Source organism: Pleurodeles waltl, chromosome 6 (genome assembly GCF_031143425.1).
Source record: "Pleurodeles waltl isolate 20211129_DDA chromosome 6, aPleWal1.hap1.20221129, whole genome shotgun sequence".
NCBI classification, from domain to species: Eukaryota; Metazoa; Chordata; class Amphibia; order Caudata; family Salamandridae; genus Pleurodeles; species Pleurodeles waltl.
In genome coordinates this window covers 971,826,404-971,898,492 of record NC_090445.1, presented here as the reverse complement: position 1 = coordinate 971,898,492, position 72,089 = coordinate 971,826,404, and positions in this window count along the sequence as shown.

Below are 72,089 nucleotides of genomic sequence, written 5' to 3'. Positions count from 1 at the left end.
TTACCTGGCAGGAAAAAAGACTTCAGGTATTTTGAGCATCAAACACACCCATATTTTAATAAACCTAGAAATACTCAGCACCTTCCCTATACTCTGTAGATCCCATGGAAACCGTGTCAAAAGAAAAGAGGGTAATGTGTTGATGTAATGAGCAGTGTGTATACTGCAGGATGAAAAGTTAATTCCTGATACTAGGTAGTTCAAGTCAAGCAGGGGTTTGGCAGTGCATTTCAGGACCTCCCTTCTCACAAAGTGTAATGCAGTGAGTGGTGCCATACTTTATCCTTAACATGTTCTTCACTGTTACAGGACAGACAGAGATTACTTTTCTCATCATAATAGACTCTGGAGCCACTGATGTCATACACACCCATTCTTTATCCACATCCGTTGTTGGCAACACACTATCTATGATGTACATAATACTCCTTTTAGTTCAGATCCAGCAAATTCCTTGAAAACACACTTCTACTGACATGGATATTAACACAATTACCATCACAAGTCCATTAATTTTTACATCGTTAACTCTTCTCAGCTCTATGGCATAGTGAACCTTGGTTGGCAATTCACAATCCAGTTTTAGAATGGGGACAACACACAATTCACTTTGCTTCTAGTCATTGCCAGTGCACTCGCTTAGAAAAAAACCAATTACCTTACATTAATGTTACAACAGGTGTAAAAGACATGGCCCTGCGTTCAAAATGCATGTGCTTCCAAGTCATATTTTATTGTAAAAGCTCCAAATTCCTCTGCGTCATCATTCATTTGACAGTACAGTTGTAGTTCCTTGCAGCAGAATGCATGCACCTGCCGTCACAGAGAGACAAACTCTTTTGCACCTCTCTCAACAAATATCTTGACAACGTACTTGTCTGTTCATCATTGAGAGGAATGCCTTCAAAACCGCGAGGGGAGCTGTATATCATCAGTGAGACCAATAACTGGGCGACTACACTCAACAGACTTTCTGTCTAGCAGACTTAATAAGGCTGAACAAAACTACGCAACTACAGACTGAGAAATACCGATAATCTGCGTAGCCTTCAAAGAATGGTTACACCACCTACTGGATGCAAAACACATAGGGGCTCATTACGACTTCGGCGGGGGCCGCCCGCCGGTCGGACACCGCCGAAAGACCGCACCGCGGTCAATAGACCGCGGGGGTCAATTTGACTTTCCCGCTGGGCAGGTGGGCGATCGCCAGAAGATCGCCCGCCGGCCCAGCGGGAAAGCCCCTGCAACGAGGAAGCCGGCTCCGAATGGAGCCGGCGGAGTTGCATGGGTGCAACGGGTGCAGTGGCACCCGTCGCGATTTTCACTGTCTGCAAAGCAGACAGTGAAAATCTGTATGGGGCCATGTTAGGGGGCCCCTGCACTGCCCATGCCAGTGGCATGGGCACTGCAGGGGCCCCCGGGGGCCCCACGACACCCGTTCCCGCCATCCTGGTTCTGGCGGTGAAAACCGCCAGAAACAGGCTGGCGGGAAGGGGGTCGGAATCCCCATGGCGGCGCTGCAAGCAGCGCCGCAATGGAGGATTCCCTGGGCCAGGGGAAACCGTCGGGAAACCGCCGGTTCCCCTTTTCTGACCGCGGCTTTACTGCTGCGGTCAGAATAGCCCAGGAAGCACCGCCAGCCTGTTGGCGGTGCTTCCGCTGCCGTCCGCCCTGGCGGTCAGAGACCGCCAGGGTTGGAATGAGGGCCATAATCACTGTAACCTCCGGTTTTTGGGTCTAGCCTAGACATCGCATGCACTGCCTCGAAGAGACATGTATTCAATATATGGGCTTCAGTTGGTGTACCATTTTTTTTTCAATACAAACTTTATTGAGTATTGTCTTACAGAGAAAAGGTATGCAGCGCATATTGAGGTATTCACATTAGCAAACATTCTATCAGCAAGATATATATGTGTTAGCAACATTATATCAGGCTTTGTAAGTGACACATCTCAAAGTAGCTAATTACATCTTCGCAGGAGGTAGTCATAGGTTGTGAAGCATGCTATCGCCAGAATTTTACAACACAGAATAAACCGATAATACTTTACCCCCTGCCTAACCCCAACTAGTTGTCTGTCATATGTAACTTGAGAAATATTTACCATAGGAGAAAAAGTTCTGGAGTGGGGTTGGGGGATACAGAAGTCAAGGGAGGGGTCGGCACAGGGGGGAGCACCATCACATTGGTGCTAGGCAATCTCCACGAAAGGGCAACAGTCACGGGAATGCCAGGGTGGTGCCCAGGAGGACAATAAAGTGGATTTCTCTCCCTGCCTTGAGCTTGTGCCTTAAATACTTCTAAAAGAGCATCCCACGTTAAGGCAATTGGGTGCTTCCGAAGTCCACGGTACTCTTCTCTAAGCAATGCTTGCCCCTCAGCAGTAGCCCAGTATATTACCTCTTCCCACCACCTAGTCTCAAGGGGGACACCAGTGGACTTCCAACATCTGGTGATCTGTCACTTGGCTAGTAGGAGGGCCAGGTGAACAAAATGTGTCAAGCTTTTAGTATGTTTAAGTCGTGGATACAAACCTAGGAAACAGTGCTCCACTGTGTTCAACTGGGGTACCCCACTAATTCTGCCAATGAGGAGTGGACCTCATTCCAGTAGGCCTTAAGGAAGGGGCATGCACAAAGCATATGTAGTATATCCACCTGGTCAGGATGACATCCAGGGCAGCTGGGGGGCACTGTGGGGAATATTGTATGCCGTTTTCGAAGTGTGAATTAGGCCCTGTGTAGTAGGGAACATTAGATGAATCTGAACTGGAAATTTCAAGGGCTCATGGTGGGATATGCAATAAAGAAGCACCATTCTTTGTCATGGAGGGCTTGGCTGAGGACCTCTCCCAGCCAGTTAGGAGAGGTGTTAGGGAGATGACCAGGGCTGTACACAGCCCTTTACAAACCATTTGACCAAGTGCCTGCCAGTACCCATTTCCTATACTGCCTAGATGAAGAAATGTGTTTCAGGTTCTGTTCCTGTGGGAGCTATTTGTTCCCGGACTTATCAGGAAATGGTAGCATGTGTCAAAAAAAGGAAATGGACAAATAATGGGTTTGGGTAAAGTCCTGGTGGGACATGAGTTCTCCATTTGCGAACAATTATCCCAGTGTGTGCATGCCCACAGACTCCCAGGATTCCAATCTAAGGGAGGAAGTAGGCCCAACGGTGTTGGTAAACCTCACAGTGATATGTTTGGAGCATAATGTGGTGCCCTCTTGTATATTTTAGGGCCGGCCTCTAAAATGTGAGAGCATAACTTAGGAGCAGTGGTAGGTGGATGCAGGGCATAATTGGTAATAATAACGTGTGGCTAACCCTGTTGCAACATTGGAGGGGTATAGTCTATATCAGTTAGGTGAAAGCCTGCCAACCAGTATGATAACCATTGCAATTGGCCCGAATAACAATAAGCCCAAAAATACGGGGTGCCCATCCCACTCTTTCCCAGTAGTAGTGATAGTTTAGACATGTTCATTCTATGTCTCACAATACTCCATAGCAAAACAGTGAGCAGGGTATTAAGTTGTCTAAAATAAGTTGCAGGAACTACTCTTTGTAAATTTACAAAGAAAAACAATAGATAGGTGGGCATTACCATACTAGAGAGGGAAGTGTGACCCACAACCATACTTGTGCATGGAGGGAGGTAACGGCATGTGCTAAATTGCCATCCAGCAAATCTGCAGGGCTCCTATAGATCTATACACCAAGGAACAGAATGTGTGGGAAGCTATTGGACTATTTCAGACCTTCAGTGGTATAGTTTCCCCCAGTGCGCAATCCCAAAAGGAAAATGCATGATGTGTGATTAAATCAGAAGCCTGAGAGCTCTCTGAAAAGGCGGAGTAAGGTGGCAAGTGATGTAAGATCCATTGACAGATTGCATACATAGAGTATAGTATCATCCCCGTACATGGATACAGCATGGCATTGTAGCCCTTGTGATATACCCCATATGCCAGCCACCTGCCTGATGCTCCTTGCCCAGGGCTCCACTGCCAGCACAAATAAAAGTGGGGACAAGGGATAACCCTGTCTAGTGCCATGTTACATAGAATAAATGGATGAGATGTGGGGGCCGGTTTGTACTGTAGGGTCTGTGTATAGGACTTTGATCCATCTAATGTAGGTTGGGGGATACCGAATTTGGTCAAGGTTGCAAGCTTGTATTCCTAACTAAGGGCATCAAATGTCTGTTGGAGGTTGAGAGAAAGGCATCCCGCAGCTGGGCAGCTGTCTCTTGCTACTTCCATTACTTGCTTGAGACCGCTAATGCCAATGAGGGATAAAGCCATTCTGATCAGCATGGATTAGATCTAGTAATATGGAAATCAGTCTTTTTGCCAACACTTTGCTCAGTATTTTATTTTCAGCTGACATTAGAGATAGTGGTCTATTAGAGGACATGTCATTTGGACAATGTCCGTTTTTAAGCAAGGATGTTACCAGAGCTTGATGAGTAGTGGGTGGAAGGGTGCCAGTCGCTAGTGAGGTTTTATACAGTTTGTCCAAGTGTGGCAGCAAACAGGCAATGAATGCGGCATAGAATTCGACGGGCAGTCCATCCAGTCTGGAAGTCATTTTTCAAGTGAATTCTGATATTACACTCTGGATTTCATCCTGTGTTATAGGGGCAGCAAGTTCCACTCGACAGGAACCTGGCACTGGTAGGTGTAGGACATCCATGAAAGCAGCAGGAGTAGCAGGGGACAGAGGGGTGCGAGGTCCTTAAAGGTGGGCGTGGTAATCCCTAAAGGCTGTATTAATGTCCATCTGTGTCATCTAGCGAGTGTCAGTGGGTGTGCATACTTATATGATGGGAGTGCACAGGACAATCGTTGAAACACCCATAAACAAACCCCAATACTAGGTCCAGCAAGGAACGTTTGTTCGACCAGAAAGACAACCATTTTTCATTTAAATGTAAACTGGAGCAAATACTCTTTGGGGTGGCCAGGCAAGCCAGGAGTGCTAAACAACTTACAGCAATCATGGGAGCAGAAAAAACATACCTATATTGGGGTGCTACAGGAAATAAGCAATAAGTGAGGATAACCACATAAAAGTACATCATAAATTTCAAATCCGATACATTAGTCCGGAGGACCAGAGATGACCATGGTCACCAGCTTGATGCGTTTCACAGTGTGTCGGGCATCCGGTTTGCAGTTAGTAATGAGCGGAGGGTCATATTACAGTGTATGATATTTGCAGCATCACTGTGGGGGGAAAAGGGCCATACTCATGTTGGAGTCAGAGTTTAAGGCTGGATGAGCTGGTTGGAGGCTGTTGAGGTCGGTTCTGCCTGGTCGAGGTTAAGGTCCCTATTCGGTTGCTCTTCCAGTGCCTTTTGAGGAGATGGGCAGCTTTGGATGAAGGCCGTTGCTGGTAGCGCTGCGAGGTGCCTTGCGATGTTTCCTGTTGTTGGGGATATCAGGCACTTGGGTACTGTGTCTCTAGCCAGTCCCAAACTGACTCTGGAGTGTCAAAGAACATAGTTTGCTGGTCCTGTACTACCATCAAGCGAGCTGGGAACGTGAGGGCATATGGTAGACCTTCCGCTCATAGTTGTTTCTTTGCAGGGAGAGTCAAAGAGGTGGCCGACCTGTGTGCCCTCCCTAAGGTGAATAGGTCCAAGAGCTCCCTGGGGCCTCCATGGTCCTCAGTCAGGTTTTGATGACCAATGTGGAACTGGACACTTCTGTGCCCTCGGGCAGTCCAAAAATGCTCACATTATTGAGTTGTGCTCTGCCCTCAGAATGGTCACGCAAAAGGCACAGTTGTGAGTGCAAGTCCTCCACTTCCTTTGTGTGCACCATCTGTTGGGGAGGCCAGAGTCACCAATTCCGTCTCTGCAACCTTGACTCATTCAGCCAATTTGTGATGGTCATCGCGGAGCAGACCCAAATCTGATGCCAATGCGGTGTTCTATGGCAGCCCTTGAATTTCGAATTTCAAATTATGCCCAGTCTATCTGGTGTCATGTTGGGTACCATAGGTGAGATATAGTCCACTCCTGTGCAGTCCAGCAGGTTGCCCCTTTGGACACTTCCAGATTGGGAACTATTGCAGCTTGGTTTTGGTGCCAGCTTCATTCCCTTTATGCAACCCAGAGTATCGTGGGCCTGCTCCTGAAGGTCCTGCAAAAGACACAGGTGAAGCACCTTGCTCTAGTTTTTGTACAATATGTCTGGGAGTATCCCACAAATATTAGCGAGCAATTGAATCCCGTGTAAGGGTGCAATCTAAGGTCCACAGAACCTCTCAGTTGTGCACTGTGTGGATTGTGCTGGCCCCAGTTATAAAAGTGAAGGAGATAGCAGATCCAGGGGCCCAGCATCTATGAATATGGATGATAGGGCGCTGGCCATACAAGGCTCGGAAGACCGGCAGGCCAGCAGGCCAGCAGGAGGGCGAAGCAGTCGGCCAGGGCCTTCATCAGGGCACGGAGTGTGACAGCGGCTCCCAGTTGGAGAAGAAATAGCAAACTGTCCACTTCTGGTGAGGTGAGCCCTTTCTGTACGCTCAGCCCAAGTGCACTAGCTCGGCTGATTATGTCCTCTTTGTCCTTTGAGAAACAGTCCTGTTAGAGGGGGAGCGGATCTGCTGAGACCATACAGCTGCTAGGGCCACAGGGCAGGTTTGCTGTGATTCCCATGAACTGTCAGCACAAAGTTGATTGTCAGGTGCATATCTGTTGGGAGTCAGGCACAGTAAGACCACCCCATCCACGCTGGGTCTCAACAGTGGATCTCTGTTGAGGGCCCGAAGGACTTCAGTAGTAACAGACCTTTATCATTTAAGGTGCTCCAAAGTAGTCGGTCCCAAATGGGTGTTAAGAGTTTTGGCAGGGCAGTTAATCAGTGATAGGCAGTACATGGCAAAAATGGCAGTCCCCCAGGGCTGGCCTGTAAAGTAGCTGGTCCTCTCCCTGTGACGTGGGGGGAGTTATTCAGCCATATTAGAGGGTGGGACTCTATGGAATCGCTGAGGCAGGAGATCTGCATCCACCCTGTGTGAGGCTGGAGGGCAGGCAAAGATGTGGGCTGTAACAAAGCGCCCGGGGTCTACCGCAGTCTCCCCGCTAGACCCCTCTCAGGGTGATGTGTCTCCGCTAGTAATGGCTCCCCCGCCTCCCAGGACCAGGCACTCTGTCCAGTGGGAGCCAGCGGCATTATTGAGGACCGTGAGATGTGCATTCAACCACGCATCAGGCCGAGGGGCTGGCAGAGATGCGAGCTGCAGTGGAGTACCTCGGGCCGTCCCACTCCCTTAGCGAGGCCAGTCTCGGACTGATATGCCGATGTCAGAGGCAGTCACCTCCCATCCCAGAACTAAGCGCTCCTGCTGGTACAAGAAGGCTCCACTGCCGCTGGTCCCGGGGCCAAAGAGTTCAAAGAAGGGGCTCCCCTCAGCCCACAGGGCCTGAACAAGCTTCCTGATACAGAGGTAGAGTGGGGCACTTGGCTCTATCAAACCCATGCCGATCCATTTAGCCAGTCACTTGGTCCTCACAACAGCGGTCTGCAGCCTCACTGCAGCCTCCTACAGTCAGTAACCCCTGTCCTGACTTAAGGCCAGGATTCACCCTACACACCGCGCAGCTCCTACTGTCTGCCTCCGTGCACCCGACCCCGCCCTCGCTGCTGCTGTGAGTTTGAGGCCCTCCACCACCCACATGCACTCGTCTGCGCCTCATCCCTGGTGTCTAGTGGTTGCCGTAAGTATTGTGTGTCTGTCCTGTACTCTGTAGTTTTGTAATTTGTGCCGTTTCTCCTCTTCGTTGTGCCTTTGTATTAGCTGTATTATCTATATCATCTGTACTGTTTTCCTGCTTGTTGTGCCTTTGTGCCGAGTGCCGTTTCTGTGCCTTGTGCCTTTTTGTGCCTTTGTGCCTGTCGCGCCTTTGTGCCTTTCCTGTGCTTTTCTCTGCTCTCTGCTGCCTGTTTTGTGCCTTTCTTCCTTATTCAGCCTTTCTCACCGAATTTCACAACCTTTTCACTCTCCCCGCTCCAGCCACTGCATCCCCTGCAGCCCTGCCCCCCTCACGCCCCATTTCCCCACCACTCCCCGTCTCCCAACTGCTCCTCCCTCTCACCTCCCCTTCTTAATGGTGGCCACTGCGTGGCCACGCCGGAGGCGCACCAGAGGCAAGCCCGTCTGCGCCCGTCCACGCCTGTACCGTGCCCAGCGCCAGTCCCCCTGGTCCTCATGCTCCCCACACCACCAGATGCCATTACACTGCCAAAGAACTGCTCGCTCTCAACCCTGGCCGTTCCACCGCCTGCATCCAGGCCTCCCCAACGCACACCCACGGACCCTTCTCCTGCCGGATGTGCACCTTCACCTGCACCCAAGCCAGCAAACACTTCAACAACTCCACCTATAACAACCACCTCAGCTGCATCCTCCTCAACACCCGCTCCGTCCACAAGCACGACATCAAACTCTGGGACCTGCTCACCTCAACCTCCCCAGACATCGCCTTCCTCACTGAAACCTGGATGAACCCATCCTCGGAACCCGACATCGCCATAGCCATCCCTGAAAGCTACAAAATCACCCGAAGAGACCGCACAAACAAACCTGGAGGAGGAATCGCCATAGTCCACAAGAGCATCATCAGGATCTCAACCAACACCCATGACACCCTCGATGCCGCTGAACACCTGCACTTTCCAGATCCACATCAACGCCAACACCACCCTGAAAGGAACCCTTATCTACAGCCCTGGCCCCCGTCCACATTTCTGCGACGTCATCACCGACACAATCAGCTCCCACGTCATCACCTCCATGGACTACTTGCTCCTCAGCGACCTGAACTTTCACCTGGAGAACACCGACGACAGCAACTCCTCAGCCCTGCTCGCCAACCTCGCCAACCTCGGTCTCAAGCAACTCATCACAACACCCACCCACTCAGCCGGCCACACACTCGACCCCATCTTCTCCACCAGCAGCCACATCACCTTCACCCATACCACCGAACTCCACTGGACTGACCACCGCTGTGTCCATTTCTCCTTTCAAAAATCCACTGCCCACCACCAGCAACAGACCCCTCACCGCAGATGAAACAAGATCTAAAGGACCAACTGATCTCCACCCTGGCCCATGCCATCATCAACAGCTCCTTTGAGACCGCCACCTTCCCGGAGAGCTGGAAACACACCGAAGTCAACACCCTGCTCAAAAAACCCAAGGCCGACCCCGAAGACCCCAAGAATTACCGACCCATCTCCCTACTCCCCTTCCCATCGAAGGTCATCGAGAAGATAGTCAACAGCCCACTATCTCGCTTTCTGGAGTACAACAGCCTACTCAACATCTCCCAATCTGGCTTCCACAAGAACCACAGCACCGAGACCGCTCTCATCACTGCTACCGATGACATCGGGATCATGCTCGACAAAGACAAAACCGTGCCCTCATCCTCCTTGACCTTTCAGCAGCATTCAACACCATCTGTCAACACACACTTCGCACACGCCTCCATGACGCTGGAATCCGCCACAAGGCCCTGGACTGGATCCTTCCTCTCCCACAGGACTCAGAGAGTCCACCTCCCTCCGTTCCTGTCAAAAGCCACCAAGACCATCTGCGGAGTACCCCCAGGATCTTCTCTCAACCCCACCCTTTTCAATGTCTACATGGCGCTGCTCGCCAACATCGTCCGTTCACATGGCCTTAACATCGTCTCCTACGCGGATGACACACAACTGATCCTCTCACTCACGAAGGACCCGCCACTGCCAAGACCAACCTCCACAACGGACTCCGCGCCATCGCCAAATGGAGGGAGGCAAGCCGCCTCAAACTGAACTCAGATAAGACCAAGATCATCGTCTTCAACCCCAAAAAATCAGCATGGGACAACTCCTGGTGGCCTGCCACTCTAGGAGCCGCTCCAACTCCCACCACCCACGGACGCAACCTCGGCTTCATACTGGACTCATAGCTCACCATGACCCAGCAAGTGAATGCCATCTCATCCTCATGTTTTAACACCTGCTACATGCTTTGCGAGACCTTCAGATGGATCCCCATTGAAACCAGAAGAACGGTCACCCACGCCCTTGTTAGCAGTAGACTGGACTACGACAATGCACTCTACGCGGGAACAACGGCCAAGCTCCAGAGAAAACTTCAGCGCATTCAGAACGCCTCAGCACAACTCATCCTCAACCTCCCTAGCCACGAACACATCTCAGCCCACCTCAGAGATCTCCACTGGCTCCCCGTCAACTAAAGGATCATCTTCAAACTCCTGATCCACGCTCACAAGGCTCTCCACGACACCGGCCCAGCCTACCTCAACGAGCGTCTCAACTTCCACGTCCCGACACGCCATCTCCACTCTGCCAACCTCACCCTCATCCACTGTACCACAGCCGGCGGTAGATCCTTCTCCCACCTTGCCACCAACACCTGGAACTCCCTCCCCGTCAACCTACGTCTGACCCAGGACCTCCTGACCTTCAGGAAGCATCTCAAGACTTGGCTTTTGGAGCAGTAGCACCCCCCTCAGCACATTGAGTCCCTACCTGGTGAGCAGCGTGCTTAACAAATGATTGATTGATTGATTGATTGAGTAAGGCCGTCATTTTGGGTATATGAAGCAGTCTTCCACTCTCTCCCAGCATTATGGTAAGGGTTGTTGCGAGGATGGTGGCAGATGTTTGTTAGTTCTTGGCCGCCCCTTGGAAGCTCTACAAGATTCCATACACCATCTTAGGTGGCTGGCCACGCCCAGTCTAACCTGTTTTTCACTCCTCCTTGCTAAAACCCACATTGCCATCCTAGCAGCCCGGCTCTCCACCTCTATTGGCTAATGATCAACCAGAATATGATATGGTCTATTGCTTGGACTCCCACTGTCAGGCCATATTTTGTCCTCACTTGGAAGCATTGAAGCCGTCAGAATGATCAATAGGAAGAGGAATCTGCTGTTCATGTTCTGCACTTGGTGAGTTCAATTCATAGTCATTTCCTGCTCAACGTATAGCCATATGCTGAGCATAGAAGGAGGAGAGGTATGAGGTGCCACCACCCAAAAGTAGCCCATTGTACCTCTTGTGTTCATAATGCAAGTGTTTGTGGCATGTACAACTGAAACAATGGGACTTGATGATGTTGATGCCCCCTAGTGATCATTGTCCTCACCCGTGAGCTCCACCACCCAGCAAATTCAACAAAACATTCATCTTAGAACTACTTGTACCAATATACCTTGCATGGGAGCAGTTTAGCTGCTCATGCAGAACAGGGAGCCATGTCCTGCCATCTGTGTCCTGTACCCAGTTTCCAAGCACTGTATTAGCAGTGGCAGAGTAGCCATCCCTCCACACACAGTGCATTTTGCAAATTTTGCTGCAGACTGGACCTAGCAGTTTTACTTAGGAAGAACCATGGGGCTGTGGGTCCTTCCAATGTTGTTGTGAAATTCTGGCTTACCACTTGTTACTTAAATAATTGTGTCACTTGGATCTGATGGACTGAAGCCTTTGACTAAGCTGAATAATTTAAAATAAAGGTGGAAAACTTGCATACACTGATTGTTATGTGTTGCATAATTTGTGGAAAGGGTAGTCCATGTCTCCTTCAGACTCTGTTCCACCTAATCATCCACAAACCCTTATTGCAGTGCAACATTGTGATCTATGTGGAAACCAAACTCCATCACTTCTGAACTCTAGATACTTGTTGGCTTGCAGAAATAAACAACTTGTATCCATACTTAAGGCTACCATGTTTTATTAAATTCTTGGTACTTGGAGGGTTGTGCAAAATACAACATGCATACCTACCTACGACTTCTGAGGTGCTGTCAGTAATTGAGCAGTGCTAAAGTTTTCGTCAGCAACAAAGATTATTTTAGTTCACACATAGGACTAGTGCTTAACTTATTTGTCTTCTTTGCACCTTGTAACTGTGTAACCGCAATTAGTAATATTCACTATGTACATGTACATGATTTGTACTCTCTATTATTACAACTCCTTCCCTGCAGCTCCCTTATACAAACAGCTTCCCTTCATTTGACCACGGTGAACTTCTGTGCTAATTCTCAAAACAGACTTTATGATCCTGACAGGTGGGATTCTGGAAAGCTGCTGCTTCCAAGGGATCCAGCTCAGATACGTCTTGTGTACTGATCTGAACTGCATCACTGATTGGTTGTGGTGGAATTTGCCTCAGCAGGTTGTTCTAGCGGTGGCCCAATGTCACTCAGAATTACCATCCACCCATGTGTTTGCATCTGCCTATGGGGTTAATCATGCAGGAGTATAGGTTCTATCATTTTCTTGTAGATATTTGGGGATATTTGGGGAGTTGGGGTATTTTGAATGTGATTCTGCACCTAATTTAGAGTTTGGAGACATCTGACAGCCAAAAGCACTGGACGTCTTGTTTGGTTCCCTATTTAAATCTCTTCATTTTCTTATCAATAATTTTATTGCAAATGTTGCAATGATATAATCAAAGATGCCATAATATATATATATATATATATATATATATATATATATATATATATATATATATATATATATATATATATATATATATATATATATATATATATATATTACCACTTCCCCCTTTCCTTTGCAAATGGATAAAACATTTTGTTTGAATAATGGAATGATAACATTGTGAAAATAAGTGCGAACATATATGACCTCTAACTGTGCTAAAGATATAGGCAAGTCAAAAACTCTTCTTCTATGGAAACATGGTCCTAACTATAACTATCTAGTCGCGACCACTACTAGGTTCTATATGTAGCGGCTGAATGGATATACTCCAAGTTTGGCTGAAAGCTAGATTTTGGTCCTAAAAGTGTGCTTTTCGTGATTTGCTGTGTATCCGTTCAGTAATTTTTGTGAAACAGAGGCTCACAATTTGTAGCTACTTCATGCCGTGGAGGATCACATGATAAGAATGACATGGCAGCAGCCATCTTAGGACTCAGGTCTCAAAGAAAAAAACATTAAAAAGAAAAGTATCTCTACCCTGCCCCCCCTCATGGTTGGTGGGAGGGTATCCCCAGTAGGGCCACAAACTATTTAAAAAATTTAATAGATTTAATGCAATATTGTGGCTGATCCAATAATCTGTGGTAAAATTGTTTAAAAAGTGTGGGCTCCCTTGCCTGAAATAAATAAACCCACCTAGGATGGGCCAGGACCAGGGGGTGGCACAAATACTCATTAGGGAAGGGGGGCACGTGGCCCCCTTTGCGAAGCCTCTGTGAGGCCCCCGGGATCCCATCTGAACTAAAGGGGATGGTGGCATGTGGCCCCCATTAATAAACCTACGTGAGGCCCTGGAGGACCTTTCCCCCAGTTCAATACAAATTGAAAGGGGAGGGAGAAGCACAACCCCCTTTCCCAAGCCCGGTTTTAAAATAAACCCCCCCAAGATGATGCAAGGCCCACAGTGGCAGCAGAAATAGTTTAGAAGGGAGGGGCACATGGCTTTTCTCTGACAGCCTTTCTGAGGCCCCAGGAATCCCATCCCTGTGGACCTATTGTGAAATGCAGGTGAGGGGGCATGTGCCCCCCCAACCCAGAGCCTCTCTGAGCCCCTGGGAACCCCATCACCAGGCCAATACAAAATTGAAGGCCCCAGGGCCTGAAATATATAAAAGGGCAGGGGGCACAATTCACCATGTGTATCATGGGACACTTTAGTTTGCTTGGATATACTGCTATTCAAGGCATCAGGGGCTGGGTCAAGTGTGAGAAGGAACTGTTTATCATAGGCTATTTGGTTCTGTTTCTCTTAAAAACTAGAAAATTGTGTGCTGAGTTGCTGACATTTTGTAAATGCATATAATCTACTACTAATTACAATATTCACCACATCGCTACATTGCTGTCTTTCAATTTGCATTGTAACCTCTACTCTAAGGTAACTATAACGTGCACCCTTGCCATGCACTGCCAATTACTACACATATTATATCAGTCATGACATCTTCTATGACATCACTGGTAATATCACAACAACATCTGAAATATTTTTACTGATGAGAAAATTGAGCATGGCCGAGGCACAAGTTGTAGGTAGCTTAGGTTACAAGTTATTGTTAGTTTCTTGAACCTAACTGATTATGTCCCTGTACGTACATATATATATATATATATATATATATATATATATATATATATATATATATACATCAAAGATGTCAGAGTGCTGTAATTTGTGGGGTAATTAGCAGTGCATGGCAAGACTGCGAGGGCATGAGTTATAGTTACTTGAGATAACTCTAACTATATATAACAGGTGAATTTCTATGGTTTTGTATGTTTAAAATGCGAGCCTAACTATACAGTCCCTGAAACCTTTGTTTTTTTAAGTGAATTTCTATGTTTTTTAAATTCGATTTCCTAACTATAACATCCCTGTAAAGTTTGTTATTTTTAATGTATTTCTATGTTTTTTTTAATGTAAAGTAAGTTTAATTACTATACGTTAATTCAACCACCGCCACGCATGGCCTTCAGCCGTGTACGGTGGGGGTTGGATGAAGGGCCGGCCTGTGGCCAGGCCCTGCCACCTTCCCCCTATAACCACCCAAACCTGCGCCCCACACTGAGAGGTTGGTTCTCAGCCACAGTTCAGAAGAAAGAACCAATTTGTCACTGTCACTACATGCGCTCAAGAAAGACAAGTATGCAAACAACTCAATCAAGGAGATCAGATAACTTTTCAAGGTGGAAATGCAAAGAAAAAACATTTGCTTTGCCTTGACTATGTGCAAGAAATTAGGTTGATTAGTACTTTACAGAAGTGGAGCTTCAACTGTAGCACCTGCTTTGTTTATATCTATAAGTGCTTCCTGTTGAGGCTTAATTACTGTGAAATGAGTATTGTGCCAGAATGAATCCTGCCCTGTGCATTTATCCAAGAAGAGCCCACCATTTTGTGCTAAATGTCTACCCAAATTGAGTACTTTCTGCTGGCTAATTAGTAAGTGTTACCTCTTTGGGTACATGTATAGTGCATCTTTTACACTACAGCTGCCTAAAGGACGCCGATGAAATGTCTTCATTGACCTTGTGTGTCTGTAACTTTGCCAATGTGATTTTTCCTCAGGCATAATCATCAGATAACTTTTCGTGGTGGAACTGCAAATCTGCAAATCTCAAGATCCCCACTGCCCTGGCCAGCTCTCACCTCCTGCGGGAGCCAGCACTGCTCAAACAAGCAGAGAGTTGCTCTAAATAGCAACTTCCTCGTTGCAGAAGCAATGTTTTCATCTCTTTCCCTGCACGCATGTTTGCGTACAGGAAAAGAGATTAAAGCTCCACTTGCAGCAAGCAGGAGCTGTTGGACAGCTCCTGCTTCCTGAAAGCGGACTTATGTTTGCATTGCTTGGTGAGAGGTGTCAGCTCTCACCTTGCAAAAGCAAACAACTACCTCCCAAAGATGGACAACTCGGGAAGTAGCAGAAGCAGACCCTGGGAGCTGGTGGTCCCCTGGGGCAGGGGACCGCAACAGACCCCTTCCTTATTTCATTCAGTGGGCCTAAGGAGGTGGCAGTCCCCAGGGCCGGGAGGGCCCGCAGGACCACCCATACCATTTTTATATTTTCTTGTTGCCCAGACCTCTGCGGTCCCCAGGGCGCAGGGGGGCTGAGCAGCCCTCCACATTATATTAAGAGATAGCCCCAGGGAGGTGGCAGAACAAGCATGCAGTTGTGCACTCTGAGCAATTTGGGATTCTAACCCTTTAGTGCCGTCAACCAGGTTAGGATTTTGTGTTCTCCCTGGGCCGCAAACTTTGTGCCAAACAAGAACTACGGGAACCTCCTTTGATCCTACCCTGTTGCAAAGCATTCTTTTTCAATGACAGCTGAGTTCTGCTCCCTAGGAAGCCGTCTGTTACTGATAAATGATACTGGAAGCTCTCTAGTCTTGACGTCAAGTTCAGCCAGCAGTACTCCAACTCCTTTATTTGAGGTGGCAGTCTATAATATAATTGAAGGGCTGATCATAGTTAAGTTCCTTTAACTCAGGAGCATTATGTGGTGACGCCTTCAGGTCCTCAAAGGTCTTCTGACATTCTGCAATCCAAATCACTTTCTTCGGCTGCGTCCTAGATGTGAGGGTTGACAAGGGCATAACTATAGTCCCATACTTACCCACAAATTTCCTGTAATATCCAGTGAGTTCTAAAGAGGCTCTAACTATTGTCTGGGTGGTAGAAACCTCCCATTCCAACACAGACTGGATCTTAGCATCCAAAAGGTGGTTCTTCCTCTTTCCCACCTGATGCCCAAGGTAGACTACAGAAAACCGCTCAATCTGATCCTCTGGGGCTCTGAATTTATCTGGTATGGCAAATAGCTGTATCACAAGTTTCATCAAAGATTTTGGAATAACTTGCTGATTTGGGGGTTTACTGAAACAAAATCCACATGGACGTCCCAGCAACCATTGGGAATTTTTTCCCTAAGTCTTGTTAAATTTTAATAGGGGAAGTGGGTGCAATCTTCATTGCATGCACACAATAATTACCGGTTGCAATAAAGCCTGCTCAACTCTTAATTCCAACCTTAGTACAAACAAGGGTTTGCACAGAGGTCGGGATGTATCTGGTCCACTTGCTACTAATCAGGGCCTAATATGTCACAATCTACACCACAAATCTGGGCTGTCAAATGGCAGAATTTAGCCTTTTTCTCCTCCAGCCTTCCTGAATAACATATTGTATAAAGAGAGACAACCGATAAAGACATTTCTCTGATATCATGCATGGCTAAAACCAGATTTAGTCTGAGATCATCTTTATCAGCATGTCATTTTTCAACACATTTTTCCTATTTTATTGTCCATTGGTTCATTGTCTTCATTGCATCAACAACACAAGTGTATGGACACAGCAGATGTTTGTTTTCATTCCTGCAAATGGGGGTATCAGCCTACGCTTATTTAACCTGGTCACGAGTCTGTATCAGAGGATGACATGTATTCTAACTTTAAACAAATACATGAAGGCATGACCCGTTTGTTTTGCTATTCTGTTCTATTCCAGACAGGAAGAAAAGCCCCATTGAGACCATAAGCCACACAAGACTTCACAATTTATTAAGGAGATTAGCTCGGTTTAGTTTGCGCACTAATGAACGGTCATTGAAAGTGCTTTGGTTGGAAAATCTAAACGGCAACAGGTTCCAAAATATTTCTCATTCATTTTTTTATAGGTTTAAAAATGTTATTACCGCTTTGCTGGGTTTTTTTTCGGGTGTTTTACCGACCCACTAGGAAGTTGATAGTTAATAAAAATAGATTTTTACTGGGGTTATATGTTTGTAAAATCGCCTGCTGTGAAATGACAAAATTCACGGTTCAGCTGAACTTTTGAACTCAAATGAGCGTTTGACACAGCAAAACAACCCGAGTGAACCTAACGCCGAGTTTTCATAGTTCAAACCTAGCTTTTGGGCTTTTGTCTGGGGCAATTGGGAAGGAAAGTTTTTATTGATGCTGTAAAAACTACCAGTTTAATAACACAGAGGGAGTGGAGGGCGGATCAGTGAAACGAACACCTTCGCATTTCTGAAATACTGCTGCTGGTGTGCTCGCGCGTTGAACTTTACCTGACCCCGGGACGCTGGCTTCCCCAGGACAAGTTGTAGCAGAATGTATTGTGACAAGGCAGAGGCATCCTCTCTTATTTCAACTCCTTCGGGGTTGGGAGTTCACAAATCACCTTTTTTCACGGCACATTTACGGATCTGGTACACGCATTGTAATACAACGACAGGTATTTCATGTCCTCTTAACTTTTTTCATTTTTGAAGTTTAAAGCCTTTTTTGGCACGCTTGTAGTTTGTGGATGTCCATCTTATGAAAACGCCCTCGTCTCTACAGATCTCTATGTTCATTGTTAATTCCCTCCTAAATACGGCTTCCCAGAACTCCAAATCCACCAGTTTACTATGAAGCTCTGCTTCCCTTTCACTATTGCAGCGTTTTGAATGACGCAGCTGCTTGGCATCTTTTCTTCACTTGCGCTCTAATTTCTGCCGTTCAAGTTCATTGGCCCTTAGGTGGTCACTGCTGTTGAAGTACAACTGCTTAGTGTGACACCAGTGTCGGATGCTGCCTGATTCGAGAAAGTGGACTGGACATACGAAATGCCACATCTTGGTCCTATTGCTTTTCAAATTAACATAGTATTAGATTATTTTTTCATCAAATGCATCCTTATACACTGAAACCTAAGTGTATGGATGAAACCGCCCCTAAGGTCCGAATTAGCCTCTGCACTATTTTACATCATCAGTATGGATGACTCGAACTTCCTATGCTACGCTCCTGCTCACAGCAAAGGCTTGTGCATCCTCCACAGAGACAAAAAGGCCAGTGTTCCAGCCCTTGTCCAGCCATGACTTTAAGTCCTTCTCTATCAAGAATCCCTGAATACCACCAGGCAGACATCAATCTATTCTACTACCCAGTTCTTACCCAAGAGAAACTTCAGTCTGAAAAATTCAGGACCACACTCAAAACATGTATAGCCTCTATCCCCTCCTGCGACCATGGTTACAACAACCTTAACTATTCCTCTCCAAAATGGCTGACCTATATACCCCTCAGTGACATATAGCGCTTGCCTCCAGAACTCGTTCTGATTCCACACAGACCTCCCATCCCACAAACAACAATGCAATCTCCTTGTTGTGGCTTGGCAGCAATTTAGCCCTGAACCTAAAAAAAGCCTGTTTAACACCGGATCAGGCAGAATATTGCACGGGCCTTGTTACATAAAAAAGAGTTCTTCCAACATGGACATCCTATAATGTTTCATCATAACTCATGAACTCTCAGAAACAAGTCAACCCTTCCTAAAACTCCCATGCATTGTCTCCCCACCCCAAAAACTTGATGATAAACCATTTTAGGGATGACAACATTTAAAATGTAATATCCAAGCCCCACACACCTTACAAATAATGGAACAAAAACAATCCAGCCTTAGTGGACTATCTTCATTCTGCAACAGATCTTCCTGCCCTGACTAGCCCTGTTTTTTTCACTGACAAAATATCCAGTCCCGCCAAGTGCCACGCATGTAGGGTGAAGCTAACACAAATGAGAATAATTTGCACATTTCCACAAGGTCCGAATTAAGTCATGCATATAATCCGTGGTCAACTGATACCCAGAAAGCCCCCATGCAAGGGCCTCTTCATTTGAGCACTGGACTGTGGATGCATGCTCTTTGGGCCAAATGCATGCTGTTGCTCATGCCAGGTTGGGTGTGGTGACTATTCGTGCCAGTAACTGCCAAAGAATAGGACCTTGCCTCAGAGCCCCGTAACAGGCCAAGTACTGCAGCAGCTGAAGTGAGCTCTGTCTGGTCCTCTCTGAGAGACATGAGGATGTTTAGGTTTATAGTCACAGAGTGGCCCCAACATATCTGCTCTTTCAGAATTTGGCGTTTCCCCTCCTGGCCCGATGCAGATACTCTCTGCAGGAGAGAACTGAGGAAAGTTTTTCCTGTTTCAGCATGCCACCCCACTAGAACTGCCCCTCTCCCTGCCAGCCAAGAGACAAAAGTGGTTGTTTCAAAATGGTAAGTGCATTAGCAGGTTGCACAGCTGGCAAACTCAGTTTATATGAGGAGGGGCGCAGGCCACAACTGGCTGTGCAGTGCAAAAATCACTTTGATACCAGTGCGTCTAAGGAACTCAGGCGATTTATCTAGACTCACTTCAGTTAAAATGGCTGCCAAGAGGCTGTGCTAGGTTTGACACCTTCATCCAGGCCTGTACAAAGGTGTTTAACGAGTGTCACTTGGCGTTTTAGCTATTTAAACTCACAAGATAGTTTGTAATTTATTCACAACATGAAATGAAGCACCAAGGAATTACTAAGCTAGTGTGAATGGTATGCATTTCAAACTGTCTTCCAATTTTCGAACTCAACAGTCAGTGATACCAAAGTAATGCAGGGTCTACAGGTCTTTTAAAGACATTGCACACATTTTCCCTAGGCAGGTGATGGTGCCAGGAGCCCTTCATGGAAATGATGTTACCAGTATAATTCTTGCTGCTGTTAAGGCAAGTCCTCAGCTAAAGGCAAGTGATTATGCCAGGAGGAAAAAAACTTGCTACCGGTGGATGACTTTTCACTGCTTGTAGCATTGGCTGCATTTGCAATATGCCATCACTCAGTGTCACACATGAAACTGGGAAACGCCAAACATAAGGATGTTAAACAGAGAAATGTCACACATAAGCAGACTGGAACCTTGGCAACCATGAGTATCCTTTTATATGCTGCAAATGTAATGTTAGACAGGTAACAAGCCTGACCCGGTTCATGGCTGACTCCTACGCCGTATATAAATTAATCAAAATAACCCTCTTTTTATTAATTGTGTCCTCATTGTTCTGTGTGAAGGAAAGGATTGTATATGTTTTTGAAGGCTGATTACTGTTTCAAAATTCTCCTAGGCTATATAACCTTTCGAGGACCACTGTATTTGATAAATAATGTCTATTTATCTGAGTTTCTAAAGTAGCTTAAAAGAATCAGTGAGCCACTGACTGATATTATTCTATAAGTTATAACCATGACATTTCTTCTTACAAATCTCTCTAATGTCACCATGCTTTCTATCCAATGTCTTCAAAGCATGTTTCAAGGACATGTACAGTGAACTCTTAAGGTGTAGGCGTATAGTCCAGGGTCGTCTTCCCCTGAGTACAGTTAGTGGTCGTAAAATGCAGTCTCCATTACTGATGGCAGGCCCTGTACCCACACATCTTTACTTACAGTTACAAACTACTGCAATGGGATCTAAAGGCTCATTGGCCAAAACAAGATCACGACTTAAGACCATTTAGAGTACCCAGTGACAAAATCACATGGCCAGATGCCATTTCTCTTGCCTATAAAGGCAGGGAGACCTGGCAAGCAGTGTGTTCAAAGGTCCACTGTTTATACAGGGCCAGCTGCACATATTCTTCTTGGAAAAGAGAGGCTAAGCACAGCATGTTTCCAATTTCCATTGTATAAGACTTCTGCCCATGTGCAGTGGATAGTAGTTCCTTGAGTCAAAGAACATTATAACTAAACCAAATATATTCATTCATTGGTAGAAAACATTGTTAAGGGGGGTTACTAATGCTTACTCATTTAACAAAATAATGTGTGTAATGAAAACACAGAAATTCATGCAGGAAAGCTTCAGTTGAAAGAACATTATAGTTATGATTGAAATTATAAGAAACAGAAATTTAGCAGTGACACTATTGATTTTTTTTTATTTTACGGTTTTACTAATTGGCGCCCTTTGCTTCACAGTTACTTCAGAACCACTAACCAATATTCTTCACTAACTACCTCTAAGTTTGTAGCCTAGAATCAATTACTTAATTGGATCAGAGACAGGTCTTTGGCTGACCTCTGTATTCATGAGTTGAACTATTCAAAGGTTTCCTGAAATGCAGTTAATTTGGCCCTGTAATCCATTTGGGATCCAGAGCTTTGCAGAGTTTGGAGTACTGGACTCACAATAATCGGCCTCCATATTTCTGTCATCTGAAGGTGCACTGTTAGATGCTCATTGGTACTCCAATAACAGAACATGGCTTCCCCCATGATACCAAATATGACATCATCACTGAGTTCATCAATATCATTACTGAAGTCACAGTGTGGACTGAGACACTCGGTTCAGGGCCCGACTGAAGTCCATGTTCAGCTGCCACTGCACAATGCAGATGACCAAAAGCTTTGACTAATGGGTTGAACCAAGAGCCCGCTGTACATTTCTGAGAGTGATGCACAGTGGACTCTGTGGGAATAGATTTTGGGAACCCACCCTGTGCTCGTAGCTTGGCTAAAGGCTAAGCTCTGTACTACTGTATACCGGTTAGAGACAAAGAATGAGCCCAGATGGCTGTGGAGAAATGAGTACTTAGTGCTGAGTCTGGCTGAGGCGAAGCCCTTCACAGAGGTCCTATGACAAGATCCAATGGTCATAGTTGAAAGTCATGCCCAGTAAATTCTGGGGTACAGCGGCTCACTGCTGGGTCTTCGCTTGGGTCTAAAAAACAGACTATGTACCTAAATCCCCACTGTGCACAACCACGACCATACCCAGTGGGCTGTGACAGTTGTGGCTTTTAACACAGGGCATCACCATAGGAAAACACTGTGCAACAAATCAGATGTACATGGTCAAAGCAGCTGTGGGCTTAGCACCCTTTCTCTGCAGGACAGAGTTTTGCTGTAGAAGAGACCATGCGCAGAGGGCCTGCAGATTATAGCCACATTTTGGTCCAGTGGACCCTTGAATGCAGTGTCCATAAGTGTCCCATTTGAGGTAATTGATAGTGTCAGTGGTGATGTCATCTGTGATATTATAGGTGAGGCCTTGAGAGCTGCTAAAAGATGTATTATGATTGGATAGTTGTGAGTCGAGGATGAGTGTTTCGTTCTCTGGATTTTGGCATGGATGAGGATCTGGCTTTGGAACAGTGTGGTTGCACACTGTCACGGGAATTTTGCTGTCCAGCCATTGGGCTAGGCTGGGCAGGTATGAAGAGGTTTGTGGAGGGGCTTTGGCACACAAGGGATTCTGCTCCCATCATTTGTGAAAGGCTCGAAGCATCATCATCAGCATTCAGGATAGACCAGATGGTGGTGTGATATAGCCTTTCATTAAATTGGAGTCCTCCAACAGTCATCATTTTGTAACCTTAAATGGTGTAGAGAAAGGGGAGTCAAGCCACAGGAGATTGTGGTTCGGTGGCCCTTGGTCCTTTCATTTAAAACTTCCCATGATGTTGGTTCACTAGCAAGTAGGCACATTTGACTCATGAGTGACTTCAATCTTCCCTCACCATATGTTCAAATGGTAAGAGAAAATTATTTTTTGGTTTGTTTTACATGATTCATGAGTTGGCAGCGTGTTGATTTTTTAACTAAAACTGACACAGCCGATTTGTTCACTAAAACTGACATTCTCTACCGTTCTGTGATGTTCTATAGTCCCCCTCGATTTGCACAAAGAGTAGAGTGTGTTATCGTGAGTCCCATATCGCTGACACCAGATTTTATTTTTTTCAGCACAAGTTAACAGGTAGGCAGCTTATCAAACACTTTTTCAAACCTAGCACGGCTCAATTAGATTTATTGACTGTTATCTACTCAGATGTAACTTTTCATACAAATGCTGGCTCTCAGATTGATTTGAGAACCAAACTGTCAGGTAAAAACTATTTCTTTTTCTTTTACTGTATTAAAAATGACTGTACAGCTTTACTACAAACTAAAAAAAACGATTTTAAGTTGACACAAATTTTAACTTCCCACGACTTTCGATGTGAATGTTGCAAATGTTTTTTGGTATGCACTTGAACAAAAATACCTACAGAATATTGAATCGAACCAAAACATTTTGACTGACGTCCTTTTAGTCACCGTGAGGACCCTGGATGTAATTTCATCTTAGAGTTTCATCATTTTTTTAGATCTAAAAACTGCATTTGAAAAGAAGTGTAATGCAACCATAATGCTCTCATTTTACATAGGTAGGTTGCCACCTATTATGTTCAGACACTTGCTATTATGCGATGTGTGTGGAAGAAGCACAAAACAGAGATACTTGTGGGGAAGTTTTTTTTTTATATTAAACGTTTTGCATTAACAAAACATTAAAGCATAGACAGGCAAATGCAATCTGTACAGAGACATTACATTATTTCACATTTAGATTGGTCTTAGCTAATGTAGGCCTGCATTTTAAAATTACTAATGTTGAAGGTCATCTTGTTTTGTGACATGTGAACATTTTGGGCCATATGTACGAACACTTTTTCCCATAGACACAGAATGGGTAAAAACCTTTGCTACATCTGGCCCTTTATTTTTAGGGGAGCTGGAGTTGTAATTGCTAAATGCAATGTTCTTTTTTCTATGTGAAAGAAGCTTGTATTTTGAGAAACCTTGAGAACCCAACAAGCAAATCATTTTATCTTCTCACTTTTAACCTGACTGGACAGATTTTTGAGAACTGAGTGTAGGTGTGTAAAATAGTAGAGCTTGTGTCTTTTTAGTTTTGAAGACTCTGATGATGAGTATAGAGCAGCCCAGAATAGTAGAACTTAGAGTACTCGCTCAGAGAGAGAACTGACTTTCATTTGTCCTTCTCATTGAGGGAACAGTAGATAGGTTCGTCCTCTGATTTATAAGATTTTTATTTAATTTGAATTGCACATGATTTGAAGCATATGCATTTTGATTATCATTGATGCTAACCTGATTTTGATTCTGTAAACCACTAACTTTTAATAAACGTTTGTGGTTTGAAAATAAATTATTCTCTGTCTTTTTTGTCTAACCTAATGAGCTTCACATATTATTGAATGTACTGATTTGTTGACCAGGCTGAGGAGCAAGAGAACTAAAATCCTTAGGGGCCTAACTCCACTCTTCGTCCAGTTAAAGAAGTTCTTACTGGTCCTTTAACTTATTACTCAGAAAAGAGCTAAAAGATCTGGTAGCAGAATGTGGTCGGCCTGGATGATTTAGAATTTCATTTCAAGACTGGAGTCTACCATTATGCATTACTCCTTTAATGCCACTCCACGCAGCACTTGAAAGGAGTTAACATCATTAACGAAACATTACAGAACAGAACATTGAAAACATATAATAAGTCCATGCAGCCAACACTCTGCCTCTTTTAAATGCTGCTCCTCGCAGATAAGTATCCTATTATGCTATGTCGTTTTTACACTGTTACATCTGTTATAGTTGATGTTTTGACTAGAGTAGCTCCTGCAGCTTCCATTTTATGTTAACCAGCGTTAAAATAGTTGTCTTTGTTTTCTTTGACTTTAACCTTAGTTTTGACTAAAAAAGTATTTCCTTATTTGCCACAAGTTTGTTGAGGCTTACATTATGCTGCCATTATTGCTCTCTTGCAAGCGACACTGTTCGGGCTGCCTGCGACCCAAGCGAGGCCCTTGTTACCCGCTGATCTGACCTGCAGGCCTTCGCTGGTGCCATCTGTGCCTGCAGGGTCTGGATCAACAAGATGGCTTTAGTGCGACTGTGGCAGCTGTGACGGCCATGCCTCCCGCAGCTTAACTCCAGCGGGGCCCATGTCAATCTGCCAAGTCTTCCTGCAGGGCTTCCGTTATATTTCTAGGCTGCATCCGACCAACACATCCTGTCACGTTGTGATGCGTCAGTCTGATTTAAAGAAATTATCTGGGCAGCGGCACAGAATATAACGTGCCACCACATTTATTTGGGCCTTTGTCTATAACATTTCCAAGACTGCTGGGTGGACGACGGGGACACTGTGACGCATCATGTTGATACTTGACAGTTACAGTGTCTCCACAACGGTTGACAGTTTCAGTGCTCACTCACCACATGCGAGCTCCTATAAGCTCCAACTAAAAGATTTAAGGTCCTATTAGAAAAAGCTCCTATTACAAAAATTATGTTTGCTTTTTGTCACCTTATACTTTCTGTCCCTCATCATAAACTAAAATGTCTGAACAGGAAGGAGAAAACCCTGAGATCTCACACAAACAAATCAATGATGAGCTGATCAAAAAAAATAATTCAGCATGAAATGCACAGTTGTGTTCAGGAAACCCTTGATCAAGTGATGGCTAGGAGAGAATCTGAGAATGAAAGGGATCATGGGTCCATCTCACGAGTAAACCCTGTTCAAGGCGACAAAGCGTTTAAAAGAAAGAGAAAATTGAAGCACATTGAAAAGGGAACTATACCTTTAAAAAAGATTGAAGGTCTAAGCACCTCAAAAAAGGCGTGAAATCTCAGCACCTCAAAGAGAATAGAAGGTTTAGGAACCTTGCACAATATGGGAGTCCCAAGCAGCACAAAAATGAAAGGTGTCCAATTCAACACAACAGATTCAGATGTCCTAAGTGACATCCAAGTTGTCATTAGGAGTAAGGAAGAGCCGCATGATAAATCCCCCTTAGACAAATAGGTTTTGGACCTAGATCAAGAGGAACTTGATGGGGATGAACTTTTTATGGAGAATGATGCCCCTTCTACATCCAAATATATAATAAGAGATCCCTTCCCATTAAGCACCCTAGGAGTGCAGAGTGGTGGCCCCTTGACCACGTAACCAACTTCATAAAGGGGGTGGATTCAGAATCCACTTGAAAAGGAGCAAGGAACATTTTAAGGGCCGAATGTTCGAGGCCAGTTATACAGGATAAGGTGTGCCTTACCCAGAATTTAGACCCAGAACTCATCACCTTTCTTTCTAAACTAGGTAGATATCCTAGGAAGGGACTTGAGAGGTCCCTTAAATCATGTCAAAATCACCTCCTTGGCATGGTGGGACCCCTGGTAAGAATTATTGACAAGATGGAGGAGGCACACGCAAATGATCTCCTGATGGACATAGACCTACTCATGGGATAGATCCAAAGATCTGTGGTTCTCCTCGGGAATGTGAACTGCCGGCCTTATTGCAGGGAGACATAAGCTTGTGTTAATGAAGATAAATCAGAAGCTTGAAGACCTTGTGGAAAGTGAGCCTTCCGAGAATCCCAAGGGATTTCTTTTTGTCAAAGATATGATTGAAACTTTGAGCAAATATGCTGCAACATTTACTGCCCTTGACAAGGCGCTTTCTTATATGCGCAGGTGTTTTTGGACGGGAATGCAAATGTGGACCTTTTGCCGGGCATAGCTCCAAGTGGTCCCATTTCACAATTTACAGACACCCAGAGGCTACCAGGCCGGAATAACTAGATCCTTTTATCCCCAAAGAGGATGTGTTGATCATGGAAGAGGCTATAGGTCACGTGGACAAGGCTCGGCAGGATATAGGTGAGTACTAGGATTTTACCTTTTCCTTCTTCCCTGGGAAGAATGGGAGGACGCCTCAGACTTTATTCCCAAGTCTGGGAAACAATTACGCAAGATCCTTGGGTCTTAGAAACCATCTGAGGGTTTAAAATAGATTTTTGGAAAGAACCCCTTCAGACAGATCCCCCAAGAGAGGTGAGTTAACCCACTGTTTAACAGCAGATAGTAGAAGAAGAGGTAAAAACCTTGTTACAAAAGGGAGCCTTTCTGCAGGTTTCTTTAGAACACAGGGTTTTTGTAAGTACGCTGTTCCTTGTAGAAAAAACGGACAAGGAGTAGAGACCCGTGATAAACCAAAGAGATCTGAACAAGTTCTTAGTCTACAGGCACTTCAACATGGATGGAATACGTCTCTGAAGGGATATGTTACTAAAAAGGGATTGGCTAGTGAAGTTAGACGTGAAACATACCTACTTTGCCATTCCTGTGGCCAGGGAATATCAACTTTACCTTCAATTCACCTGGCAGGGTTGACTTGATCAATTCCGAGCACTTCCCTTTGGCCTGTCATCAGCACCATCGTGTTTTACCAACATAATGAGAGCAGTAGCTTCCTATCTCAGGGAGAGAGGTATTCAGATGATCATTTATTTAGACGACATCCCTATCATGTCCCAAAGCAGATTGCAGATTTTGAGAGATAGGGACATAGTCATGTCCCTCTTGGTGAGTTTGGGCTTCCTCGTAAACAAGGAGAAATCTGTTCTGCTCCTGATCTCTAGAATTCTTGGAGTTCACAATAGCTACTGTGACTGTGGTTCTATTATTACCCTTAAAGAAGATTGCAGAAATTTGGAAAGGGATAAGATATGTTCTCAAACGAGAGTCTTTAACTCTGAGAGAATCGGTCAGGCTGTTAGGTGTTATGTCGTCTTCTATCAAAGTGATTTTTCCAGGCCCTTTACATTATTGGGCCTTGCAGCGGATAACTGTAAAGGCCTTTCGGGGAGGATTGTGGTATGAAGACAAGGTGATTCTAGATGGAGAAGCAAGGCCAGAGTTATCTTGATGGTTAGAGAACTTAGATGCCTGGAATGACAGTGATCTTCAGATTCTCTCCAGAATTCGGCCCTGAGTCAGATGCAAGCTTAGCCATTTGGGGTGCACGCTGGGTTCTCAGTATGCTGATGGCTTGTGGTCTCAAGCTGAGAGGCTGCATCATATAAACTATTTAAAATTGACGGCAGGACTTTATGCCCTTATGAGTTTTAAATAGTGTTTACAAGTCAGAGTGGTTTTATAAAAAATGACAATGCTTCCGCAGTGGCATAGATAAATCGTTTAGGTGGAACAAGACCCTTAGACCTGTCAGAATTAGCAAAGAAACTCGGGGTTTCTGCTTGGAACACAAGATCAGCCTAAAGTCAGAATATTTGTCTGGGAAGGCAAATGTTACTGCAGACTGGAATTCAAGGTTTTTTAGGAGATTTCAGCAGCTGGAATTTGAACTAATATTGTTTCAAGAAATTGTCTCAGATTTGGGGCCCTTTGGAGTTAGATCTCTTTACAAGTAGGCTGACATTTCAACTGAAGAGATTTTACAGTTGGATGCTAGACACAGGTTCTCTAGCAATATATGCATTTCTTCAGTCTTGGAAAGAAGCCAACGCAAATGCATTTCCTCCTTTCGCTATGATTCAAAGACGTCTTCAGCTGGTCTGACAGGAGAGGTGCTCACCTGTTCTAGTAACTCCGTTTTGGGTCTCACAGGCATGGTTCCCAATGACTTTGGAGCTAGCTTGTGACATTCCTTTTTTATTTCCTGCCATGCAAGGCCTATTGCAAGATGTAAATGGAGAGGAACTTCCTATGTTTCTGACTGGTACTTTGAACCTTCTTGCCTGGAGAGTATCAGGAGATCTAGAGATATGTCAGGCTTTTCAGGAATAGCTGAGGAACTCCTGGAGAAGTCCTGGGCTCCAGGCACCCCTGAAGATATAGGGGGAATCTGGAAGGCAGGGGTACGTTGGTGCTTGCTTGGAAAGGGATTTGGATCCCGTGGAGGCACCTATAGTGGATGTATTTAATTTTCTCATAGTGCAGTGTAGTAGGGGCGTTAGCTATAAACAATAAACTGCTATAGGTCTGCGACTTCTGCATGGCATAGTCTGTTCAATGGCAGGACTGTAGGAAATAATGTTTTGGCTTATAGAGCACTTAAAATCATCAAGTTGAGGAGATCTCCTAGACCTAGGTATGAATCTCTATGCAACGTTAATTTACACCTCTCTATGTTTTCCTATTGGCCTGGTAATAGGTACTTGGGCCTGAAAAGACTTTCTATGAAGTTGACCTCTTCACTTTGCTTTATATCTTGTCGACGAGTGTTGGCTGTTAAGGCTTTGGAGGTAAATTACAAAGTTTACAATGCCTTTGGGGTTACCTTTGAGGTTACTAGAAGAATAAAAACTGTGTCCGACACCATATTTTATCCAAACTTTGATTCTTGCAGAAAGCTTTTTTTGTGATTTGAATGAAAGATTACGACTTCAGAATGAGTGAATTACACCCTGACAGTACTGACCAACTTTTGATTTCCTTTGTTAAACCCCTCAAAGCGGTTACCGTGGCTACGATTGCTAGATGGGTGAAACAGACTATGCAATTAGCTGGCGTTGATTTACAGAAATATAAAGCTCATTCTATGAAGGGTGGAATGGCTAGATAGCCCTCTTTTAAAACCTGCTGACTGGAGGATATTTTGAGAGCAGCTGATTTGTCTAATTCCTCTACCTTTGCGAAGCATTATTGTAAACCAATTGAGCACATGTCTGATGTGGTGCTGAGGGGCTACCAACAATCATAACGGTAGCCTCCGGTTTTGTAATGAAATAGCGATTTCTAAATTAAGTGCCAAGAGCATCTGAATTTCATTAAAGGCACAAAGGCTAACATTATTGCACCCTCCCAGCCCTGTATTTTGGGATATATGTTAAAACCAAAACTTAAAGAAGAGAAGGAGAGAAACTGTAGAATAATATTTTTGCTATAGATGCAATTTCTCCATTATAATTACAATTGTTTGGTTAATTTATTAGCTTTCTAATTTCTTGTTATTTAACATTGCACTATCTGGAGTTTTAATGCTTCTCCTTTTTTTAATACCCAGTAATTGGCCAACTATAAGAAGATCCACCTCTTTGACGTTTGTGAGTGGCTTCTTTGATGGAAACAACAAGCCTGACATTTAAAAGAGGCAGATTGTTGTCTGCATGGACTTATCATATGTATTGAATGTTATTTTCTGGAATGTTTCTTTTATGATATTAACTCCTTTCAAGTGCTGCGTGGAGTGGCCTTAATGGAATAATGCATAATGTTAGCCTCTGTTTCTTTAATGACATTCAGATTCTCTTGGCACTTAGTGTGGAGAATCGCTATTCACTTCTAAAATCAAAATGTGCCCTGATTCAATCTGCGTTCCCAATCTTCCATTGTCCTATTTGGATTATTGATGGTGTTCCAGAGTACCTGAAAGTGGGTGCGGTATCCTAGCATTGTGAGTGTAAGTAGGGAGATACATTCTTTGGTTATGTAATTTTGATTGTGAGTTGTTGGGAGTCAGAGTTTTTGTGATTTTGATGATTTTCTTTGAGTTGCGCTGTCCATCTGTATCCATGAGAACTTTAAGCTGAATTGAAGATTTGAGTGTCCGTTCATGTTTATCGCTTGCACTTATTGTGATTAATGTTCTTATTGATCAGAGTTGTATTTTAGGTCATCCCGGTAGTTGAAATCCATTTGACCTCTCTGTTCAAGTTGAGGTGTTCGACTGTGATGTGCCACAGCCACTCCAAAGATAGGGACTTAATAAACTCCTATTTTGATATTGTACTAAAATAGATTGGTGCTCGGTTGATCCTGTGCACGCAACAGTAACCTGCCCTAGTCCTGGTGAGTTCCAAGTGGTCGAGAACTTGCTTTTGTGTGTTTGTTAGAACCATGAGTGTACTATTCCATGTTTTAATTAGAGGTATTGCAGATTCTATTTTCCTTTAGGGAAAGCAGACATGATTAGTGTTCTTTTTGCTATTTTGTTTCTGCAAAGTAGATTGGAGTAAAATGAGGATCTGTGTGTTGTTTGTTATTAGGTCATTAGGTGTTATGCTAAGACTGACTCTTAAACTTCGTGTGCCACGCTGGTATTGGTCATTATGCTATTTGCTGTTGCACTGCAAACGGTTGGTTTTGTGGAGTCACTCTAGGTTTGGGTGTTTGTGTTGCTTAGTATTGTATTGTAATTTGCTTGAAATTGAAAGTCATTTCAGTTGGGCTTGAGAAATTCTTTTGACTTTGCATGAGTACCAAAGATGACATCCTTGATGCACCTGTTCATCAGGTTAAGGAAGCTCCTCCACAGGACAAGTCTGAATATTATATGAGACTAATGTCGGACTTCACACATGTTTGGGTCAAACGCTGAAATAGGGTCACAGTGAAAGATGGGTGTTAGCAATGTCTCCTGTAAGGCATGTTCAATGTGAGAAAAAATGAAAAATTAAGAATGGGGATGCATGAGATGAACTCTCTAGCAAGACATGTACAGTTTGAAGGCATAAAATGTGGCAACATGTTGCACACAAAAAGGATAAGAAGAAATATAAAACACAAATTAGATTTTTTTTTGTAGTTGGATGGAATCAAAATATAATGTGAGACAATAGGGGTGGCAGGAGAGTGTGCTTGAGGGTGTGAGTGTTTATCCTGCAATTGAAACGTAAGAGACAGAGGCAAAAGGATCATGAGAGGGAGGTGGGGTTGGTAACAGAGAGCCTGAGAGTGACAGTGATATAAACAATGAGTTCTTGGATGATTTGCTGAATTCTCAACCACTTCCATTCAGCCTGTAGTGTGAGCTTCACCACAGTTGGGGGCATCAGGAGGAAGGTCTACATACTTTTAGAGTCCATTGTGAACCCCCTTAAGTGCCTGTTGTCACTTTAGCTTCAGAATTCCAATCAGCGGAGGCTTCCTCCAAAGCGATTAATGTTGTAAAATCAGTAGTAGAATTTGAGGAGGTTTTAAAGGAAACTCTTGAACTAGACTTCATAAACACATACAATGAGGCTGAACTCTTGTTTTGAGTAGAGAGGCTGCAAGATACGCCTGTGAGACACATGCTAGATTGGAAGAATTGGCTGATAAATATGGGATTAATTTGACTGAAAATAAGAACTTGTGGAAACTTGTGATGAAGGATGATCAATTAAAGAAAATCGTATTGGCGAGTTTTAACATGCATGTTGAGGAGTTAGTGGAATCCATGAGAGCAGGAGAAAGCACAAACATTTAAGAACTGATGGTCAAAGCAACAAAACGAATAATGAGAAAAAGAAAATGGCAGGAAAAGAAGGAGGGCTAATGAGAGTGACACGGAGGCTGGAGAGTTCCTATTGGGAGAAGAGCGTGGAGGTGCTTACGTTCACTTGCCCAGGAGACACTCTGATCTTTTTCATTCACAAATCAGATTCCAAGGTTGAGAGAAAATCCTCTCACTGAGATGAAAGAACTGTGAAAATCTCCAAAGTGCTTTTAGTAGACTTGAATTTGCTTTTTGAAATTGTGACCCCCAATGAAGGATGCTGGCTCTGTATACACTATCTCAAAGTGAGAGACAGTGTGCACAGAGTCCAAGGTTTCCCCTTAGAGGTTGATAGTGGCAATACTAGATAATACTAATGCTCTATTTGTGGTAGTGTGGTCGAGCAGTAGACTTATCAGAGGGTAGTGTTAAGCATTTGTTGTACACACACAGGCAATAAATGAGAACACACACTCAAAGATTTAACTCCAGCCCAATAGGTTTTTTATATAGAAAAATATTATTTTCTTAATTTATTTTAGAACCACAAGATTCAGATTTCAAGTAAATACATAACTTGTAAGGTACTTGGCATAGGTAAATATAGAATGTTGAATCAAAACAGTACTGTACACAGTTTAGCAGAAAATGGCAATAAGCTATTTTAAAAGTGGACACAGTACAAAATTCAACAGTTCCGGGGGGGGGGTAAGTACAAGCTAGTTTAGTACGTAAGTAAAGCACTTACAAGCTCAGTCTCCAGGGCATAGGCAGCCAAGCATTGGGGGTTCAAGTCAACCACAAACACCCAGCACCAGCAACACAGGGCCGGTCAGGTGCAGAGATCAAAGAGGGGCCCAAATAACATAGGCGCCTATCGAGACTAGGGGTGCTCTGGTTTCAGTCTGCTAGCAGGTTAGTATCTGCGTTCTCGGGGAGCAGACCACGGGGATTTTGTAGAGCACTGGAGGGGGTCCCAAACAGGCACACAAAATACACCTTCAGAGGCACAGGGGCGGCTGGGTGCAGTGTGAAAACAATGCAGCAGGTTTTGTATTGGTTTCAATGGAGGAACCCGGGGCCACTCTGGTGATGCAGGTAGGGCACAGGGAGGGCTTCTTGGGCCAGCCGCCGACTGGGCAAAGATGAGGGCCAGCTGCTGGTCACTCCTGCACCAGTAGTTGGTGCCTCTCGGGCCTGGGGGCTGCGGGTGCAGTGCTTCTTCCAGGCGTCGTTCTTTGTTACCAGGCCGTCGTGTTCAGGGGGATCCTCTGGATTCTCTCTGCAGGCGTCGCCGTGGGGGTGCAGGGAGGTTGTCTCAGGGTGGGCGTGTCATGGGAGCCGTCTGGGGGTCTTCGCTGCAGTGTTGGTTTCTCTGGACACGGGCCGGGGGCGTCGGGTGCAGAGTGGTTTGGACTTACGCTTCTGGAGTGATGTGAGAGTCCCTTTAAAGATGGTTTCTTATTGTTGCTTTGTACAGGGCACCTGTCCACTGGAGTTTCTTGGTCCTTTGGCATTGCAGGGCAGTCCTCTGAGTTGGCAGAGGTCACTGGGCCTGCAGAATGCGTTACTGTTACAGGTTCTTTGAATCAGGAGACAGGCCGGTAGGGCTGGGGCCAAAGCAGTTGTCGTCATCCTTCTTGTCTACAGGGTTTTCAGGTCAGCAGTCCTTCTTATTGTTAGGTCATCAGGAATCTGATTTCCTGGGTTCAGGGTCACCCCTAAATACTAGATTTAGGGGTGTGTTTAGGGCTGGAGGGCAGTAACCAATGGCTACTGTCCCTGAGGGTGGCTATGCCCTCCTTGTTCCTCCTCCCTTTGGGGAGGGGGCACATCCCTATTCCTAGTGGGTTAAATCCTTCAAAGCAAGATGGAGGATTTTCTAAGGAGGGGGTCACATCAGCTGTGGTCACCTTAGGGGTGGACCTGGTTGAGGGGGTGACTCCTCCTTGTTTTTCTCATTATCTCCCCGTACTTACTGCCAAAAGTGGGGCCTGTGTCCGGGGGGCGGGCATTTCCACTAGCTGGAGTGTCCTGGAGCATTGTAACACGAAGCCTGAGCCTTTGAGGCTCACTCTATGTGTTAGAGTTCCTGCAGGGGGGGAGGCGTGAAGCACCTCCACCCAGTACAGGCTTTGTTTCTGGCCCCACAGAGCACAAAGGCTCTGACCCCAGGGGGTCAGAAACCCACCTCTCAGTGGCAGGCTGGCACAGACCAGTAAAATACAGGGGGCATCTGTGTGCATTTTGTAATGATGTTTGATACCAAACTTCCCATTATTCAGTGAAGCCATTATGGAGCTGTGGAGTTAATTTTGACAAACTCCCAGACCATATACTTAATATGGTCACACTGTACTTACAATGTCTAAGAATGAAGGTAGTCACTGTAAGGGAATATTGCTCATGCAGCTATGCCCTCACCTGTGGTATAGTGCACCTTGCCTTAGGGCTTTGAGGCCTGCTAGAGGGGTGACCTATCTATGCCAGAGGCAGTATTTTGTATGCATGAAATCCTGAGGGGGATGCCATGTCAAATTTGCCTTTTTCTCCCCACCAACACACACAATCTACAATGGCAGTGTGCATGTGTTAGGTGAGGGGTCAGTTAGGGCGGCACAACACATGCTGCAGCCCTTGGTGACCTTCCTTGGTCACAGGGCCCTTGGTACCACTGGTACCTTTTACAAGGGACTTATCTGTGTGCAAGAGGTGTGCCAATTGTGGGAACAATGGTACATTTTAAGTGAAAGAACACTGGTGCTGGGGCCTGGTTAGCAGGAGCCCAGCACACTTCTCAGTCAAGTCAGCATCAATATCAGGCAAAAAGTGGGGGGTAACTGCAACAAGGAGCCATTTTCCTACACCCAAGAATTTGTGGGCAGAATGCAAAGTAGTTGTGTGTTGGTCTAACAATGAAACACAGAGACACCCAGTTACATGCACCTTCCTCTATGGTCATGGACAAATATAACCAGGTAACTGCTCATCTGAAACCAAAGGTACAGCAGAAAGATGAAGATTGGCTAGAAATAGCCAGAACAGCTCAAAAGTTTGAATAGTTAGTACATGCTTATTGTGAGAGATTGATGCAGGTTTTTTTTTTACAGATTAGTGGTGTAAAACATCCAGAAAAGGAGAATCCTAGTGGGTTCCTTTCTAAGATGGCATTCAGTTTGCATCCAGAAATAAGTTTCCCATATACAGCAGAATGTGATTTGTTGGCAAAGTCCTTGGATGAGATCCTTAGTTATGTAAAACGTTGCAGTGACAATTTGGAAGCAAAGCAGAAAAATAAGGAGAAATTCATGCTGGCACAGACTAAGCTGGTGCAAAAACAATGTGAGAACGTTCCATATGTGGCAGATACAGGTTTTAGTTCTGTCCTTGGTGTCTGGGCAAGGATGCAGGGAGTTTGTAGTTGTCAGCTGGTACAAGCAGAGAATGTTGGTTTACAAGGCGAAGGCATGGTTGCAGACTCAAATGTAGGGATGGAATATAAACATGTTGAAGAAAACCATAAATTGTCATATTGGTAGCAAGGTGGGACAATGGAAGCAAGAATACAGATTGAATCCAAATTGAGGGCAAAATATGAATGTAATGCCAATGCAGAATATGCAAGTACAAAGGCGATATAATGCTAATGTGCCCCAAGTCCCAATGATGCAACACAACATGGTAAATAGGAGGTACAGTTTAAATCCAAACTCCAGGATACAGTCAAACCCTCTCATAATTCCTGACAACCTCCATCAATTCCCAGTTTGTGACAGTCCTGTTGTACTGGAACCTGGTTAATCACAATGATGATGTCTGATAGTGGAGGAGCATTGCATTCATGGCACAGTTCTAGAGGTAGACCACAGTGGGCCATATGTGGAGGGACAGGTGCATGGCCTCCCCAAATCATTTCTAATCATACTGGAACCACCTTTAATGTAAGAACTGTAGATGTCACTAACCTACTTCTCTCAGTAAAACAAATCAAAGCCAATGCATCTTTAATAGACATAACATGAACCCAGTTTTGGCTAAGGTCCTTGTACAGATAGGTTCCCTTGAAAATGACTATCAATTTGTAATATGTGACTCTAGGTCAGTCAGCCTGTTGAGCAGGGGTTTTCTCTGTAAAATTAATTGTGTGATCTGTTGCACACTAACAGTGTGGAACTTCAGACATACAATGAAGATATAGAGGGTCATTATGACCTTGGCGGGCGGCATCAGCCGCCCGCCAAGATCTGACCGCCATGCGGCCGCCAATGCGGCCGCACCCCCGCCGCAGCCATTTGGAGATCCCCGCTTCACGGCCGCAACATAGGAGCCGGCGGTATTGCGGCCGTGCGAGGGGTGCAGTTGCACCCGTCGCGCTTTTCACTGTCTGCAAAGCAGACAGTGAAAAGCTGCATGGGGCCCTGTCAGGGGGCCCCACGACTCCCCGTTCCGCCAGCCTTTTCCTGGCGGTGCAAACCGCCAGAAAAAGGCTGGCGGTCGGGGACTCGTAATCCCCTGGGCAGCGCTGCAAGCAGCGCTGCCCAGGCGGATTAACACTGCCGGGGCAAATGTGGCAGAATACCGCCGGCCCCGGCGGTGCGACCGTGGCGCTTCTGCCGCGGTCGTAATACGCCTGGAAGCTCCGCCAGCCTGTTGGCGGTGCTTCCGTCGTTTTAGTCCTGGCGGTCCCGTACCGCCAGGGTCAAAATGACCCCCATAGATTGGAAGTTGAAATCATGAGAACCTGAAGTTGGATGTTCCTAGTCCTAACCAAGGAAGACACATTCTGACTTAAGATGTACAGTAGATGAGGTTGTCTGTGAATTTTCAAGAAAAGATATTGATAAAGAGTGTCAAACCAGAGAAAATCACCATGAGATCTAATTTACAGTATCCCTGAATACCTCAATATAACCTCACCTCTGAGGCAGTAGCAGGAGTTTTGCCTATCATCAAATACATGTAAGAATAGGGCATCTTGAAGGAAGTGCTAGGACATTCATAGAACTCCCCAGTGATGAGTCTGCAGAAACCAAACAAGGCATGGAAGATAGTTCAGGACATTAGAACAGTGAGTAAATTTGTAGTCTGGTGTTGTCCTGTGGTACCAAATCCTGCTGTGATTCTCTTCAAGATTTTATGTGATGCAGAGTGAATCTCACTCATTGATCTGTGTCAAGCATTCTTTTCCATTCCCTTACGTAAGGATAAGCAATTTCTTTTTGCTTTCTGATTTTTTGGGAAATATAGGTGTAGTGGTGTGTTCCACCAGGGTATACAGCACGTGTTTTAATCAGATTTAAAAAGAAGTCTGGAGACCCAACATCTGCCTTGCAGCTCAATTCTATTACAGCACATAGATGGCTTATTGTTGCTGTCTAAAACTCAAGATGCCTGCAAGCAAGACACAATTGCTTTGCTGAATCACCTTGCAGGGAACGGACACAAGGTGTAGAAAATCTATTCGAGCTGCATCAAAGCTACTTAAATCTCACTCGCATTTCTGGAGCCTCACTGGAAAAAGGTCTGGTATGCAGCGATTAACAGAATTTGGCCAGACCTCGTTGTTACAAAACTGACGCACAGTCACCAAATTCCACCAATTCCGTGGGCATCCTTAGTGACAGAATGGTTTCCAAACATCTCCTGGTTCTTCAATCAGGAATGGAAAATATGTCATGCACTTGCAAGGGGAGTTACAGCAGTCTAGAGAGATATAATGTGCAAAATGTGCAGCACACAAGAGCAGATTTGATTTATTAACTTGGGAAATCGCTATGCAGACAAAATGGCTAGATATTGAGCTCTTGAGTCCTGTACATTCAATCAAGACGAACAATTTGAATTTGACAAGTACCTTGTTTAAAAAAATGTAGGTGAGTTTTGGATTTGTAAAGAATCAGAGTGAGATTTGGGTTTTGGGGGATGAGAGACCTGTGGTACCTAAAACAATGCTTTATCTAATGACCAGACAGTCCCATGGTTACATACACACAGGTAGGAATGTCATGGTCTGCACCTTTTGAAAGTATTGGTACAATCCACATTTCTGTGTCATTGCTGTGACCGAGGCCCAGATTTACAAGAATTTGTTACATAAGTACTGATACGCCAGATTTTTTGCGCTCCCCCCCATTGCCACCTAATGACACCATGGGTGTGCCGTATTCACAATACGGTGCACCATGGTGCACATTAGGCCAATAGGGTCAACATTTGTTACGTTATTGTGGCACTTTGCTCCACTAGCGTAAACAATGTTGATGCTAGTGGAGCAAAGGAGGCCCATTGATTTCAATGGGTACGTCCTTTTAATGACCCCCAAAATGACACAATTAAATCTTGTAGATTTCATTTGACCATTTTTGCTGGCCTCCTAACGCCTGGCGCAGGCATAATGTAACGCAAGAGGGTCTTAAAGTGGCGCAATGCATGCATTGCGCTACTTTGTAAACATGGCGCAGTAGTTTTTGCCTCGTTGAGCCACATTAGGTAAAAAAAAAAGTGATGCTAATGTGACCCAGGGAGGCGCCAGGGCTTTGTAAATCTGGCCCTTTGTCTCAAAGGTGCGCCACTTGCTAGCAGTTTAATGTGGGCAAAAGAACAACTGTAACCATGAGAGACATAGCAAAGTCAAATGTTCCCTTTAATTGCATTCAATCAGACTTTCCCGAGATACCTATTTGCAATGGGTTTTGCCACATTTTACTGATAGATTGTCTTACCGGACCAGTAGGTGTGACAGTCTCACTGTTGCCAAATGATTATTGAGGCGATTGATCACATGATTTGGCCTGCCGGTTTTCCTGAAATCATAATGTGACACACACATTTTAAGAATTAAATCATTAAATTGCTGTGTGTAGCTTTGAAAACCGACCAACGGTTCCACTGCAGTTACAGATCAGAAGCTTTATGCATAAAGGAGTATATTAGTGTCACTCTGAAATTCAAGGTGGCAAAGATTTGTGCTTCTACTTCTTTAAAATGGCTCAATGCTCTTCCTCTTGTTCTGAGGAGCCTTCAATGCACTCCCTGTCACATGACACGACTCTACCCTAATGAGGTGCTGGTGGGGAGAACCATGAGAATTCCGTCAGTGCCTACGTCTGCGCTCATGAATATAATGGAAGATATGCTGTTTGGCTATTGCTAGAACTTTGATTGATGTGGTGTTTCCTGTTTCTTATCCGGTTGACTTATCAACCACACCAGCAAGAGCTGTGCCATGACCTCGATTCAGTCAATATGATTTTTTGTGGTCTTCGGCTACGGCGGCTGGGGCTTCAGTAGTAAGTCATCAACAATTGTGGCTGAAATCATGGAGATCAGAACAAGCCCAAAAAATCTTTGGTTCTTTCGTTTGCTTTTTATGGGGCTAAACATTTTTCTTCACAGTTGGATGACAGGATTAAGAACACTGCAGAGGAGAAGAAGATCTTGCAGCGTTTTCATCCTTTCCATGTTAAGAAGTCCTCCATTCAGAAGCATTATGCGCAAACGATTTCTGGTAAACAGCCCTTTTGAGGCCGGGGTTGAGGTTGGGGAGCTGCGGCAGGAGGGAAATCCCGACCCCAGTTATTTCAATCACAGCAATCTCTGCAGTAAAGTAATCGACAATCAGTTAGTTACAGTGGGTGGAAAAATCTGCCACTTTTTGGATCAATGGCAGCAATTGGTCATGGACAAGTAGGTTCTGGAAATTGTTTGTTAAGGGTACAAACTGGAATTTCTTTCTCATCCTCCAGAGCAACATTTCAGGACCACCCCATCCCGAAGGATGGGATAAAAAGGGCAACTCTGCTGGAAGGTCTTCAGTCCCTCCTTCAAAAGGGGGCCATCAGTTCAGTGGATACAGCAGGACAACGGTTGTGTTTCTGCTCTCTCCTGTTCTTAGTACCGAAGCCATGGAACAAGTTTCGACCAGTTTTGGATCTGAAAAATCACAACGGGTACATTCACAAATACCCTTTCAAGATGATAACGCTTCAACAGATAATCCCTTTGATTTCAGAAGGAAATTACATAATGGCCCTGGATTTGCAGGATGCTTATTTTATGTCCAGGTACATTACGAAAGCCAACAGTACCTTGGTTTTGTGGTGGACAAGGAACACTTTCAAATCAGGGTTCTTCCTTTCGGCCTGACATCTTCACCGAGAGTGATCACACCTGTAGTAGTTATTTTTCATTTACAGAGTATACATATATATCTGTATCTTGATGATTGGCTAATTGTGGCCTCTTCTCTCTCTAAGGTTCATCAAGATGTCATGGTGATACAGACAACTCTGATGTCCTTGGCGTTCCTGTTAATCGAGGAAAAGTCACACCTGACACCAACTCACCAGAAACAATTTATAGGAGCAATGTTTGACACAGATCTGGCAATGGTGTTTCTTCCTCCAGACAGGAGGGATTCTATCCAGTCGGCCCTGTCCTGTCTGTGTCAAAAGTCATCATCTTTGGCCATAGAATGGTTGAGGGTGCAGCAGTTGATGGCTTCTTGCACAGCAGTAGCTCCCTGGTCACATCTTCATTTAAAACCCTTGGTTCATCATGTCCTCTGCCACCTGACACTAGACCCAATGAACTACGAACACCTAATTCTGGTCTCACGCTTGATAATCCACCAATTGCAGTGGTGGCGTACCCTCCACATTTAGATTAGGGCATTCACATCATAGATCCCTTGCCACTAGTTCTGATGACCCGTAGCAGTCAGTGCGATTGGGGGGCAGGCAGCAATGGTGCTAGCAGCAATAGTGAGAGCCCTCTGTAATTTTGCTAGGAAAAGACTAACAGGTAGCAAAGTCATACATCAACATACAGGGGGGCACATAATCTCAAACCTTGGCGCTATTGGCATCGGAGATCTTGGGTTGGGCAGAGACCAATCTGCACTCTCTGATGTACAATCGGGGGTGATGAATGTTCAGACAGACAGTCTAAGTCGGAACACTCCTTCCTCAATCAATTTTCATATCAGTCAACAGGCTTTTCAGTGGGTGGTAGACAGGATGGGTCACCCAACGTTGGATCTCTCTGGATCCTCAGAGAATGCTCTTCTCCCTCATTTCTGTATGGAGACAATGTGTCCGGGTGCATGGGGGGTGGACACACTATCAATACCTTGGCCCTAAGAGACATTATGGCCCTCATTACAACCCTGGCGGTCCTTGGTAAAGTGGCAGTAAAACCGCCAACAGGCCGGTGGGAAAAAAAATGGAATTATGACCATGGCGGAAACGCCAACATAGACAGCCACTTTAACACTCCGACCACCACGGCGGTACAAACAAACAGCATGGCGGTCACCGCCAACAGACAGGCGGAAGACAATGTACCGCCCACACTATTATGACATACCAATCCGCCACCTTTTCCGGGGTGGATTCAACGCGAACAAAAACACAGCGGAAACAGGACTTCGAAGGGAAAACACCCACCTCTACACAGCCCACAAGGAACCAGGACGCCATGGAGCCTGAACTCCAAATATTCCCTGAGATAGTCTTCCTGCTCCTCTACCAGGAGCACGACAGACGGCGGCGATGACCACGGTGAGTACTGCACCTACAACAAAGGGGAGGGAAAAGAGAGTGACACACACACACGCAACACGCAACACCCCCACCCTCACCCACAACAACACACATACCAATACATGCTGAAACATTACATTTACACCCCCCAACCCTCCCTTGAAGAAAGCAAGGACAAAAGGAAATGATTGTAACCATTGTAATCAATAAACATCCATTAGTCAAAAAATTATATACACTATAAACAAATATGTACACCAGGAATTCAAGTCCAGGTACTGCACCTATATAGTCCGTGGACCACTGTGCCCAAAATGCATGGGCGAGGCCCACACTCGATACCCAATCGAAACGGAGAGAACACTGCAGGGGCATCAGATCGAAATAAAACAGGCACCTCAGGGGGAAGGGAAGGGGGGGCACCTCAGCCGGATAAGTGCACGACGCCAGCTCGCCGAGGGGTCTCCATGCCCATTGATGTATCCTGGGGAGTGCAAAGCCACAGTCTCTCGAGTCTCTCCAGTGGGTGGTTTGCCCACTGCCTTATCCTGGGGAGTGCAAAGCCACTGTCTCTCAAGTCTCTCCAGTGGGTGGGTTGCCCACTGCTTTATCCTGGGGAGTGCAAAGCCACAGTCTCTCAAGTCTCTCCAGTGGGTGGTTTGCCCACTGCTTTATCCTGGGGAGTGCAAAGCTACAGACTCTCAAGTCTCTCAAGTGGGTGGTTTGCCCACTGCTTTATCCTGGGGAGTGCAAAGCCACAGACTCTGAAGTCTCTCCAGTGGGTGGTTTGCCCACTGCTTTATCCTGGGGGGTGCAAAGCCACAGTCTCTCAAGTCTCTCCAGTGGGTGGTTTGCCCACTGCTTTATCCTGGGTAGTGCAAAGCCACAGTCTCTCAAGTCTCTCCAGTGGGTGGTTTGCCCACTGCTTTATCCTGGGGAGTGCAAAGCCACAGTATCACAAGTGGATGCCTTTCTCCACTGGTTCTGGAGGGAGCTTTGTGCCCAGAGTGCTTCATCCTGCTAAGGACTGAGGTAGTGGATGCCTTTCTCCACTGGTTCTGGAGGGGGCTTTGTGCCCAGAGTGCTTCATCCTGCCAAGGACAGAGGTAGTGGATGCCTTTCTCCACTGGTTCTGGAGGGGGCTTTGTGCCCAGAGTGCTTCATCCTGCCAATCCTGGGTGTGACACTCCACTGACGGTGGGGCAACATCGAAGCTGCCCAGGCCCCTGGAACTGACCACCAGCCTTGTACGAATTACCACTGGGGATGGCAGCCATGTCTGCGGTGGTGCCAATGGCTCAGGATGTCGCATGGCCGCTGGCGATGCTTGCGGTGAGGTCAGTAGCGGTGGTGCTTGCGGCGGTCATTGGTGAGGCGGTGCTTGCGGCGGTCATTGGGCCGGTAGTGCTGGTGGCGGCTTCACTGACTGCGGTGCAGTTGGCTGGCTCACTGACTGCCGTGCTGGTGGCTGGCTCACTGACTGCCGTGCTGGTGGCGGTGTCAGTAGCGGCGGTGCTGGTGGCGGGCTCACAGACTGCGGTGCTGGCGGCGGTGTGAGTAGCGGTGTTGCTGGTGGCAGGCTCACTGACCGCGGTGCTGGTGGCGGTGTCAGTAGCAGCGGTGCTGGTGGCGGGCTCACTGACTGCGGTGCTGCTGAAGGGCACAGTGTCTGCGGTGCTGGTGAAGGGCTCAGTATCTGGGGTGCTGGCAGCGGTGTCTGTGGCGGCGGTGCATGTGCCGGTGGCGGTCTTGTCGTTTCTTTTTCAGGCCCTTGCCCACCTTGGATGGTAATACAATGAGGCAATTGCCCGCTAACCCTCATGACCAGGGTAATAAATGCAATAATAATAATAAAGGTCAGTGCAAGGGGAAAGTAGCCTAGACTTCCACGGAATATAAACAGCTTAATAAAATCTCTCCATACCATAAATGTAAAACAAATGAGATTTATTAATACTTTCAGGCATTACCTCCATATGAATCTTATGCTAACATATAATTCTAATAACAAATTGTCATACTGTTTATAACTCTTTGGAAAGAGTGGGTGTGAAAAACATAAAATAAATTTAATGACACTCCAGGGCCTCCTGGATTGTAGGAGCCACTGGAAGATAATTTTATACAACCACACTCTGCACTACTTGTATATATCACCGTCACTCACTTGCACTTCTGCACTTTCACTGTTCTTTTAGGAGCACCTGCCTTTGCTTATAAACAGTATGACAATTTGTTATTAGAATTATATGTTAGCATAAGATTCATATGGAGATAACGCCTGAAAGTATTAATAAATCTTGTTTGTTTTACATTTATGGTATGGAGAGATTTTATTAAGCTGTTTATATTCCGTGGAAGTCTAGGCTACTTTCCCCTTGCACTGACCTTTATTATTATTATCACCTTGGATGGTGGCACAGCTGTCTTGCCACTCCCAACTATTGTCTTGGCTGAGCCCTTGGTGGCAGGTGTTTTGGCCTTCTCCCTCCGGGATGTCGGCAACTTCTTCTGTTTTGGAGGTGGGGGAATGTCCTTGGACTCGCTCTTTGGGACACGGGCAGCCCTGTTGCTTGGCGCACTCCAGAATCTGGATATTGCTGGCACCACTGTGCCCGGTGATGTGGTGGCTGAGGTGCTGGGTTGGGACCTGGAAAGGCGGGCCTTAGGGGACAGACAAAGGGGGGGGGGGTGTAGGGAAGAGGTCAACATTTGAGAGGAAAAGCTTTTTTGACACGCTGGGATGGGTAGATGGAGGGGGTTTGGGAGTGGAGGAAGTGGTTGTAGGATGTGTTCGTATACTGACATTGGGTGAAGGTGCATGGGCTGGAGGCTATCGTGAGGTGGATGGCTGTTGAGTGGGTGTGTGACTGCGTTTGTGTAGTTTGGGAGGAGGACTCACAGACACACTGGGTGAGGACACAGGGGATGTGTGAATGGTAGTGGGGTGGTGAGTGCACGTGAGCGGTGTGTGGTGATGGGCGTGCTGGTGATGGAGGTAGTGGCTGAAGATGTAGTGCATGTAGGTGTGAGTGGAGACGAGACTGGGAGGAAGGAGGGAGACGTGGAGGAGGGGGACACAGTGGAGGCAGTGGATGTTGGTATGTGTGCATGGGTATGATGCGTGTATGAGTGCTTGTGGGATGTGTGGTTCTTATGTTTGACAGAGCCACTCTTGTGTGTTGAGGTGTGTGCATTCTGGTCTGATAGTGTGCTTGGGATTGGGTCTGGGTGGAGGAAGTTGGAGGGGGGAGGCTGGACACAGGGACAATGGCTGCCATAAGTGCAGAGGCCAGAGCCTGAAATGCTCGCTGTTGGGCTGCCTGGCCAGAATGAATGCCCTTCAGGTATGCATTTGTTTATTGCAACTGCCTCTCTACACCCTGGATGGCATTCAGAATGGTAGGCTACCCAACAGTGAGGGATCTGAGGAGGTCAATAGCCTCCTCACTGAAGGCAGCAGGGCTGACTGGGGCAGGGCTTGAGGTGCCTGGGGCGAAGGAGATACCCACCCTCCTGGGTGAGCGGCCACGGGACACACGCTGAGGGGCTGCTGGGAGGGCGGTGTTGGTAGGGGGGGTGGCGGCTGTACCTGTAGATGCGGTGGGCACAGAGGGGCCCGCCACCGCAAGGGAGCTCCCATCAGAGGAAGAGTCGGTGTCGCTGGTCTCAGCTCCTGTCTCCGCCGTGGAGCTCCCCTCGCCCTCCGTCCTACTGGTGACTTCAGGCTCCGTTGTCTTGCCCTCCAGGGCCATGTGGGTTGCAGCTCCCTCCTGCTCCCTTGGCACAGCTCCTCTGCCTGATGTTGCTAATGCACACAAGAACAGGGAAACCACAAAAAGGGAGGGGGAGAAAGAAGAAAGACATGTTCAGTGCATACAATACCGCTACCGTCTGCGGACACTACAGACACAGCAGCCCTCTACACTACGCCATGCACTTAGAGTTCCCTAATTAATCACAGGGACATGGGGTACATGGCCTATGCCCGATTGCTGCACACATGGAAGTCACAGGAGCATGACTAGGTGTAGATGGCTCTTACCACTGGTCAGGATGAGGTGCCACTTAACCTGCCTTATAAAGGGTCCTTGCCTACAAAGCTCGCCCTAGCCTAGGGGAACCCACTGCCCAGCTGCCCCACCAAGGCACCTCGAATGCGCGCAAAGTCAGATTGATGTGACGGTACTCACCCCCTTGTGGCTGCTGTGATGCCCTCAAGCGCCCATCCAACTCCGGATACGCCACCGCCAGGATCCGGAACATCAGTGGGGTCATGGTGCGATGGGCACCCCTCCCACGTTGGGAGGCCTTCCCCAGCTGGGCCTCCACCGTCTTCTTGCTCCAGCGGCGAATGTCCTCCCATCTTTTATGGCAGTGGGTGCTCCGTCTGAGGTGGACCACAAGGGTCGGGACGTCCTTGGCGATGGCACGCCAAATATCCTTATTCTGGTGGGCGCTGACCTAGAGGAACAGTACAGGGGAAAAGGAAAAACTTTAACCGTCCGGACCGTCACAGTCATATTCCCACGTTCCCACCCTTGCCCTGATGCACATACACTCACCGTCCGATCATGCAGGCCTCATCTCCGCCCGTATCTTCCATGCACACCACTTCAAACAGGCATTGCCCATACAGCATGCTCACAGTGTACACACCTGTTTGTCTGGAGGACCGTAGAGTAGCGTGTACTGGGGGAGGACCCCATCCACTAGTTTATCCAACTCCTCCGATGTGAAGGCAGGGGCCCTTTCCCCAGACACATGAGCCATTGTCGCTTCCAGACTGAGGTCACAGCAGCACTTGCAGTGTAGGTCCCCTCCTGTTGAAGATCAGGTATCAAGTGAGTGAACAGACAGAAAATGGCGGTCACGTCCATGGCGGTGCATAGCGTCACCGCCGGAGTACATCGTCATTGGATCCTGGAACCCATAGGGCCCAATGTTAACCAATGCAGGATTGCGCCGCAGTCTTTGATCGCATACCGCAACGGTGCCAGCGCAGTTACCTCATATCCCCTTGTCCCACATTACAGGTCAGGAGCCCGCCATTTCAGGGGACCACATGGCATTAATTTTTAATGCGTCACACATATATAGGCCTTGCATATACACAGAGACAGGCCCATAGCGTATTGACAAATGTGTGCAATAAAATGTTTTTTTTACTACCTCAGTGTTGGCTGACTCTGTGCTCGCTGTTCTCCTCCATAGGGCACGTACACTGGGGCAGGTGAGATGGCAACATCCGCCGGTGTACAGACCGCTGGTGGACCTGTCGACAATGGAAGAGAGACATGTAATAGTCACCTACAGACTTGATCGGGCCACAATCCAGGAACTGTGTGCCCAGTTGGAGCCAGACCTGATGTCAGCTATCCGACATCCCACAGGAATCCCCCCTCTAGTGCAAGTCCTGTCAGTACTCCATTTCCTGGCAAGTGGGTCTTTTCAAACAACAGTGGCTATAGCATCATGGATGTCCCAGCCTGTGTTCTCCAACGTGTTGTCCAGAGTGTTGTCTGTCGTGCTGAAACACATGCGCAGCTACATCGTGTTCCCTCAGGTGGAGGATTTGCCTACAGTGAAAGGTGACTTCTATGCCCTGGGACATATCCCCAACATCATAGGTGCCATTGATGGGACACATGTGGCCTTGGTCCCCCCCGCAGGAGTGAACAGGTGTACAGAAACTGGAAGAGCTACCATTCTTTGAATGTGCAGATGGTGTGTTTGGCCGACCAGTACATCTCCCATGTGAGTGCCAAGTTTCCTGGCTCAGTGCATGACGCTTACATTCTGAGGAATGGCAGCATCCCTTATGTGATGGGGCAACTCCAGAGGCACCGTGTGTGGCTAATAGGTGAGGACAAGGACCCTATAACCTGTGAATAGTTGTCTGGGTCTGGGGTTGTTCCTAAAGGTTAGTGTGTGTCTAACAGTTGGCCCTCGACATTTGCAGGTGACTCTAGTTACCCCAACCTGTCATGGCTACTGACCCCAGTGAGAAATCCCAGGACAAGGGCAGAGGAACGCTACAATGAGGCACATGGGCGAGCTAGGAAAGTGATAGAAAGGACCTTCGGCCTCCTGAAGGCCAGGTTCCGGTGCCGCCACATGAAAGGTGGTTCTCTGTACTACTCACCAAAGAAGGTGTGCCAGATCATCGTGGCCTGCTGTATGCTGCACAACTTGGCTTTGCGATGACAGGTGCCTTTTCTGCAGGAGGATGGTCCAGAAGGAGGTCTTGTGGCAGCTGTGGAGCTTGTGGACAGTGAAGAAGAGGAGGCAGAAGAAGAGGACATAGACAACATAAACAACGTGATCCAGCAATACTTCCAGTGAGACACAGGTAAGAAGACATCACTGCCTCCTGTTTCTGATAAAATTGTTAGACCTATCATCTGTCTCTCACTTTCCCCCAGTATATGGACCCTGAATTGTCACTTTGCCTTTCCATTTCACAGATGTGGCTCCCACTGTGTGACCTCTGCTATGTTACCTCATGGACTAGAGCTGTGTGACATAGGTATGTTGACAATAGAATGGACATTGCTATTTTCCTCAGTTATTGCAAATACACATTTGTGAAAGCACAGACTGACTCCAGATTGTTTTGTGATTCAAGGGTGTTTATTTAAGTGCTAAATAGTGGAGGGGGTTGTAAAATGGTCAGGGGTGATGATGGAGGAATGTCCATGACAGAGTCCAGTTATTTGTCTCACAGGTGCATTGTCCAAAGGGGCATATGAAGTGGAGCTAGGGCAGTTTAAGGATGGACAGGGTGACAAAGTGGGACAGAAGGATGACATTCAGGGTGGTCTCATTTCTTGGCGGAGGTCTTGGCATTGTTGTCTGTCTTTGTCCTGAATCTCAGGGACTGCTTGCGGGGTGGTTCTCCATCTACAGGGGGTGGGGTGCTGGTGTTGTGGTCGTGTGGTGGTGCCTCCTGTCCACTAGCGCCGGCGGAGGTGGTGGGCAGCTCATCGTCCAGGCTAGTGACAGGGGCCCCTTGTTGTGCCACAGTGTCCCTCCTGGTGTTCACAAGGTCCTTCAGCACCCCTACAATGGTGCCCAGGGTGGTGTTGATGGACTTGAGTTCCTCCCTGAACCCCAAATACTGTTCCTCCTGCAGCCGCTGGGTCTCCTGAAACTTGGCCAGTACCGTTGCCATTGTCTCCTGGGAATGATGGTACGCTCCCATGATGTTGGAGAGGGCCTCGTGGAGAGTGGGTTCCCTGGGCCTGTCCTCACCCTGTTGCACAGCAGACCTCCCAGTTCCCCGGTTTTCCTGGGCCTCTGTCCCCTGAACCGTGTGCCCACTGCCACCAGGTCCCTGCTGGTCTTGGGGTGGTGGGTTTGCCTGGGTTCCTTGTAGTGGTGGACACACTGCTGCTTGACGTGTCCTGGGGACAGAGATATGGGCCCGCTGGGTGGGTGCTGTGCTGGTGTTTCCTGATGGGGGAGGCTCTGTGGTGGCCTGTGACTGTGACAGGGGAACCAACTGTCCCGAGGTCCCAGATGGGCCGGGCTGGTCATCTAGATCCAGTTGGACCGAGCTGCTGACATCACTGTGGGCCTCTTCTGTGGGGGGGTGGACATGTCTGGAACCTCCTGTCCGGTAACGTTGGGTAGGGGTCCTGCAGGGGTGTAAAGGCATGATTATTGCATCTGTGTGTGCCATGGTGTGCAATGGGTGGGTGACCCTGTACCCCAGTGCTTACATTCTTGTGTAGGACCTTGTGTGATAATTGTTTTTGGGTCTGTGTGGGTATCTGTAGTGGGCATGCTTTGGTAATTGGTGTCCATGCTTTGTTGTTGCATGCAGGGCTTGGTGTTGGGATGTGTGGTTTGTAATAATGGGACATATGTGAGGAGTTGAAGTGATGGGGGTGAGGGCGCGGGTGGGGGTATGTGATAGCATGCAGGTAGGGTGGGGGATATGGTAGTTCAAGATTTGACTTACCAGAGTCTATTCCTCCTGCTACTCCTGCGAGGCCCTCAGGATGCAGTATAGCCAAGACCTGCTCCTCCCATGTTGTTAGTTGTGGGGGAGGAGGTAGGGGTCCGCTGCCAGTCCTCTGAACTGCAATGTGGTGTCTTCCCCGTAGGTCGTTCCACCTCTTCCTGATGTCATCCCCTGTTCTTGGATGCTGTCCCACTGCGTTGACCCTGTCGACAATTCTGCGCCATAGCTCCATTTTCCTAGCTATGGAGGTGTGCTGCACCTGTGATCCGAATAGCTGTGGCTCTACCCGGATGATTTCCTCCACCATGACCCTGAGCTCCTCCTCAGAAAACCTGGGGTGTCTTTGCAGTGCTATGGGGTGGTGTGGGTGATGTGTAAGGTGGTGTGTGTTGTGATGTGTGAGGGGATGTGTTTGTGTGTGTTGTGTGAGGTGCGTGGATGTTTTGTGAGTGATGGTGTTGAGTGCTTGTGAATGCTAGTTTGTTGATGGTGGTGTCTCTCTCTGCCCTTCTATCGCAGTTCTGGTCGTAAGGGTTTGTGGGTGATGTGGGTGGGTGTTTTATATTGTATTGAGTGTGTGGGAGTGGTGTGTTTATGTGTATCAGGTGTGTGTATTTCAAATTGTCCAATGTGGTTGTGTTTTGTAAGTGAATGTGTATTTTGAGAGCGGCGGTGTGTACCGCTAATGGAATACCGCAGTTGAAAGACCGCCGCGTGGATTCGTGGGTCATGATAGTGTGGGCGTATTCCTGTTGGCGTGACGGTGGAGGTTTTGTTATCGCCAGTTTATCACTGACCTTTGGTGTGGCGGACTTGTGTAGGTGTCTGGATTTTGGTGGATTCCGAGCTGTGGGTTGTAATAGCTGTAGCGGAATTCCATGGCCGCAGCGGTGTGTTGGTGGTCTTCTGCACGGCGGTAAGTGGGATTTACCGCCAAAGTTGTAATGAGGGCCTATATGCTTTTCCTCCTTTTCCCCTCCTCCAGAAGTTGCTTCTGAGGATTCAGAGGGAATCCACAACATTGATCCTGGTTGCCTCATTCTGGCCATGTTGGATTTGGTTTCCGCTACTGATGGAGCTGGCCATTCTTCCCTCATTGACTCTTCCTTACAGCTCCAGTCCTCTCCAGTTTCCAAGTCTGTCTACCAGGCGGATCCATCAACTACATCAACGGCTTGGAAATTGAAAGAAAATGGTTGCAAAACAAAGACTTTACTCTTCATGTGTATGCCAAACATTAAAATAATTTTCTTTTTGGTGTGTGATTTTTGGAGTAGATCCAGTATCTGGGGGATCCATTCAAAATATTGGATTTTCTTCATGATGGGTTTGCAAAATGGTTTGCTCCCTCTACTTTGTCATCTCAATGGGCTGCTATTGTAGAGAATTACAAGATAACTTACAACCTATTTTCCCCTTGGTCAGGAAACTCCTGAAAAGTTTCCGAAATCGCAAACTGGTGGTGACCCCTCCAATTCCATCTTGGGATCTTCCCACAGGTTTGGAAGGTTTGTTTAAGCCTCCTTTTGAGCCATTGGAAGTTGCTGACATTTCCTGGGTTTCAGCAAATGTGGTCTTCCTTGTTGCCATCAAATCAGCTAGGAGACTGGGGGAACTGACTTCTCTTTTGATATCTTTTCCCTATTTGAAGTTCAGACCAAAGGTTCACTCTGTTTTTCATACTTTTCAGGAAATTATTTTACTGGTTTTGGAGATTGAAGATAATGTTCCTTCTCTTTTGGGTGTCCGAAGGGCCCTTTTGATATACCTTTACAAAACTAAGGATTTTAGAGTTTCTCAATCACTTTTTGTGTCCTATGGTTCCACAAATAAGGGTAGGAAGGTTTATATTCCTACTCCTAACAGGTGGATCAGGCAAGCTATTTCCCAGGCGTATAATTCAGTGGGCAAGGTGATTCCTGGACATGTGATGGCCCATTCGACTAGAGAGGTTGCAACTTCATTGGCAGAGGCTGGAGGAGTCTCGGTTCAGGGAATTTGTAAGGCTGCAACATGGGCCAGTTCTCACATTTTTCTTACCCATTATAAGCTGGACTTGTTTTCCAACATTACTGACAATTTCGGTTTCTCTGTTCTGAAAACAGCTATAAAATAAAGGCTTATAGTTTGATACACCATATAATTGTGTACGATCAGATTATTGCTAGGGTATATCCTCAGATTGTTTTTATTATGAGGAGGACTGCGTTGTGCTAATTAATATTTTACTTACCAGTAATCTTCCTTACCCGTAGGAGTCCTCCTCGTTACAGTTAGTTCCCTCTATCCCTCCCTTCCTACACAATTTTCTGCTTGGTGCTTACAGGAAGTGCGTGAGGAGGGAGGGTCCTTTAAGAGGATACTACACATATGTGTAGAAATAAAGAAAGGATTTGGTAGTATCTGTCAGAGGCAGGGGAAGCCTCAGTTCATTTTTACTATAACGAGGAGGACTCCTAAGGGTATTGAATATTACCAGTAAGTAAAAAAAATCCTTATACGAGGCCTGTCGCACAAATGAATACAACTAACCAGACTAATTTTAAGGCTTCGTGTAAGTTGAATAGGGCTAATAAAGACTTTTCAGAGAAATTGAATAAACAAAAATTGAAGGCGAAGGAAGGAGTAAAGAATGGAGAAAGGATTGGTTGGCCAAAAAGAAGAGGCAGTTAGGGAGTTAGGAATACATCTGAAACCTAGCCTGGATTTACTGAAGAGGGAAAATTCATGTGCAGTAAGAGAAAAAGATCAGGGTCAAAGGCCAGAAATGAAGAGGTGGAATGATTTTGAACAAGAGTTCTGAACTTTGGGCAATTAAGTGTTGTCAGGGGAAGAAAAACATGCTGTTAGATGAATTTGTGTATCTGGGAAAATTGATATTTTCAGCTTTCACAGAAATTGATAGGAAGTTGATATTCAGCTTTGGTGTTTCCTAAAGTACATCATTTAGATGGCATAGATAAAAATGTAGTGATTCCTTGAAGCAATAAGTTTAGTTCTTCACAAATAGTAAAGGACATTTTTGGTGCTATGATATTTTCTGTAAGTGTGGTTTTAAATGATTTGCTTGTTACTCTCTTTCTGATGTTTCAGCTTAAGCAGATCCACCCTGGATTCTGCCTTTTGCCTGGCTGCTTTCACAATCCCAGGTTTGTAACCTCTTTGTAAGAATCCCTCCTGCATCACCTCACATGCAGCCTGAAATAGTTGTTCAATGATACAATGTCTCCAAGCACAAAAAAATTCACGATAGGGAATGCTTTCTATTAGCTTCTTAGAATGGCTACTCATTGTGTGAAATAAGATATTGCCTGATGTCGGCTTCCTATATAGATTGCTTGTAAGTTCTTCGTTGTGTACTCTTACCTGAATGTCTAGGAATTCAACCTGTTCTGGGTAGATCTCAGCAGTCAAGTTAATATTGTACTCGTTGTGGTTCAACAATCATACAAACATCCTAGCCTCTGCCATCGTGCCTTTCCAAATGACAGAAATGTTGTCGATATATCTCAACTATAGGACAACATTAGATTCAAATTTCTGCAACCTCTCAGATAGCTGCTGCTCCTACCACCCTATAAGGGGACAGGCAAAGCTGGGAGCAAAGCAGGTACCCATAGCAGTTCCCTGCTTCTGATGCTTATGTTGTGATAGATTGCATGCACTTCATATATGCTGTTTTTACATTTTTACCCCCATGCATTTTTTTGCATACATGTTTAAACCATCATTAACATTCAAAAGCACTACAGTTTGTGCCATAGTGCATATATATTGTCAGGATATTTTGTACGCTCATAGTCTTCAGGCTTCATTATTTTTCTGGTTTTCACTGGTATGTTTTTGTTACTGGAGTTGTACTGCCTTTGATCACAGTTTTTACATTATGGCGACACCACAATTATGCTGTTAGAATCTTGTCATTAGATCCACATTGGCTGTTTTACACAAGTTTCTTCCTTCTACTTTAAGGTGTTTGCAAACCAGGCTTCACGTCTGTTTTCACTTTCTTTTAACTACACCAGTTGTCCGCTATGTTCATTCATTGATGTCGGCTTTGTTGGCCTTTCTGGTTTGCAGTAGGGTATATTTTAGACGCAGTCATACGGCAGTTCATTAATTGCACCGCAGACCATCTACATGACTGGGCAGCATTGGAGTCGGTAAGGGTTAAAGTAGTATCATGGCAGTGCGTCTACTTTTCATACAGAATTTTTTTTAATAGGGCGTGTTGTTTTTTATTTTCATGTTTAGCAGGTGTATTTGTCATGTTGAGCTGAGCAGTTTTTAAATAGTCTAGCACGCTTGTACGGTCAAGATATCCTGCACAGCACCGCTTACTATACTCAGCTTGTACCTGATAGGAACTAGTTATTAAAACAGCTTTTTTGTAGTATCGAGGTGTTTGTCTTCTGCACACATTGCAGTAAGATTCTCTAGTATCTATTTACCTCTTACATCAGGTCTATGCACTGTCCTCCTGGAGCATTATTTTATTCATTTCTTGTAGTTTTCACAGAGCAACACTTAGCCTGGTTTAAACACGGGCTGTGTTCTTTGGATTCCAATAAGTGGCATATCTTCCCATTTCCTTAAGTTTGTTATCATGGTTAGCATATGTATATAGCAGTTTTGTTGACTTGATCCTTACCCCCCATTTTTAGGTCGAGCATAAGCGTATGGCCTGTTGTATACTTTTAAGTATACTTCTGTGGATGTAAAGCGATTTCATTTTCTCTTTTCAGTGTCATTTAAAAACCTTCCTTGCTAGTGGTCAGTCATGCCTCTTTGTCCTTCCTTTTTCTCTTTGGGAGCAGGGACCAACTATTGTATAACTATGCTTTGTCGTGGTTATCTGGTCTTTAGGGGACTTTTTTTTTCTTTGTTTCCTGCTCGTGTTCAGCGAGCTTCCCTTTTCATTTGTAGAGCATTCTTGCTCTCAGTCTAGCCTAGCTGTAAATAAGGCTAGAAATCAGGCTATTATCTTGGTCACATTTGGTCTTTGTGGGCTCTATGTGCCTGCTCACACTGCTCTCTCTCCGCTGTGTTGCTCTCACCCTTCCTTGGCTTGTATTTTCTTTACAGAGTGTGCCTGCCTGCGGACCCGGTGGTGAGAGCAAGGGTGGAGGCCTGCTTTTTTATTTAATTACTTGTTTATTTAATTACCTGTTTTAACTTTGCAATGCTAAGGTAACCCAACCCAAAGGTATTGGAGGCTTTACAGGAGCACAGGCTACATTACACAAGGACATATTCATTTTTTGGAGGCACAAGGAGATTAAGTGATGTTGAGCCGACCCCATGATTCGAACCCGGGTCCTCATTTCCAAAGTCGGCAGCTCTAGTCATTGCACCACACCTTCTCCCTGTTCTACTAGGTTTTCATGGAGCGCATGAGGCATTCTACTTCCTTTAATTGTTGCAGTGCAGCATGCCGCACTTTGTGTACATATGGTGGCCGTGCCTTTCTTTCATTTTGCACGGCTCGTCCATCTCCATTTTTAATTTTAATTGAATTACTTTTTTTTTATTTTAACCTATTCTGTTTATCTTAGGCAATTCTGATGCCCGCTGAAGTCTGGGTAAGATAGGAATGCAAATCAGAACTACAGAGGACCTCAGGAGGAGGAATCCACTATTGAAATTCATTTTTCCTCCCCCCGGAAGCTCACATTTCTATTTTAGCTCTGTCCCCCCTGAGGAAGGAAGATGTTAAAGGGGGCCAGGGTGCTGTCATAATGTGCTCCAAATGTAACTGAGCTTTATTTAGTTTGCAGGCCTCCACCCAACTACTGGAGCTTATTTGACATTCCACCTGCAGCACATGCAAGGCTCTTGAACTAGCGAGCGCTCATTTTTTCCATACATTATATAATGCATGTTTCTTGGAATTTGTGGACATACCATGTGTAAACTTGAGTTGTTGTTAGCACCAGAATCACAAATGCAAACCTGGCAGTGTCGCCATTGTTTTGGCAGCGTGACACAACTAGTGCCCACATCAGCTGCCTTTTGTGCCCTGTACAGCTACTCACTACAGTTTTGTGAACACCCCTCTTTGTTTCCCTTATGCTTTTGCTCTCCTATCTTAGAGTTCGCCGAGCAGCTGCTCTGGGAGTTTTCTACACCTTGTCAGTCCCTGCTAACCTGATTGCTCGTTGTGCGGCTGAGTGTGTCACCGTCTGGTGTCTGTTTTTGCAAGTGTGAGACGTCAGTTGTAGCTCTAAATGCATGACTGTATTTGAGACAGTGGATGTAGTTAGTTCAAGAAGTGTCTTGTGAGATAGGTTTTTAGGCACTTTCTAAAGATGAGAAGGGTTGACTGAGTTCTGAGATGTACCAGGAGGAATGCCCATCATGAGGGAGAGACCTGTGAGAATGTTTGGTTAGACTTCATGAGTTTTTGAAATCTTTCTATTGAGTCCTCTTTGACCTTCTGCAATGTTGAGGAAAAGTCTTCACTTCAGACAAATATCGCTTGGAAGCCAGTTTTCAGTTTAGTTACGGCTTCGATGGGCATTCACTCTGTCTTTCAGCACAGGAAAGATCTGGTAAAATTTCTCAATAGCAGTTGTGTATGCTGTGGGGTGTAGAGCAGCATTAAGTGGCACAGACGATGGCTTTGTGACACCTTTTAATCTTTTTAACATGACCTTTTATACCACTGTATGCAGGTTTGTGCTCTGCTTGCTGTTGTTTGTGTAGTGTTTTTTCAAATAACCTATGGGTTCTACTAACATCTTTGTGCATCTTGCTTGCCTGCACAAGGTCACACACTTGTGTATCTATTTTTAGGTTGAGTCTAGAAATGACAAGGGTGTGTGTTGTAGTTCTTTGATGTGTGGGGTTTGGTAAGTATTTGGCAGTTTTTAGTGAAAGCAGGTAGCAGTTTTGGCTATGTTGCCGAAATGTGGATCCAGAGAGTGGATGGAGTATAGGATCACATTTAGTGAGTTTACTGAGTATGAAATACAGGAGGAGAAACTTCCAGCCTCTGGACATCAATGAGTTGGGATGACATTGTGTCCAGGTCTGTTAGTCAAGACCATTTTTGATTTTACTGAAGTTACTTACAGAGGCCTCTTCATCCATTGGAGTGTTGTGTAATACCCATTTTAATTCTGTCCACTGCAGCATACAGCATGGATGCATGGTTAGCCCACTTCAACCATTGGCTAACATCACTGTGAGTGACAGCATACTTCCCTTTCTAAAGAAGTATTCCTGCTCACAAAGAAGATCCCTTAGTGCCAGAAACGAATGTTGGCAATGTGAAATTCTTTTAGACCATAAAATATTTTTGCTTTTAGCCAATATGTTTTTTTCCAGATTGATGAGGGCCCGGCAGCTTCACCAACAATAACATTTTGCGAAAGCCATTACAAAACAAGCATTGATGAAGCCGAAAGTCAACACCACACCTATTGGCTTTACCACTGCTTGTTTGTGTTTGGGATTTTGAGTAAGAACTCTTCTCAGTTAAACACCCAGAAGCAGTTGTTAATCCACATTTGTAACAGTCATCAGAAATGAGTGAAGAGCTTGCCGTTTATCAAACATGTTTTCAAATGGAGTCGTGTTTAAATCTGCATAATAATGTTTGGAAATACAAACTCTTCATGAAGAGAACTCAGAACCTCCATTCAGTGTCCTCATTGGTAGCCCTTTTAGAGCAGCATTATTGACAATTATGATTTTTAAAGATTGTGCTTAGTGTGGAGTAGACGGTTTCCATAGCCTTTTAGTGCTATTTGCTAGAAGTATGTCATGAGGTTGTGTCCCAGTTCACTGCTCTTCCGTGGGTGTTGTGTTCCAATATTTTGCCATACTACTGTATGCAGGTCAGTGCTCTGCTTGCTGTTGTTTGTGCGGTGCTTTTCCATATAACCTATTGTTTCTACTAATATCTTTGTACATCTTGCTTGCCTGCACAAGGGTCACACATTTGTGTATTTATTTTGAGGTCGAGCCTAGCATCGCGCATGCGCTGCTCTCTCTACATGCTGTAATCTACTCTGTGAGCTCTAACCATTTGGGAATCGAGTTGACCAGCCAGTAACTCTGATAGTGGGGTGGTCAAAGTGGTCTGTAATTATCATGCAAGATTTAAATTAGGATGCTAAATGGCAACATTTTCATTTTTGCTGCAGATAAAGGAAGAAGGTAAATTGAAGTGCTTTAGTTGTATGAGGGCCACTGGAATTATGTGGCAGGAAAGGGCCAAATTATGAGGCAGGGTTGACCAATTTAGGTGGCAGGAAAAGTCCAATTAAGCATTTACAACGCCAATAGCTCTAACTCTAGCAAATGCGAGACCTATTGAACTGCAAATGCTTGTTTTGTTTCCAGTTACCCCTTATATAGGGACATTTTGGTCCCAAAATGCCAAGGGCAATTTTCATCATTTAAAACTTCAAGGCATTATAAAAGTCTGTTGTGTTATACTTTTGTTGTCTGCATCATGATAACATGGACTGTTGATTCTATACTCATTGCATTGTATGGAGGCCTTGAAGGCCTTAAAATTTTTGCTTCTTTAGAAATACAAGCCGTTTTTGAAATATCGTTTGTGCATTACATGTACACATGTTTGTACCCAGCGGCACGCACTGTTTCCAAGACACTGTTGAGCCTTGGTGCATTTCAACAATGTATTGGCGTGAGGTCTTGCAGAGCACATCTCAATGTGACATGCTAACATTTTGAAATCATGTTGAAACAGACACAAAGGTTTACACTGTTAATGTTTATGGTGTGCATAATACATTGTTTTTCAAAAATAAGCCTTTTGCCAGACCCAAACCTTACTGTTTAATACATATAAGTCACCCCTAGAGTAGGCCCTGGACAGCTCAGAGGGTAGGGTGCAATGTATGTAAAAAGCAGGGCTTCTACTTTTATGTTTTACATGCCCTGGTAGTGAAAAAATCTTCAATTTGTTTTTCACTACTGCAAGGCCTATCTCCCTCTCTCTCGCAGGATAATATTGGAGTTGCCTTATTTGATTTGGTAAGTGTCATTTCCACATGGAAAGGGATAACCAATTTATGTTTGGTGTCTCTGGAATCACAATTTAAAATCCTAACTTAATGTGAAGTCTGTTTTTAAAATACAAATCTGAAAATGCCACATTTAGAAAGTTGGCATTTTCTTGCCTTAGCCTTCAGTGCCTGTACCCTTTTCAACTGTAACTGTAAATAAATAAATACGTCTGAGACACCAACACTTCAGTACACCTCTGGATCTTGGATACTCTGCCAAGAAGAAGGAATGCTGTTCTGTTGAAGGACTGCCACTCTGCAGAACTACACTCTGCTGGACTCCTGCTTTGCTGAGCTGACCTGCTGCCCTTTTGCCTGGATGAGAAGAACTGGACCTGCATCTCTTGAACCCATATTGACTCCAAAGACTAGTTGGCTGGCCTCCTGATGTGAAGCCTCAGGGACATAATATGCTTCCAGCAACCTTGACTCTGCAGCTAGAATCTGCGATCTGTGTATCCATCCTGCCAAGTAGTGTCACCCCAGTCCTGGATGCTTGGAAGTGGGTTTAAGGTGCTTTGCCTGCCTCAGAGGATTCAGCGGAGCCAATGCATATCCCTCCTCTACTGCTTGTTGCAGTCCCGAGCAGAACTGACGCATCAATGCAGCTGCATGGATTGGACCCATCGCAAAGGTACCTCATGGGGTTCACAGGCCTTCGTTTGTATCTCGTTTGAGTCGTTCACCCATATTTTTAAATATTCCATATGAAGAGCTTTCTTTTTTATTCTAAACGCTTTCTCTATTATCTCCTTCAACATATCACCTTTTCTCTAGTTGCCTTCCTGGGTACTTCACCTGCTTCCCCTTTGTAAGATATCCATTACTCTGTGTTTAAAAAGCATGAAATTTATGTCTTGTGTTTTTCTTCTCTATATTCTTGAATTTCTTGCTTCAGCTGTTTTACCTTGTCTTCTGACTCTCCTTTTCTTTGTCAGTTGCATGCGTGTCTTTTACACTTTCAACTCTATTGATTTCATATTTCTGCTTTCTTTTTCTTTACTGTGCTTCACTTATTCCTCTTCAATTACTTTCTTCAGTGTAATTCTTTTTTTCATTTGCATCATGTGTAAACTCTGAGATGTCCTGTTTTGTGACCCCATGCTTTGTAGAATATCTGTTTTTGACATTGCTCTTTTCTCTTTCTTTGCTTGCCTTTTCTTTCTCTTTTCTTGATGCCACTGCAATTTAAACTGGTCACCTTGTAGTGCCTATTGCAAAATCGGTTTCTAGCAAATAAAATGCACTCGTGCCCCAAGTGATTAATGCATCCTGCCCTTTACTCTTGCTCTTATTTCCTATCCAGTCTTCCCTCAGTCTAAATTATACAACTGCAATTCATGCTCATTTTAATGCTGTATTCATATGGCTCCTCTTTTCCTGATTTTACTATACCATTTTAGTTACTGTCCTGCACTACTTTTTCCTGCCCAAATAAAATAGCTAGTCAGTACCAATTACAATCATTTACTTTAGACATTGACTGCATTGGTTTTTGCCACATTTTCTCATCCTATAACACTTCACATACATATTTGAAGCACCAAACCCTGATTTGTAGTCAACAGCAAAATGTTATTCTTTCTTTAATTTCTATTCACATCTACATTTTAATTGCTTTCTCATATGCATAACAATGCATCCATAACTCTATACAACTTATGCCCAACTTGGTCTTTAAGCCTCAAATTTAGTACTTCACAGTAGAGTATGGTAAACCAATAATATATTGTTTCTGGTTACTTTAGTTGTACAGTGTTGCATTCCTAGTGTAATTTCTACCTTTTAAAGCCTGCACTATGTAATTCTCCTGTGCTTTTAAAGCTCTGGTAGGTCGCAGTCCCCAAAATGCAGTCTTTTTAAAGCAGCTTTCACTTTCTTTAAAATACAGAAGCAAGTCCAGATCTAACCCTGATAGAAGGGGTCAGCGTTGAGTTACCCTAACCCCATGGACTGATGGAGGGGTCTGTGAGGGACCTCTCATGGGCAGGAAATTGTCCAGAAAATGTTTTTTTTGAGTGCACAAGTGTCTGCGATCTACCCGGATCCTCACAGATCCTCACAGATTCGGTGAATCTGCAAATCTAGGCTCTGATTAAAAAAAACGCATACACCCACTCTCAGCCCCACACACCTACTCACACACTCAGTCACACACTCACAAACCCACTTACACACTCACACACCCACTCACCCATACAGCCCTCACACACCCACTCAAGACCCACAGAACCACTCACACAATCACATACACACCCATTCAACCACTCACACACCCATACAGTCATTCACCCACCCACTCACAGACCCGCAAAACCCCTCACACACCTACTCACAGACCCACACACACAGCACAACAGAGCACCCACATGCCCACTCACACTCTTACACACCATTTCCATGTGCACACAGCCACGCACATACCTACTGACACACCCATACACACCCATACAGCTACTCACACACCCGCTCCCAGATCCACACAACCACTCACAGACCCACTAGCATACCCACACACCCACTCACACACCCATACAGCCACCCACAAACCCATTCACAGTCACACAAAACCATTCACACACCCACTCACAGCCCAAACAGCCACTCAGACACCCACTTCCACAGTCACACACCCACTTACACATTCACACAACCACCCACACATTCACTCGCACACCCATACAGCCACTCACACACAGACTCACAGACACATTGACAGACTCACACAGCACCCACACACTCACTCACACACCCACAAACCCACTCACAGACCCATAAAACCACTCACACACCCACTCACAGACCCACAAAACCACTCAAACACCCACAAAAAGACCCACTCAGCCACTCACACACCTCCTCACATACCCACTCACAGACCCAGAGAACCACTCACATAGCCACTCACACACCTACTCACACACCTACACATCCACTCCCACACCCACTTACAGACCTACACAGCCAGTCACACATGCACCCACCCACCCATCACACATGCACTTACACATACACTCACACACTCTCTCTCACACATCCAAGGTACAGGGACTTTATAATTAGCAAATGGCATTAAAAACCATAGAAATTCACTGACAAAACCAAAGGTTACAGAGGCAATATAGTTAAGAAATAAAATTCTAAAAACTTTAGAAATTCACAGAAACAAAATCACATTATAGTCAGATTTTACACACACAACCATAGAAATTCAGCATTTATAGTTACAGTTAGCTCAAGTAACTATAACTCAAGTCCTAAGGTAACTATAACTCACGCCCTTGCCATGCCCTACTAATTACTCCACGTATTAAATCACTCATAACATCTTCTTTGACATAATTGATAACATCAATGCAACATTTGCATTGAAATTATTGATGAAAAACTGTGCATGGGGGTAAGTGAGTTATAGTTACCTTAGGGCAAAAGTTATAGTTACTTGAGATAACCAGGGGTGGCTCCTTCATTAGGGTAGAGAAGCATCTCACCCCTTCCCCCACCAGCAGTGGCAGCTGCAAAACCTTTAAAAGAAAAGGATAATAAACTTTGCTTATTATCCTTTTCTTTTAAAGGGACAAGGCCATGGGGGTGAAGAGCAGCGAGGGGGAGTGCTCAGCACTCCCCCTCAGAGCCCATCTCAGGCCACCCAAACACACATGCGCAATAGGCTGCACAGGCTCCCAGTCTGCCTGGGACCACCTTTGCTGGGTACTCCCAGCCAATCCTGACGCTGCTTTGAGCAGCCCCAGGTTTGGCCACAGGGCAGGCTAGGAGGTAAGTCTTTTTCTTTTTTTTCTTTAATTTTTATTTACACCCTCCCACACCCCTTGCATGCATGCTGCCCCGCCCCTTCACGTTGTTGTGAGCCGTGACTGGAGATAACAATAACTGTGCCTGCAGCAGTGACGAGGGACAGAGGAGCGGCACACAGTGGAGGAGCTAAGTGTTTTTCTTTCTTTTTAATTTCTTTCTTTTTTTAACACCCCACTCCACACCCCTTGCACGCATGCTGCTACGCCCCTTCTCATTGTTGCAAGCCACAACTGGAAATAACTGTAACTGCAAATTTCTATGGTTTTGTGTGTTTGCAATCTGAACCTAACTATAAGTATTATGTGAATGTACATTTGTGTGTGGAGGTAGGTGTGTACATAGATGTGATGGTGCAGTCTGTGTGTCTGTGGGTAAGTATGTTTGTGTGGCTGCGTATTTGAGTATGTGGCTCTGTGTATGTGAGTGTGTTGATAGGCGGTTGGCCAGTACACGGTGTGTGTTTGCGTGTCTGCATCAGTGCAGTGTGTGGGTGAGTGTTTGAGGGATGTCTGAATTTGAGTGTTTGGATAGCAGTGGGTGTGGGAGGTTTCTAAGTGTCTCTCTGGTGTATGTGGTTGTCTGCGTTTTTACCCCTTTGTCTCTGTTTTAGTGTGGATACATGGGAGTGTATATGTCTTTGTGTGGATGAGTCTTTTTATGAATGTGTGCGGGTGCATGGGAGTGTGTAGCTGTTTGGGTGCAGAGCATCCAGGTGTATGTTTCAGTGCTTGTGGGGGTGAGTGTCTTGGTGTGTAAATATGTATGAGTCTGCTTGTATATTGGTGAGTGTATGTGTGTATGTATGTGGATGTCTTCATGTGTGTATGAATCTTGGTGTGTGTATACAAGGGTGAGTTTATACATTTGGGTGCATCAAAATATGGGAGAAGTATGTGTGTGTGTGGGCAAGCTGTGTGTTCAAGCCTTATTAGCAAACATGATTTCACTGCATTCGCTATCTTGAGTCTGCAAATTGTTCATTTTTATTGTGGCATGCATTCCAAGTTCATAAAATGACAGCTGCAGCATTGCAAACTCGACCAGAGTAGTTTAATTTGTCAAAAACAATATATTATGTTTCGTTTTTAGACCCAATTTTTCATGTTTCTGAGTGCTCTCTTTCACTCTCCTGTGGTCGGATACTTGGCAATCTATCTCCACTTTGCTCTGGATTTTTTCCCTCTGACCTACAATTGCTGTTATGACCAAAATCTTGATTCTTAAGATAGCAAAACAAATAATGATATTATACATCAGTCAATCATATGTCTAGAAACATTGAACAGTGATTGACAGAATTCACAGATTTTAGAATTAGTGATACAAAAGCGATAACCATTCAATCCTACCTTGTACCTAATTTCTAAAGTATTACACAACGAAATGACACCAAACCAACAAAAGCAAGCTTTCCTAGAAAAGCTCTACTTTCATGGCAACTTTGGCATACATACTTTCTGCTGTAGCAGTGAGCAAAATCTCATGTAGGAGCTAAAATAGAAAACACATCTTCTTGAACTCATCTCATTAACATTTTGTTTTCTCTACACAGAACTGGTTGAACATTGCCATGCAAGACCTAAGCTGTATATATTAAGCAAGTGCCAAATTTTGTGCAAACGTGTCAATGGTACCTTAGATAAAGGTAATTAAAAAAATGCTATTTCAGTGGAATGTTTCTTGAAACCATAACTACACAATGGAATTCGTATATACCTATAATTGTATCTAAATTGCGTATTTGAGTGCTTGTATTGCATAATGTGCAGGTAGGGGCATCAAGGGGGCAGGCAGGTACCTCAGGGATTATCGGGGGTGGTGGAGGAGGTGGGGGTTGGGCTTAGGTTTAAGAAGGAGACCTTTTGGATGTGGCTTGGGAGGGGTAGACGTCTTGGCATGGGGAGGAGCATGGGTACTTGCAGGAGGGGCAGGAAAGGCCTTGTAGGTGGAAGGGATGGGCTTGGGGTGGCAAGCAACATGTTTAGGTGTCTCACGGGGGAGATTAGTAGGGAAAAGGGAAAATTCAGAAAGGAAGACTTTCCTAGACACACAGGGACAGTCATAGCAGAAGGGGTTGGGTGTGGTGGGAGAGGGAGTAGATGTAAGAGGTGTTGGTGTGGAAGTCATGGGTGCATGTTTGTGCCAGTTATGCTTGTGGGTGCTGGGCGTCTGTTGGGTGGGTGAGTGTGGGTGTTTATGTGTCTTGGGATGAGGGCTAGTGGAGGTGCTGGGGGGGTCCCGTGGTTGGTGGGTGAATGTCTGTTGGGGTGGTGACTGCAGGTATGGTGGATGTGCTGCATGTTGGAGTGTCAGTGGCTGTGATGTCTGCGGGTGTGGTGATTGGGGTGTATGTCTGAGAGTGTGCTGTGGTGCTGTCTGTTGGTAGGATTGGTATATTGGCTGGATCTGCGAATGTCGGCGTGGTATCTGTGGTATGTCAGGTGTGTTGTGTGTGATGCTGGGGGTGGTGGGGGTCATAGGGCAGGTTGTGACCATTTCTGTGTGTGCATCTGAATTTTGCTTGTGTGCATGCTGGTTCAGTGTCTTGTGGGGCTTATGTCTGTTGGAGCTACCCTTGGATGTTGAGGTGGATGCATGCCTGTCTGTGTGCATTGGCTGGGTCTTGGAAGAAGGGTTTGGGATTGGGAAGAGGAAGATGGTGGGAGAAGGGTAGACAAAGTGTGACTGGCTGCCATTAGTGTGGAGGCCAGAGCCTGAAAGGAACTCTGTAGGCCAGCCAGTGAACTTTGAATGCCCTCCAGGAACGCATTACTCTGTTGGATCTGAGATGCCAGTCCCTGGATGGCATTCACGATGATCGACTCACCCACAGAGATAGACTTCAGGCGGTCAATAGCCTTGTCACTGAGGGCAGCAGGGCTAACTGGGGCTGGGGCAGAGGTGCCTGCGGCAAAGGAGACTTCCACTCTCTTGGGTGAGCGGGCATGGCAAACTGGATGGGGAGCTAGAGGGAGGGCAGTGGTAGAAAGTGGGGTGGCAGACAGAGATGGTACTGGAGTGGTCCCAGATGGGTCTGCCACCTCCAGGGAGTGTCCACTGGAGAAGTATTCTTATGATGAAGAACTGGATCCTGTCTCCCCCGTGGCACTCTCTCGCCCTCTGGGAGACTGGGTTCCTCGGTGTAGGTGGTATCAGGACTTGAGGTCCCGTGGCCAGCAGCTTCCCCTCTCGGCTGTGACCCATCTCCTTCGCCTGACAATGCTGATGCTGGGAAACATAAAGAGATGTAGGGTCATCACAATCTTTTCAAACACTTACATCATACTGTACATTACAACCACTTGTACTACACTCACAGGTAGTACCAGGTCAGTGCCAACATCATGTCATAACTAAATACCACCTACACTCCTACATTACAACAATGTCACACACCTGCTAAGCCACCTATTGCACACTTACTATACCATCATATCAGTAGAGCAATCAAAATAACCATTTCATGGCAACCTGACTTGCCAACATGATTCTGAGTCCCTATCAACAGCAACATAGTCAACTGACAACCAAGCAATGAGAAATAGTGGTAACATGTATTTCAACATATAACATACATAAAATCCACACATATCTACATTTGTAGCTGATGTCATGTAAAGGAAAGAAACCACATCATGTGCCAAAAACAAGACAGCATGTTGAATACATGCCAAAATCATTTCATGTCACAGAGTCCACAACCTTCACTATTAACATATGCAAATCTGCTACCTCTGTACCTGCCTTTTCAATAATTAGAGTATGATAGAGTCTAAACACGTCAGCAACACAGTAGTCCCAATAGTCATGGAGAAAAGGATGATATATACTTTGTGGAGCTACTCATCTAAGTCATCCTCCACCTGTAAACAAAGTCATGTACACTTATAGGGGCAAACCTAACCCAGAGGTTTTAACCAGAGACAAGGCCAGGCACCATACCATCACCTTAAATACAATGAATACATGCCATGTGCATGAACGCCAGATACAGTACTACTAATCATGATGATTGGTAACATCTATAGCCAATAATTCAAGTGGCAACATCACTATCCACACTTCAGACATGCGCAATCTTACATCTGTTCATGACAGTTGCAATGCCACAACACACTTCTGAGCTTAACATGATAGAGGCATACACCTTGAGGTAAGCCAAATGACTGACTACACATACCACTCCAAGAACATGTGAAGGGGAAATACCACATCTGCAACACAATTCAGTCAGTATGAACTCTAGGATTCCATGCTAAAAGCCATCAAAACATATCAACAATAGCAAAAGTAAGTATGTTGAAGTTGCATCACAATGTTGGTATATGTCTAGACCTAACAATGTGCACATGATGTTGGCAAAAAAACAGTTAAAATTGTACCAATTACCAAAATGTAGTGGCCTATTTAGCATGCCCACAACACAGTGGAAAAGTACATTGCTGTGTAGCCACTTACCATCTATAGAAAATGTACATGGTACTAATATTCTGAACACTCATATCAATGGTATGGCTTTCACTAGTAGCCTACCTTGTAATACCACCATGGTTTAGTACATGAAGGATATCCATTATGAGGAAACATCACATGTGCCAATGTTTAGTCCTCACTTACCAATGGGGATACCTCCTAACAGATCTGAGTACGTGCAGCAAGTGTGGCATGTGAAATGTCAGATTGAGATCACAATAATTTGACACTCATTGGAAACCTCAGGAATATTAGGCATCTACTCAGCTTGTCAGATTCAATGTTGCACACAGAGATAGATCAGGGGGCATTTGAATGGACATAGGGCTCAGACCAAGACAATTTACCATCAGGATATTGGGAGTATGGATCTGTAGGTGGCAAGGAACAACCAGCAGGGTACTAAGAGCAGTATAGTGGTACACACATGACACAGTCACATGCACATCATCAATTGCTACTGTACAGAAGGGATGACATATGTGAGTAATTTGTCCCAATACACAATGCAATGTGCACACGTATGTACCAATTTTGAGGACTCCACATATATGTTTTCCTAGGATACATTTTCACTTTCTTGGCGATGGCACGCAAGATCCTCTTTTTCTGATTGGCGTTGACCTGCATGAATGAAACAGACAAGAGGAGAAAGTCAGGTACACATGCTCCATTCCAAAACAGGTAGGGTGAACAATCAAGTTAGTGCAAGTTGCCAAACATACCATTCCTCACACATCACACTCTTTTGCAAGTCACCCTGTGCAGTCAGGCCATGTGTGAAGTGGAGTCAGGCATACAACATGCATGCCCAATACCAGGTTTTGGCAAGAAACATAGCACCAGACCACAAGTATGTCCTTAAAATGGTACATCTCTACAACTATTTGTCACACCTACATGGATGTGAATGCTGTAATGTACATATGTGGATCAGATTACGTACATCACACACTACCTATTATGTATCAGGGGTAACAGTCTTCTATGCACATGTGCACATAAACATCTACCCACACGTATTAGCTCAATCCTTCATTCATGCACCTTTCATCTACCTCACCATACGCTCTGCCTTTCACCCATTGGTTTTGTATTGGACTCACCTGCTCCTCTGGTGCACCATATAGCTGTTCATACAAGGGTAGGACCTCCTCCACAAGGTTGGCCAGCTCCTCATTAGAGATGGCAGGTGCCCTATCACCTGCAGGATGTGGCATGATTGCTCCCAGAGGCAGTACACAGCAGCTCCGGTCGTGGAAGTCTTGCTGGCAGCAGTGTTAGGAGTCAGTTGAGAAATTGTGCAGAAGATGGTGTTCACATCTGCCATGTACAGGACTGTCACTGCCGGTGGATGTTGCCATTGGCCCAAGTCCGCCAAAGCCAGCATTTTGTTCCAATGGCAATGTCCACAGCGGTTGTAACCGCCTACCGCCATGATGACATCTGCCAGCGGAGTCAGGTCACTTCCTCCTGTCCAATACAGTAGGTCAGGCGTCTGCCATTTTAGGGCTCAAATATGTATGATGAAGTAATGCAAGTTGTGCCATTTACTGGAACCTCATATCTATGATAATGTGTGAAGTGCAGGCTTACTGTCTGCACGTATTAATGTGCTTGTAATAAGTAGAGGAAGTGAAATGAGGTATTTTGGGTTAGGTACATGAAACAGTGTTGTCACCATACCAATGACAATCTGAAGATTCATAGGTGCACAAATATATGTGTGGCATGTCTAAATTGGACCTGTTTGGTATTGGGGGTGGCTCAAATGGTGGCATGTGTGTCAATTTGTGTCTCACACATGTCACAATGTGTTATCCTGAGCCTCGACCATCATTATGGTTTGTGTTGTATGTGACTTAACTTGTGCATCGCTGTCAGTGTGTCTCCTCATTGCAGACCAATGTGCATGTGTCTTAAGACTGATATAGGTGAGTGGCAACCCTACAGATATCTGACCATGGTTAGTGGAAGGTTCCATGACTGGGGAGACAAGTACTGACCTCTGTCTGTTTGATGGGGTATGGTGATTTGGGATGATGAATTATGGGTATGTGATAAGGCTTTGGCTGATGATTCTTTGAACCAATCTGTCTGCCTCCTGGGATGGTGATAGAATGACATGTGCCTAACTTCTGTATTCTGTGGGTTGGCAGTGTATGACATCTATGCTGAAACACTGAAATCCACAGTATGGCTTTACAATGTGCTGCATGCCATTCTCCTAATAAATATGTGGAGATGTACAATATAGGTGACTTGTGTCATGTGTATGTTACAATACCAATGCAATGTGTATCCTGATTGTCCAGTACATGTGTGATGACCGTAACATAGGTATAATATTGGAGAGGAACATTTCGGTACAATAGTTGTCATAGATGTCAGTTGTTTATGGTTGATACATCACACTTACACAGGATCAGTGATTAAGCGGTATTTATTTGGCAGTGAACCACAAAATGAGTGGATTGAAACAAAAATGAAATAAAGTGAACATTGAACGGTTTAGTCATGGTAGAAGAAATCATCAGGGTAGCTGCTACACCACTTGGAAACACAAGTACAGTGTTCTTACACCATAGGAAAATGGCGTTAAGTATCAGAACAGTAAACAGAGTCTATCAGTCACATACAAGGGGAACCAGTCAAGAGAGGCTCACTTCCTGGCAGTGGCTTTGGTCTTGGCATCTGCTCCTCCTGGATGACTGGGTGGACGTACACTTTGCAGGGGGTTCTTCTGCTACAGAGGGTGGGGTGTCTGAGGCATTCCCTTCTCCTGGAAGGGCCTCAATTCCACTAGCAGCCACATATGTCTAGGAGTCTGATGCCTCATGGCTAGTGGAAGAGGCCTGATGTTGGGTGCCAAAGCTACTCAGGGAAGTATTGTGTCCCTCAGCACCCAGCAATGGAAGCCAGGGTGACATTTTGTGCCTGCCATTGCTGCATGGCTTCCTGGTGGTAGTGCCTCTGCAGCTGTCTGATCTCCCCCATCACGGTCAGTACCTTGCCTATCATGCCTTGGGAGTTTTGGTAGGCTCCCAAGACTTGGTAGATGGTCTCCTGATTAGTTGTGTCCCTTGGAGCCCCCATCCTCTGGCCCACACATCCCTCCCACGCACCCTACCCCCACGTACTTTGCCCATGGCACAGTGCCTACTCCCACTGGTGGCAGGAACATCAATATAAACGGGTGACATGAGGAGACTCAGGTACCTGTCCCGGGGGACACACGATGGAAGACATCCTTGGGACACAGTTTTGGGGGCAAATGGTTGCTTGTGATGTAAATGCAACAAGGCTGGATGTGAGTTGTGGGCAGGGTGAGGCTGACAGTTGTTGACTGACCAGGTGTCCCTAATAGGTCTGACTCATCCTCAGTGTCCAGACATCCAGGGCCGTTTTCCTCACTGGGGCCTTCATCCAGAGGGGTAGTGTTTGTCTCTGGTATATTCTCCATGTTGTGGATGTCAAGGTTACCTGTAGGAGAAGTCAAACACACAGTTGGTGTAATTATTAGGGATGTTTTCTTTGAGTCCAGCTTGGAATGGGACACAGCTGTAGCTGTGATTTCCTTGTATTGGTACTGGTAGTGGGCAAGTGCATAGCTGTCATTGCCATGAATTGTTACATGGTGGACCATTCAGTTTGGTTTGCTTTGATTGTTAATTTCACATGCAAGACCTTTCACATTTAGTGCACGGTTCTGTTTTTCTTAATGTTGAAACAGTTCTTTCTGGGATTTGTAGCGCGATATGTTCCCAGGACTTCACATGCCCTTCCCAAACACTGCAGCCAAAGGTGAGTTTACTTGACATGTGGCATGGCAGTTATGGGTATTCGGAGATTTTAACAGGGGGTGGTGGGTGGTTTGATCGTTGGGGTGGGGAAAGGTGATGAGTGAGCATGCAAGACATAACTGTTTGGTGACATGGATGTTGTTGTTACTTACCCGACTCCACTCCCCCAGGTATTCCTGCCAGGCCCTCAGGATGCAGGATCCCCAAGATCTTCTCCTCCCATGATGTGAACTGTGGGGAAGGAGTTGGGGGCTCACCGCCAGTCTTGAGGACCACTAGCTGGTGCCTGGATGCCATGGCACGTACCTTCCCCTTGAGGTCGTTCCACCTCTTTCTGATGTCCTCCCTTGTGCGTGGGTAACTGCCTACTATGTTCACCCTATCGACTACCCTTTACTACAACTCCATTTTCCTAGCTATTGATGTTTGCTGGACCTCTGCTCCGGATAGCGCCCTGACAATTTCATCCATCATGACCCTCAACTCATCATCAGTGAAACTTGGGTGTTTTTGTGGGAACATGTTAGTGGTGGTAAAGACTGTGAGGTAATGAATAGAAGGATGAATGATGTTTGTGATGAGGTGTGGATGCTGTGATGTGAGTGGGTGATGGTTGTTGTGTATTGTGTGGGTTGTCAATTGTGGGGCTCATTACGAGTGTGGTGATCTGTAGACTGGCACTCTCACAGTGATGGTCTGGACTGCCGCCAATGCGGCAGTCCAACCACCACATTACAACCGCCAGGGCACTGCCAGCTCTGCCAGGATCTTGGATCCCGGCGGTCTGGTGGTAGCGGAGGTCCTAATCTGCCAGCGGTTTCATGGCGGTAACACTGCTATGAAAAGGCTGGCGGAGAATAGGTACAGGGGCCACAGGGGGGGGGCCCTGCACTGCCCATGCAGAAGCACTGCCCATGCAGAAGCATGGGCAGTGCAGGGCCCCCGTGGCCAGCACTATCGCAATGTTCAATGCAAGGCTGACAGTGAACATTGCCAGGGTGCTGGTGCACCCAGCAGGTGACAGGATTGCCGCCGGCTCGATTATGAGCCAGTGACAATGCTGTTGCCTGTTGACCACTAGGCCAGTGGCGAAAACTTAGGTTTCCGCCCACCGACTAGCAGGAAACTCATAACGGCTCCGGCGGGGAGGTAGCCGCGTAGGCAGCGGCCACCATGTCAGGAGTTTGGCGGGCAGAGTTTTCCGTCTGACAAACTCGTGAT